Here is a 67,627-nt window from a genome sequence, read left to right as displayed (position 1 = left end):
CTGGAGTCCATTTTATTAACTATTTGTAGTCCTGGAGTCCACTTTACTAACTATTTGTAGTCCTGGAGTCCATTTTATTAACTATTTGTAGTCCTGGAGTCCACTTTACTAACTATTTGTAGTCCTGGAGTCCATTTTATTAACTATTTGTAGTCCTGGAGTCCATTTTATTAACTATTTGTAGTCCTGGAGTCCACTTCAGTCTCCAGCGACTTTGTCTTTGTTAGAAACGACTAGCGTTGTGTAACATTTAACATGGGAGAGGGCGGGACTTCCCCTTCTACTTTGTCCAATCGACGAGCGCCCCTTTCAGCCACATGACGTTGCTCCGAAAGTTCGTTTTGTGAATAAATCACAGTGTGAACGCAGACCTTTCAGCAAATTATAAATGCAGGAGTTTGCTCCCAAAGGAACCGAGTCCTCTTGGTGCAGTGTGAAAGCACCCCTAAAGAGGCTCAGATGCATCCATCCAACAACCATCCTTGGAGACGAGAGGTTCTGGTTGGAACCCAGACCATCAGAAGGTTCTAGCTTAATCTCTAAGAAATAATCCCGGCCCTCCTGAACAAAGACGAGCGGAACCGGACGTGACTCAATAATCCATGTTTTTCAGTTTATAGAGAACATTAAACTTCCAGCATTTTAATTCTTCCATATTTTTTCCCGGTTTTGACACGAAATACATTTTACATATATTTTGATATTTAGTGACTATTAGTTTAGTTAAAATATCAAAATTAAACTCTATCCTAATTAATAATGTCCAACTATGTACATAAATAAACGCATTTGAAAAAAAATATATGGTGTAAGGTTATTTTGTATTTTGTAAGGAAAAAATCAACGGTTTGTAAGGCCATGGAGCCTTGGAGGTTGACAGGTATGAATATGTAAGCTATCTACCACCAGTCTATCTCTTTTTAAGAGAAATGCAGAATTATGGCAAAAGGATTTAAAAACAGTCAAATGCTTCTATTTATTCGAGCATCAGGAGTTGCACATATAATGTTTCGAGCCTATATATCGTGATAATCACAGTGCAGGAAGGCTGCAGGTTACAGTCACATGATTCGTTCCCTGGAGGTTAGCGTGAGAGCTCTGGCGGATCAGGCGTGAGAAGAGAACACAGACGGCAGAATGAGAGTGACCACAGAACAGTGCAGGGACACAAAGCTCGAGCATCAGAGCGCCTGAGCAGCCGCCTGGCCAGTTCCAACCGTCAGGAAAGCAGCAGAGCTCTCTGGAGGATGTGAGGCAGGGGGGGGGGGGGGCTTCTCCCCAGGAGGCTGCGGCTCCCAGATGCCCCTGGCACAGCTCCAGCATCCAGAAGTCAGGTGCATCGCCACATGGAGGCCGTGAGCCGAGGCTTTCACTGCTGTCGAAGGACACAGACTCGCAGTCAGGGAAAGCGGCAACAAAGAGATTTAACATTTGATGATTTGGAGATATCTTTGCACAAATGTTTTCAGAGTTGCAGCGCTCTGTTGTACTCAGACCCCAATTTAGGGTTAGATATGTTTTACAAGTCTTTTATGGAATTGACAGCAGAACAGAACATCAGAGCTTAATTTGCATATTTTGTTTATATTTTCTTCTAAAGACTTTGTTCTATTGTTGTATCAATAAATAAGATATTGTGCCTAGGACAGGAAACTCCAAAAATATCGACATATTTTTTTCCTTTTTCTATCCTTTTTCCATGTTGCACCAAAAATGTTATGTCTAGAAAAGTTAGTTTTAACGAATTTATACTTTTTGAATGTTCCGTCTAGAACAGATAAATAATGAGGGGATGTGTGAGAACTGCCTTTTAATGCGAGGTCTTTTCAAATTAAAAGCCTTTGTTTGAACATGAGCCATTTCAAAACCATGAAAGTACCAAACATGATTGTACGTGAGAGAGAAAAATAGTTACATTTAATTTGATGCAGATGAAGCTACACACGATAAAAACATTTTTTTCTCACTACTCAGAAAGCTGTGGTCAGTCGCATTACCTCATGGCATTGTGTTGCCATGGCAGTGGGTCTTTGGCTTGTGTGGATAAAAGTGTGGGTTGTGTGAAAACCGAAACGTTGCCAGAATCAGTAGAAACAAACACGTGGAGTCGCACAAAATATAATCAAAGATCTTAAAGTGAAATGCGGCCACAGCGAGAGCATCACACGCTGCAGCAAGACGCACCTTCGGCTCAGGGGCGCGAGCCAGCGTCACGACCTCACCAGCCTGGCTGAGAGATGCCACCCGACCCGGCTGGGCTCCTCGAAGGGTCACCGTTATCGAAGTGGGGGCTTTCTGCCCTGATGACACACACAAACACAGCCGCTTGAATCTCACGGCGAGACACACTGCTCCTCAAAAATACCCTGAAAATGGACTTGAGCGTTTGCGAGAAGTCGGCAAACATATTGGGATGGAAGTCGCCGCAATGTCTTTGTGCTTAGCTTAGCATAGTTAAAGCATAGCTGGGTGCTGGGTGATGAAAGTGAGCTTCAGCTCAGTGAGAGCGGTGAGAAGAACAACTGAATCACAGAACAAGAAAGAAAAAGAAAAACAACAGGCGCAATGAAAGCATGAGTTTGATTTGTCTTTATTGTAAGAGCAGGAACAGAACTTGGGAAATGCCATGTGCTACTTTTATTGCTTTTCAACACGTCTGAGCAAAATGTCATCATTCACACACTTATGGATATTAAAAGCAGATGATTTAATGGGTAGGTTTACAAACCGCTGCTACACAAATAGGCAACCAGATTTAACGCGTATGAAATGACTGTAACAAAAAGAGAAAATCTGACACACAAAGACCTGGATTCAATTCTCGGGTATCAATTTGGTACATTTTTTACCAACATTGACTTAAATAGAAATTCAAAATGTCTCTGAAACAAACGGTTTCTTACATTTGTGTCCATTTCTTCATAAACATAACGTGTCAAGCATTGAGTGGGACTCTAACCACACATTTCCCGTGCCGCTCTTTTTCTGAACGTGACAACAACACTGATCTGCCCTCTGATGGTACAACAGGACGCCTCGCTGGGTTCGACCCGGCAAGCTATTTACACCCACGTCCAGAGGGCGGTCCTCGGCAGTCTTCTGCTGCAGCCTGTCCTCCGGGGCCGACGGACATCCTGACCGACCGTTTCTAAAACAAAGGAAGAATCGACCCTGGGCTTTCAACGCGGCCGCCGCGTTTTGGCAGCTCGGGACATACCAGCAGTCTGATTGGTGATGTGAGCCAAGCCGGGCAAGCTGCTGGCCAGTTTGGCCAGCCCGCCGTTGGTCAGCAGTTGGTGGATGGCGGTGGTTTTAGCCACTCCTCCCGTGGTGACTACAGGCACCGCCCGGAGTAGAGTGCTGCCGCTGCAGGTGCCGACGGAGCTCAGGACCTGACCCTGAGCTTTTCCACAAACCACCTGAGGGGGGGGGGGGAGACAAGATAAACAGCATTAGGCTGAGTCAAGAACAAAACACGACAGGCTGCAGGTGGTCGCATTTTAATCCCATCTTTTGTCTGCGTCTTTTATTCAGAACCACGGCGCTCGATTTTTGACCCTATTTGAGGGAACATTTTCAAGTTGGAAGCAAAATCATTCACTTCACATCGGATATTAGTTTTATTAGCAAAATCCACGATTCATCAGGTGTTTGCAATAAAAAAAAAACCCATTTAAACAGTCCAATAAATCATTGATTGCAAGTTTTACTTAAAACCCAAAATTCTACTTTTATTGACTACAGCAATCTATAAATGATTCTGGTTCAATACAGTAAAAATAGTATTTTGTGCTGAATGTGGAAAAAAAAAAAAAAAAAACATTTTTATTGAGCCATTCCAACTGTTGTTTACTGCAAACATCTGGTCAATTACATATTTGGACTATAAAACTAAATAGAAGTTGACTAAGTTGGCTACAAAATGTACGCAAGGCAGATTTAGCGATTATAAACAAGCCCAGCAGAGATGCCTTTAGTGTGGTAAAAAAAAACGACTCCTCCTGCTGCGCCTTAAAAACACGTTCCAACTTACCGCCTGTGCCGCAGCAGAGACCACATGAATGGACGCACACGTGGACAGAGACGTACCTGCGTGCCGCTTGCGTTGGCTGCTGTGGACGGCAAACTAGGAGCTTTGGTGACGATGTCCTGCAGACTGAAACTTAGGCCTTGTAGCAGACTGCTGGCGGAAGATGCTGCACACAAACACAAAAACAACGAGGACTCATTGGGGGGGCAGCTCGGTGAAATCAATCCCAAATTGTGTTAATGCAAAAACTCCGTCCCACAGGCCACAACAAAACAAACACACACTCACACACACAGCACATGAGCGTAATGCCTAAAGGGCGCGGTTTGGGACAGTGACAGACAGCGATGGTGCCACAGGTGATCAATGAGGTTTGGGTAAACATGTCCTTTTACACATGATCTACATCCGGGGCTCAGGACCTGAACCTCACTCGCAAAGCGGTTAGCACTGCTGTGTCTTGAGGCTGCACAGCTTGAGAGCGCAAATCAGCCGTTCAGGACGGGACAAAGATACCTTGGGCAGTAGCCGGAGCTTGCACCTGGACTGGTGTGGTGGACCCTGACACCAGGCAAGGTTGCACGCTGCCGAAAGAGCTGGAGCCTGGGGACAGGGCACCAGACATCTCTGAGAGACTACCAGACCTGCAGTGACACACATAACCACCAGTCTGCTCAGGAGCTAGCCCAGCAAGAGCTGCTTGGCCATCATTCCCAAACTCAAGAGGGCACCTCTCATCAATCCCTCTGCTGCACCAGACACGCTTTTTGTCCGATAGGGTGGGCGCAGGCATGATTCGGGGGGTTTTAGGTAAATGAATGGGCCTGTGTGGAGGGCAGACTAGCTTACCGCTGGCCCGTGAGAAGTCCCGAGAGCTCCTTGGCTCCGGCCACAGTCTGCCCCACTGTCACCGCTAAGGGCTTCGCAGCAGCACCCACTGCATGGAGAAGGATCATAGCATGACAGATGGTTATTTAACTCGAGAAAGAGGTGTTTAAACGAGAGCCATCTGAAGGGGACAAAAAGCGTGCAACAAATGGATCAGCAGCCCTTCATGAAAAAATAAACAAGCAAATAATCGAGCTTCCAAAGTTCTGTTTCTCCAAATTGATTGATTCATGTTCTTTTTTTTGGAGAACAGCCACAACGTCCTGAGCCTGTTTTTTGTACCTTCGTGTGCAGCGGGGCCGATGCTGCCCCCGGCTGACTCGCTTTGAGAAACGATGGTGACCTTGATCTTGGCTCTCTTTGAGGCTTTGCTTGGCGTGGGACTGGGCGCCTGCCTCCTCTTGCCATAGGACCTCAGTTCATCTCTGTCCAGCCCTTCCATCGGATCGCTGGTCACTGGCACTGCATCGCGCAAACACACACGCACATATTAATTGCCTTAGTAATTTATTGTCATTTATTGTCATTCATTGTCATTTTGCATCAGGGGTGTAATTTATTTTAGATTAATTGTTAGTTTGCATCGGCGGTGTGAAATCATTTTATTTTTGTTTTTCTAATGTTACGTTGCATCAATTGAGTTATTGAATATTGGTTTTATTTTTATTTGTATTGTTAAATTTGTATTGTTAAATGTCGATGATTTATGTACGAAGGACTTTCAACGGAAACAAGACCGAAAGGGCTTTTGTGAAATTCTCCTCTTAGACAGGATGTTTGACTGTACTTGTACTGTAATACATGCTACTGTTTGACTGTACTTGTACTCTAACATTCTATCTAATAAATATATTCATTCATATATTCACACACACACACATAAACACAAACTGCTGAGACAGGCTCTTTTAAACATGCTGGTTGGTACTGCTTTGAAATGTGCCAAGCAGTGATTTAGATTAATGTCAGTATTAGTATTTTTAAATACATTAGGGCAATGGGAACAAGGACAGAGGTGAAAGGGCACAGGGGAAAGAAGAGAAAGAAGGAGGGACAGACCACTTACCAAAAATACAAGGAGGGGCTCCAGGAGGAAGATTTTTCCTCACAAGCATGTTTTGTTTCATAAAAGCAGCAAACTGAGCTGGAAAGAATCGAAAAGCCGGGAAGGACAGTTCAAGAAAGAGACAGAGGATGAGAGGAGAGTATTTCAGTCACGCTCTACCGCGCCCCGCTGATGTTAGGACATCCTAATCTCCTAAACATTTGAGTTGCAGTCAGGTTCACATCTAACAAACACGGAACAGCTTTTGGCAAAAAGTCTGCAGAGGCTGACATGAAAGACTCATTTCAACATGTTGACAGAAACAAGCAGGGTCACTGTAAGGCTGTGTACACACACACACACACACACACACACACGCGCGCACTCTCGAGCGGTGGGCAACCCACCTTGAGCCTGTTTGTGTGTGAGTACTGTGCCAGAACACTGCATGTGTGTCTTGAGGAGTTGCGTGGCCGTAATCAGGCTGGACTTCTGTGCTGGAGACAGACCAGACGTCTTGGGCTTAGGACTTGAAGTGGGACTGCTGCAGACACTGGACAGATCCTGGAGACATGGGGGGGGGGAGGGGATTAGAACTAATTTAACATGCAGAGGGTTAGACAATAAAATTCTGAATACAAGACTCGTTTGCATCCGCTGTGGTTAAACCCCCCCCCCCCCCCCCCAAAAACAGCCGAAGTTCCACTTTGAACCTCGTTTTCCAGTGTTAGTGTGAATATCAGTCCTGAACCCGAGAATTCTAGCTGTACTTAATCCTTATTCCATTAAGAAACAGACGTAATTGAAGCTGCTGTTAACTGACCTCTGACCCCGATGGTGAGATGGGAATTCTAATTGCAGGGGAGGAAGGTCGTCCTCTCTCGATGTCGAAGGGAAGCTCCCGTCGAGGCCTCTTCTTCTTCTCCGTGTCGAGGTCCCTCGTCTCCCCCGAGCCGTGGCCGTGGCCCTCGGCTCGCGTGAGGACGCCGGACAAAAAGTCAGCTATTTCATCCTGCAGGGTCGATGAAGACAGAAGAAAAGTACTTTCACATCAGACATGTCTGTGCTCTAAAGCTACACAAGAGGATTGGAAACTTGAAGCATCTAGTTGAAAGCGCCTACCTGAATGCAGCGGTCCACCATCGTCTGCGTCAGCCCCTCAGACTTCATCTTTGCTGAACTGATTCTGTGAAGGGATGGAATGATATTAAAATCAGTAAACCGCTAAAAGAGTCCCATTCAGAGTGTGTGTCTCCTTAAACAGCTGATCCGGTGGTCGAGACAGACCTGAGGTTGTCGTCGGCTCCGCCGACCATCACCATGCTGTTGTCTGCCCTCAGCTTCTCTCTGAACTCCTCCATGCCTTCTATACTACCCTGCAGTGCATTCTGACCAATTACAAACAGCACTGGCGTCTTCATGTCCAGCAGGGCGTCGTCCACATCCTGCAAAACAGCAAGACGTTGCAAATCGCAACTACAGATGACTGGAAACGAAGACCGCAGGAAGGCCAGTCCTTCGTGCTTACCCCTCTCGGCCCGTTAACCGTTAGCAGGGGAAAGCCGAGACACACCACAGCCGTCAGGTACTCCATGAGGGACACCTGCAATTTACCAGCAAGTATATTAGCAAGTAGCCTGGACTTAAAACTCTCTACTATCCGATTAGGTCATCGTGATATAAAAAGTCTTACATGACAAGCAATGAGAGCGCCAGCATTCCAGCCAACCAGAACAATGGGCTTGTGGGGGAAGTGAGTGTGAACCTGGTGGTTACATTTAACGTCACAATCAACACACAGCATCAAACAGAAAACTATTTAGAAGCAACATTTTATAGAGTTAAAACATTGAAACAAAACTTATTTTTGTTACTCATTTTAATAAGATAATATTTGGACATTTTAATTTGGATCCGCTTTATTTGCTCTCCACACCAGTCTTGGCAAAGGCATTGCCACAATGAGGTTTTATTTCTCTGCATCAGTGGGACCGAACATCCTACCTCCATGACCTTTGACCGGACGGTACCCAGCATGTGCTCTAGACACTGTGTGATGCTAACATTTGCGCCGCTGTTCACGTGACTGTGAACTGGGATGACCTGAAAAAGACAAACACCAGTTATAGATGCTTTTCTCAGATGTTTATAACTGATACCGACACGACTGAGTTAGAATCGAGACCTTTCCCAAACAGGAAAGCTGCGACTGCCATAGCCTCATCCGGCGTGACGTAGCGAGAGCGGGGTTCGTCGGGCTCGATGGTGCGATTAGGATAAGAGGGGATCCGGGAAGTCTGCTCTGAAAAAGAAACAGAGAGGGAGCTTATCCCAAAATACTTACTATAAAAAGAGAGTAGCATCTAAAAGGCTTTTTGTTTCAGAGTTACCGGTTTGTTCAGGGACAGGACTCCGACAGCTGGGTCCCAGGGCCTTTTCAGCAGCAGAGACAGAGCCTCTGCGCTCGGAGCGCCGGTCTTTGCTGACGTCAGCAACATTCTGTCAATCAGCAGCGGCAGCTTCGGAAACACAAAAACCAGGAAGAGCAATGATCCGGGGAATCCTTGATGTTCCCGACGCCGACTCCTGATGGGAAATACCCATGTGGCCGTTCCTCTTTACTCAATGGTCATACCTTGCTTTTGAGAGTCTGCAGGACATCCAGGTAAGCAGCAAGCATGGCGAGGTTTAAGGATTCTATCATGGTATTGTGAAGCCATTGTGTCAGTTTGGTGTCCCAGTTCACGAAGGCTAATGCGTGCCGCACCTTCCTGGCACACTTGTCCACAGCGATCCGCCGCAAGATTGGCTCATTTGGTGCCTAATCGAAAGAAGATCACACAAGAGACCTGGTTTTCTCTTGAAAATAATGCAATAAATAAACATTACAAATATATGTAATTATATACATCAAATATTGGGACTATTTCACTCTGGATTTACAATGTCCATGTAATCCAGCAAGGGGGGGAAAGCACGCACCGTTATAACTCTAGACGTTTATGACATCGTAACTGTGCTATAACTGGTTTCGACCCAGCAGTCGTAAATAAATTAGAACTCTGAATCTCTTGAGAACAGAATGAGACAAACTGAGGAACACTTACATTCTCATTGGCCAGGCGAGCCAGCCTTTCAGCCTGTAGAGCTTTAAGGACTTTATTGAAGAGCTTGTTTTGGGCAACTGACCATCCAGTCCTGAAGCACAATAAGGATCATGTTAGAACTTTAACTGAGATCTTTTGGATCATTACGCTCATTGTGGATCAAGACATGGACCAAAAAAACACAGAAGTTAATGGCTGTACAAGAAATCTGCCATTACTTGTTTATATGCTCCTCCCAGTCGTCAGGGGGCGGGGGGTTCTCGGCAACCGTGCGGGCAAAGAGAACGTGCCGCTCGCACTCCTTCATCACATTGAGAGCTTTCTGATTATCGTACAGCGGGACGGGTTTCACCGTGACCGTTTCCACATCTATTGCAGAATCTGCGTCTCTGCAGACAAAAGAAAAGATGAAGTTACTGCGAGAAGGAACGTTGGTTCAGTGATAAATACGAAAGCAAGGACTCACGACAATGCTTCAAGCTGACGGCGAGGGGCAACAAACAGCGTCCTCGTCGGCCGGGCACTGCTGGCATCTGGGTGAGCGTTCCATGGTTTAGCATAGCTGTGGTCCACAATGACCAAATCGAGTTCTCTTTCATGGGCAGACAGCTGGAAAAGCAAAGACGTGCCCATCTTTCTAGCTGATATTTGGAAGTCCTTATCCCCACCACGGTGCATCTTCTTCCTGGGCCCCAAAGAGCCCTATTAGGGACTCGACAACTTTGTCGATTCAAACCGAATCTGCAAAAGAGAATCGAAAACTAATTATTATTACTAACAACAATTTAATAAAGCATCTTTCATACTAGAAATGTAGTTCAACGTGCTTTACAACAAGGATGCACACAATAAGTGCTTCATATTTAAAAAAAAGACTTGGTGAGAACATGAAAACTGGAACAAAATGCATAAAAATGGGGATGGAACAGAAATAAAAGAAAGCTCAAGAAGGGATGGAAACAAAAGCTTCATCAACGATGAGATAATCCACCATATTTGAGCATCAATCAGCTTCAGATATCCCACATTTATTGAGATACCAAGTCATGAGTGGGTTATTCACCTTAAAGGAAATGCAAGAAATAATAAAATTAAATTAAAAATGACTATCTAGTCTCTTAAAATACAAATACGTGAATATGCTGGAAATTATTAACTGTACTAGAGCCAATCTATGGGATTGGTTATTATAAATAAAATAAAATGACCATTTTAAGGTGCTACCTATGACATTTATTATGTCTAATGTTTAGACTAAATGTCCATCAACTAGAGTAAATAATAGTTACAGCCTTCACAAATGTGCAGGGACCGTGCCCACCCCGAGAACCCCCCACGACTGCTCTGTCGTGAATAGCCTTATCTTATTAAAAAATTACATTTGTGTTGGATCTGCGTTAACGAAACAATATCAACGCGTTCACGACTATAACTCATGTCGGTCGTTACCTCAATAGTTAGCATTAATGCTAATCCTGCGTAAAGAGACTACGCTTTTGGGCTGGCCTAGCATGCTAATATTAGCATTGCAATCTAAAACCTAAGCGCAAGACGCCATCGCTGAGCCCCGCTGCTCACCTTTTTGTTCGGTTACTCCATGTTTGTCGTACAACTCTTATTTTGAGACAAAAGAGAAACAATAAGGTGTTTTTTAATGGCAAACATCGACAGGTTAAACGAAAACAAATAGTTGATGCGTAGAAAACACACTTCCTTTTGTTATGTGAATTGTTGCCACGTTAGCTTCTTATCCCTCCTTTTTTGGAAGCTAATAATGACGACAATCGGGGAAACGTCAAAAGCAAACTGGCAACCCGGTTTGTGGCGCGTCAGAGAATGGCGGAAAACCTGGACTGCATCAGCAGCAGAATCTGGATTCTTTATGCCTTTAACAAGTTTTAAAATGAATAATTTATTTTTGATAGAAAACACACTTCTGTCATAATGCAAATGAGTTTCAAAGTGAATAATAAAAAAATACTTAACATCTTTTTATACCCACCAAAAACAACAACAACAACAACAACGGCACCGTGTTTACAAACAAATAATCTAGCCGAAGTCATCATTTGTAGCTACTCTGGTTGGGAACTGCATGAGAATGAGAAATGGAAAAGTAAGAATAAGTAAGAAAAAGAATTAGAATAAGAACAAGAATGAGAGAAAGAACAACATTTAATATGGGACTAAAAGCTATGAAATGTATTCAGGAGTTAGATTCAAGCCTTAAAGCTGATATAAATAGGATCTTAAAAATAACTTTAAAAGACACATGGAGTTAATGTAAAACTAACCAAACAGAAATAACTGAAACAGGTTTAATGATTACGAGTATTGATTCTGGTTAAACGGCTAGCAGCTGAGGTCTGTTCCTTTGATCTCATATGTTCAATAACAATAGCATTGACATGATTTGTTGTAACACCATGAACAATGTTATTGTTTTCAGTAATGTGTTGATAGATTTGCATGTTTGCAGGCACTGAAACTACTTGAATATACGGTTACATGAACCAAACAATGACCTGATTATAAAATGTTTCAGAGAGCTAGAAATGAAAACAGAATAATATGAAATCTCATTTCACATCAATGTTTAGACATTGTTGAATCACAAGTTTGCCTAAAATCTAACAATGCAACTATATCAAAAGTCACTTTGTCTCTTTTAGTAGTTTTTTTCTGAACAAATACACAGCTGACCTATTTTGTTGCCTCCCATTATTTAATTCCAAAGGTCTCTGCGGATAAATATTTAAAAGACGGTTCCCTTCTTACCAAATAGGAAAAACCGGACAAGTCTGACTTCCAAAATGGTGAGTAAATAAAAATTAAGGAGTTATGATCTTAATTGTTTGTGGCTGCTTTTGTGTTTGGACAAATCATTTTAATTTATTTTAATGCACAGCTCTCAAATTTTTACTATCAAAATTTAAGCACTTTAAGAAAATTGTATTTCAGAAATGTGTTTCTGGGATAAATTCCCGGATTCAGTGCTGAGGTCAAATATTAAAACTGCAATGTTTGCTTCTCATTTTCCTTTGAAGAAATATTTGGCCGTGGCTCTGGTGCTGTGCACTCTGCTCTCGCTGTCGAGTGCTCATTGCATGAGGAAGTTCCTGGTACCAGGTAAAAGAGGGGAAAAACACCACTGCATATATATATATATATATATATATATATATGTGGTATAGAGAACATTTGACATTTAACAGTTTAACAGCTATTTCTTGTCAATAGGCAGTTCCCACTGTCAGGATCATGTTGATCACGCTTTTCATCCAGTGGGCTCTACATGGATAAACAGCGATTGCTTGAGGTGTGATTGTTCCGAATGTTGTTCTTCGTGAGTACACAAATAACATTATTTCTTATTTTAAATGGATATCAAGCTTATTTATCTTTGCACGTTTTTACTTTTCCAATGTTAAATATGATAATTACAGGTATTCGACCCCAATACATGTTCCCGATGACTGTGTGTCAGAGCTGGACTATGGGATCTGCAAATACAAAGTCTACAAGAGGGACGACCCGACCGTAGAATGTGAGGTTCACGGAGCAGTTGGAAAGTGATCTGATAGTCTGAAGTATTGTTCTTTTCAAACGGGGACAGAGGAACGATTATGTAGACGTGGCTTTCTGCAAGGAAATACTCTGTTGGGCTGCAGCTGATAGAAAATAAAAAGAAAATGCTGCTCCAGATTCACTTTCAAATGAACAAACAAATCAAAGATTGCTTCTAGATTTCTTGCTTCTTTAACTGCACTGCTACGCAAACAAAAACGTTATTTCTGCCACTGAAATGTACTAACTCGTCCATTCCTAAAGTGTGATTCAGGATGTTTAAACCATTTTTCTTCATTCCGGAGTGCTTCTGCTCTTCTTTTCACCTTTTCAACTCTATGGTTGTCGTTAAACTTTTGCTTTTAAGCTAAATAAAATCCAATAAAGTCATTTATCTGTGAAACGTCAAAGAGTTGTGCAAGCGCGAGTATCTATTTTTTACACACAAGCCACCCACACGACGGTAATACAGTGTTGAGCGTGTGATTTGTTGCCATGTTGGCTCTTTATGCCCTCCTTTCACCACAGCTAAACACAACCACTACAGCGGGGCTACGTCTCAGCAAACATGGCAACCCAGTTTGAGGCGGAGTGACGAGAAATCTGGACTCTGGATCCTTTATAAAAATAAATATTAAAGGCTAAATATATTTTCTTTTTGTGGTCATGTAAGAAAAAACAACAACAACAAAAAACAACAACAACAACAACAAAAGCCAAACAGACAATGTGAAAATGTTATCAAGTTGTGTTATTTCTCCATATCTCCAATATCATGAAATAAAATAAGTAAAAAAAAGAAAGAAAATAAATTAATAGCTAAGTTACATACAAACTACTAAAACAGGCCTTTATTTATTTTTTTTAAGTTTTGATTCCTGGACCATTTATCAGATGGATGGATGTTTGAAAAAAAAACAATAGGCACTCAACACCACCAGGTGGCAGGACAAGCGAGGAGAATCTGGTGTTTCCATGGCACTGGCTTCATCTCTCCTTTGTAGAGAGAGAGAGAGGGCGAGTTTTGCAGAGACGTCCAGGCCCTCAGATTGTCCCTGTGGCGTGGCCCCATCGTTGCTGGACAGCAGAGACGGTGGGAGGTTGTGCAGCTCCTCTCATGTTTGTGTCCGTCCCAGTGATGAGAAGGTCCAACAGCGTGACGCACGGAACACTCGTGCTCTCTCTCTCTCCTCCAACCTGGGAGTTACACTCTCTGCTCTCCCTTGGATTATTGCTTTTCTTTTTTCTTGTTTTTGGTGTTGTTGTTGCAAAACTGAAGATGCCTGTGGAGGATTGAGAGCATAATCTGCAAGTCGGATTAATTTTGTAATTTAACCAACTATTGCTGAACTGAAGTGGAAGCCGGAATAATGTCTCCGTGCTGGAGCAGAAGCGCCTGGTTCCCCGTGGCGTTTGCCTCTGCTCTGGTTGTTCTTGCCGCCGGCATCGCTGGACCGCATCAGGACGGGCAGGACGGGTCGTCCTCGTGCTTCGGAGGCTTTGACCTCTACTTTGTTTTGGACAAGTGAGTTGCCTTACATTCATTTCCTGACAACACTTGATGACCAGGTTGGCTTTGGTTAAAACGTTTGGAGAGTTTATTTTTTGCCTTGCATTTGTTTCCAGATGATCTCAACTAAAATATTTCACCCGTTTCTGATGATGTCATAGTTCTTCTTTGCATTACTATAAAGGCGTATTCATGCACAGAGCAGATTATACAATTTCTGACACTTCTGCTTCTCCCATCGTCCACTGCCAAAACGCTTTCCCCGACATCCTCCCCATGTCTCCGATCATTTGTGATTGGTCGTAACAGGAGAACAATAAGTCACAAAGCGGATCCTTTCATTGTCCATAAGTCGAGTAAATGCACGGTGCGAGAACTTCGATTTGGAGTCATCTCATCAGCAAAGCCAACTGAAACCGGCTCAGTGTCATTCCTGAAGCATGTATTTCTGGGTTTTCCCAGGAATCCCACTTAGAACCAGTCGATGAACATGCACTCAGCTCATCTTACACTGACAGTTAAATTAAACCAAAGCTGCTGTTGCTTTTGGACTATTGTTTCTCCAGCTTGACTCAAAAACGGCATGCTTTTAGTATCATTATTCTTTTTTACCTCGACCCAAGCTGTTTGCCAACTGGGTCAAGAGCACTTGTCCTCCGACTCCTTCGCTTCGTCGGCGAGAGGACTGGAGGGTTGGCTCCGTCCCCTCCAGTCAGGGTAATGGATTTTCCTGCTGGCATTAGGTGTTACTTTCTTTTTTTAAACAAATGTCAGGCCAGTTTTTTTTGGTGTTCTCCACCTGCCTTTCCCATCCTCTCCCAGTATTCTCTCTCTCTCCCTCTATTTGCTCTGCCCTCTCTCCATCACCGTCCAGATGTTCTGGTGTTTCAGCCTGTTGGCTGACACGTTGTGGTAACAATGGAAACGTGTTTTAAGAAATCGTTGGGTCACATAAACTGTTACAATTAAAGAAGTTTTTTTTGTTAAGCATCAACAATGGAACACACACACACACACACACACAAACACTTGCAGATGTCTTTTTATGGTCTTGATAAACTAGATAATTTGAGTCCCTTTTTTCATTCATAAAACTTGTATTTACTGTTTAATAGGAGAGCAGAAAAGAGTTTGCATTCCAAAATGTGAATAAATCTGGTTCACTTCTGAGCTCGTTAGCAGAGAAGTAATAAAGTGTAGCGTCCACACTGACCTGGTTGTGGTCGCCCAGCTGAGCTGGATGAAAGCTAAATGAGGGTTGCTTCATCTGGAGTAATCCAGCTGTGGTGTCCAAAATATTTATTCGTGCAGTTCTTGTCTGCGGGCTCTCCGCGTTTTCCTTTTAGAAGTCTATTTCATGGATGGATTGCCGGCCTCTTTGGCAGAGGTCCAGGACACGAGGGGTCTGGAACGAGACACAAAACCTGAGACACAAATCTACTACAGAGACGGGCTGAACGAGTTCAGAGAGATGATACAAATCACAAGAGAAACCAAATGACTACAGGAAGAAGAAAAACAACTACAAGACATGAAACAATTAAAAACCACAAAAAAAGAAAAGAAACGCTACAAATAGACAAGAAAACAACAACAACAACAACAACAAAGTGACACAAAACAACTACAAGAAGACAAAAAACAAGGACAGCAAACGAAGAACTACGAAGAGGCACAAAACTACTACAAAAAAACCACAAACGTGCAATAATAAATACAAAGAAACACAATAATGAAATATAAACTGACCATAAATGAGTAAAAATGACTGCAGTTACCACCTAAAAAACAAAGGACTATAAAAAGTGATGTTTTTCTTCCTACCCTGAGAAGTTTTATTTCTTTTTTAAATGTCTTAATTTGGCTTTTCTCGCCTCAGATCTGGGAGTGTGCAGAACCACTGGACGGAGATCTACCACTTCGTGGAGCATCTCGCTCATAAATTCATAAGGTGACAATAACTTGGCATCAAGTGTGTGTGTGTGTGTCTGTGTGCGTGATAAACGTATTTAAATGCAATTCCTGCTCTAACGGAGCATTCTTTCCTCCTCTCGCCGCAGCCCACAGTTGCGGATGTCCTTCATTGTGTTTTCCACTGACGGAAGGATCTTAATGAGCCTGACAGAGGACAGGTGGGTGTAGAATAGAGCCTCCACGACTCAATCCCTCACTTTGCTCCCATCCAGTGGAGCGGAACGATCTGAACAGAGATCCCACTCGGTGTGGATCCCGATCTGTGTGGACGAGCGCTTCATCGTTGCACAGTTTGGGTCTCATCTTTCCACAGCATCCCTCATATCTTTATCCTACAAGGGGCTAATTTCCTGTGTTCCCATGTGACGCTTTCTGACACCAACACACACCAATGCAATAATAAAGTGATCATCTGTAAGGCATTGCTAATATATTCTGCAAATTCGGTCCACATGGAAGTTATTATGCTGTTGCTGCTCCTCCCTGCGTCTGCTTACAGTCGAAAGTGCACCGGCAAATGAATCTGACAAGATAAATATTTTCGTTATGAATTGCATTACCTTTTCTTTTTCAGGGAACGTATTCGTAACGGTCTGGAGGAGCTCCAGAGGGTTCTACCAGGAGGCGATACCTTTATGCATGAGGGCATCCTGAGGGTGAGCCCCCCCCCCCCCCCTACCGGTGTCTGCTTCTTCTCTGGGCCCGGAGAATCTAGAATAGTCGATATTCTGATGCTTCAAATGGCTTTTCTCTTCTTTTTTCTCTCCACAGGCCAGTGAGCAGATATATTATGGAAACACTGAAGGTGGGTGTTGCTTTTCTCACGCAGTAAATTGTTTCTACTGCATATGCAAAAGTATTTAAAATATATATCAATCGGAACATATTTAAATGCAAGTATTTTGTGCATCAATCAATCAATCAATTTGACTGTGAGCTAGCTAACTGATACTTAATTTTGTATTGCTACGAAACTGCATGGGGAAAACGGTCAAATTGGATCTTTCCCCACCCAATTAAACAGTAAAAATCATTCGTTTAGCCAATGGAGAAACAGCCTAGAATACACCAGTACTGGCTTCTGATTGGTTGGGCAGCTGACAGCCCGCCTCCGAAATAGCTTGCTTCCTCTTTTTATACTAAAGTTGTTTTTCAGCCATTTTCAGTTTAGATCCAAATAAGCCTCTAGGGTCTAGGCCAGGGGTGTGCAAACTTGTTTTCTCCGAGGGCCACATTAGCATTATGGTTTTTACAAAAACAAACGTCTGCACAAAGCTCTCGCGGGCCACAGGAAATGACGTGGAGGGCCACATGTGGCCCCCCGGGCCTTGAGTTTGACACGTGCCGTAGGCGATCTGTTGTCCAGGCGGCCCACCTTTTATTCCGACCAGCCTGCAGGAATCAGTCCCGGTGTGAAACTACAGCTGGAGTGAACTCTTTCTTGCGTGCAGGTTATCGCTCTGCCAGCGTTATCATAGCTCTGACAGATGGGGAGCTCCATGAGGATCTCTTCTACTATGCTGAGAGAGAGGTGAGAGGCAGAAAATCATAACCAGATGAAATGTGACTGATAGACCAGATCAAAGCCGCCCCCCCCCCCCCCATCCATCCACACTTTGATCCTTTCCCTCAAGCCTGTAAAAATAAAATCTGAGCATTTAAAAAAAAAAAAGAGTTTTAAGTTTAGTGTTCTCCTCACATCTGCACCGGAAAGCGAGGATTTTATTAGCTCCCCGGACCATCCAGGCACAAATGTCAATTAGTGCCAACACACCAGACAATGCTCGCAGGGAGCGAAGTACGCGGTGTCTGCATTCAGGTGTGCATTCAGGTGCTTCCATCTTAGCGTGGGGCTCCTGCTAGCAGCCATTCATTTCTTTTGGACCGTTCTGGACCGTACCGTGAAGTTCAGAGGCGTGACTGAGTCCAGGTGTCGAGCTCCTTCCTGTTTTCACCGTGGATCTCTGCGTTCTTGACACAGGCCAACCGCTCCCGAAGTCTGGGTGCCTCAGTTTACTGCGTGGGGGTGAAGGACTTTGATGAGACACAGGTTTGTGTTTTTGTTTTGATGTAACACACGCACACACACACACACATACACACATACACACACACACACACACACACTGAAATCTGTAGGCAACATTGTGAAATGTCTTGCAGACAAACGAGAAAGCACGATCACCTCATTGGCTGAGATAATTACACAGTGTGGATTAAACATGCCCTTCTTCCTCTTTAGCTGGCAAAGATTGCTGACAGCAAGGACCACGTCTTCCCTGTCAACGACGGATTCGCCGCCTTGCAGGGAGTCATCGACTCGGTAAGCATCTCGCCTTCGCCGAGGACTGAGCTTGTTCCTTGTCTCGGAGTCAGCCCTCCTGTCATCTTGCGTATATCGTGTAGCAACACACAGGAAACAAAGCAAACAGGTTCGAAGCCCGATAAGTTCAGGTGCCCGTACCGCTTTGGAAGCCACCTCGGCGGCGTTTCTGTATTCTCAAGCTAGCAAAGAAGTGAAAAACAATTTGTCGTGACATGTCCGGAGGGGCCGGGATACAAGGGTTAAAGGTCACACAGCTGACTGTCATCTGGAACAGATTAGCATTCAAACTGGGAGCTGCTGCTTCTCATCCCTGTGAGTGGGTCAGTGGGGCGTGAATCCGTCTGTTGGCTCCAGAGACACCGTTGTTAGACTCCCCGGAGAGTTTCATGTTTTTTCTGCTCGACTCCCCAGATCCTGAAGAAGTCCTGCATCGAGATCCTGGCTGCAGAGCCCTCCAGCATCTGTGCAGGAGGTAAGACGAGGAAGACGCACCTGCAGCTCATCCTCAGCGGGGGGGGGGGGCAGCTTGGGTGAAAGCGTCGAGATCGCTGATTCAACCTTTGTTAACAGTGAACTCAAACGGGTGCTGCCGGGTTCAGGAGGCTACGGATGCAAACCTTCAGCAGGAATCAGGAATGTGCAGCAGCAGCAGAAAAATAAGCTGCATTTAAACCATGTTTCCCAGCTGGGCTCTCCCGGACCCGACGGAAGCAATTCCTCATTTCCTCGGCGCATCTTAATAACTTCTGACAACAGAATCCGTTACTGACGGATCCTTGAGGAAATGTTTCGTGTTTCTTCCCTCGTCCTCCTCAGAGTCCTTCCAGGTGGTGGTGAGAGGGAACGGATTCCTCCACGCCCGCAATGTCGATAAAGTCCTGTGCAGCTTCCGCATCAACGACACGCTGACTAAAAGTGAGTGCAGCATCGCCGAACCATCTCAGCTCACGCTATTTAGACCAGGTGGGGGGGGTTCGGTCTTAAACTGGCGGCCCACGGGCCACTTGGGGCCCGTGCAATGATCATTTGTGGCCCGCAGCACGACGTGTAAGTTTAATATCAACGCGGCTCTCGAGTTTTACATGAATTAAAAAAAAATTAAATTCATTGACGCTATCTTAAGAATGTCTTTTGAGTTTTTGATTGTTAAAAATGCTGAAAAGAGGGTAACATTTAAAATGTTTCTAGAACACCCACGTAGCATGCTATGTAGCTACGGAGCATGCTACGCTATCATGGCATTGTTGCTTTTAAGCAACAGAATGACTCAGCCTGGAAATGACCCAGAAAGAAGAGATAAAGGCCATAAAAATACCACGCGGCAGGAAAAAGAGAAGCCCCGGAGGAGGCAGCCGCGTTGCCCACCAGTCTTCACTGCTGCCTTCCTGTAACAGTCGTTAAAACCCCTTCCTGCCAGATGTGCTAATGAGAACGCGAGACACTGACCGGAATGGAGGCGCAGATGAAATGTCTGCTTTACTCTCCGGCCCGTCGGTCGCTCAGATGGATCTCGCCGGTTCCCTTCGAGGTCTCTTCTAGTCAAGCGGTCCGTTTCTGATTTCAGAACCGTTTCGCACAACGGCTCTTTTCTGCTTCTCATGGATATATTCTGTTTACAGCACGCATGGCATCACACACCCAACACACACAATGGCGCTTATTTAGACGCTGCCATCGGCTCCCCGTACGGGCGACCTTGACCTTCCAGTCAAACCGGTGCAGCCGATAATTCCTCCAGGTATTAATCAACCCACTCCTGGTTCTCCGCCGTGAAACCAATTTCCTCAAGTCATGGAAATAATTGGAGTAAAATGATCCTCTCTTCCTCCAGATGCGTTTGCTTCTCCGTTTAGTCACATTTGTCTGGAGCTTGTTTACTTCACAATGGTGGCCAACTTCAAAATGAATGTAATTAGGCGGCGGTCGACTCGCCTGGAGATGTGAGGATCCCTCGCCGTGGATCTCGCCCTGACTTACTGCTCTGCTCCAGACTTTGAAAAATGCATATATATATATATATATATTGGAATGGGGAAAAGAAACGCAGCTGTATGTACGACGTGCAGATGTTGAACAGATGCAGCCATGTCTCCGGGGAAGGAGTAGCAGCCATGAAGGCTGACAAAGTTTTCCATAGTTTCGGCGACTGGGGCTACTGGATGCCGAGCTGCGCTCATCGTGGGAGACATTTGAGAAATATTCACAGTTGCTTTTCTCGCTGAGGAGGGGAAATTTGATACTAGTCTCACATCTCTACGCTAAAAGTGTAGCTGAGGCCATAGCGACTGGGGGGGTGGGCAACATGGCTGAACTCTTTACCCATCAACACCCCGAAATCTCAGTCAATATAAAGACACAAAGCTATTGTAGAATTGCAGGAATTCTGAGCACCAGATTGCCACAGAGCAAGCTGAATGAGAAACACCGGGACACGGACTTGCGGCGTCTTTATCTTTGAGGGATGTCAACAGTGGACTCGGGTCCTCTCGCTTGACTTGCTACAATCTGTTGTTTGTCGAGTCCTTTGCGTCGTGCGGCTGATCGGGTGTAAGGTGAGCGTTGAATTCTGAGCAAGCCCAAATCGAGGGGGGCCCGTTTGTTCTGCGTGGTTGGGTTTGGTTTTGGCAGCCATGCTTCTCCCTCCTCTCTTTGCTTCACGGTGTTTTCGGAGAGGAGTAGCTGCGACCCATGCGGGCCTGTTGGTGTCCTCCGTTCTAGGGTACGCTATCCCCTCGCCAGAAAAAACAGACAGGCTTGAGCAACGCCGCTCCGTTGGAGCCGCTTCCCCCAAAAGCCAGCTGGAGAGGAGGGAGGATGGGAGGATGGGGGGGGGGGGGGGGTGCTTTTACAGGAAAACAAAGGCTGCTGTGAAATAGCTGTTATTGGTGTCTCTGAGCACGACACAGATGTCTTCACACGGAAGACAAAAAAAAAGGAGTTGTTTTGAAGAACCTCTCCTGTGGGACAGCCAATCAGGAAGCAACATGTGCAAAAGGCACCGCCAGACAGGCCGACGTGTTTTTGACCTGGTTGTTTTTCCCATTCCTCAGTGGTGAAGCCTTTGGTTGTGGAAGACACATACCTCCTCTGTCCTGCACCAGTGCTCCAGGAAGAAGGGATGTAAGCGAAGCACCCCAAATGAAGCTCTCCTCCTCTCACTCGTGACAGCTGAGGCATTTCCTTCGGTGTCTTTTCCAGGGCGGCGAATCTTTACGTCAGCATGAACGAAGGCCTCAGCTTCATCTCCAGCTCGGTCACAATAACCACCGTGGGCTGCGTGAGTACAGATTGTAACATCAACTCATTTGATTTCTTCAGGGCCAAACTTATAGTCGTGTCATAATGGCCCTTTAAATGATGGATGAGGGGTAATTAGCATATAGCTGCTTTAGCCTGGATCCAAACAGCCCGGAGACGAGGTTTACAGCGTGTTCTGCCTCCGCCCGCAGTCCGACGGGACCGTCCTGGCCATCGCTCTGCTCATCCTGATGCTGCTCCTGATCTTGGCTCTCCTCTGGTGGTTCTGGCCTCTGTGCTGCACTGTGGTGAGGTTTTCTAAAAGCACTCCTGCATTCACACACGTGAAAAAACATTCTGATTGAGGGAGATTTACGAGCCAACAAGGGCGTGAGAACCTTTTGGATCCTTGCAGCTGATGTCTAGAACCAGAAGAGGTCACGGCCGCCAGGTGGACGTGTGTCGAAGTGATCACGCTGCCGTTGGAATAATATCTTTCCAGAGGTCAAAGTAGGAAACCTCGGAGTCTCACTTCTTGATATCGAGTCTCAGCAAACTCTTCCGCCAGTAATGGGGCGGAATAATTTTCATTTCCAGCCAGCGGTTTGGAAACAAACACTCGATTTGGCTGTTTGGGGTTAAGAGATTTAGAATCAAAATAAGACATTTATTTGCTTTGGATACAGTAAAAAAAAAAAAAAAAGAAATTCTAGAATATGTCATTATTTATGACACTATCAAACTAAACGGCATCACAACAGTTCAACAAACTCCAGAATGAAGCGCTTGGTGTCCTTCAACGTCGGCTCCAACGTTTCCAGCGCTGGAGACGGGAACGTGGGGAAGCTGCCAGAGAGAGAGAGACGTCAGCATTTAGAGCTCGGACGTCCCTCCCCTCGCTTTTAGCTGTTCTCCACCACTCGGCTGCCAATTCGAGTCTGCGTGGCGAGTGTGTTTAGGAAAAGCGATGCGAGGTTACCATAGGGAAGCATTTTGTGTTCCAGGATTTGGAGAAGACGTGGAGATGGAGGAAGATGACAAATAAGAATCAGAATCACTTCCATATGCCAAGTTGTCTTCATTATGTTGGTGAAAAATCGCCGACTGCTGACTGGAAGAGAGGCGCCAGACGTAGACTATGCAATCATGCAGTATGGAAGCGGATTAAAAGTTTCAATTAGGAACAGATCACAAGGGGAACAGGAATAATCGCATGATTGGCTAATTCTGGATGCAGGAGGGGGAACAAATAACCTGGTTACTCTTCCTTTCTTCTAATCAACACGCCAAAAAGACTCTGGATCGCACATTTCTAGGTCAGCGCTTCGGTCCTATTCAGAAACAAAAAGACCTCCATCGGGTGTTTGTGGTTCATCCTCTTGTTGGATGCAGATCGTATGGAAAGCTAGTATTTTGCTCCACATTTGCGGCTCTCCTCATTTCACCTTCTGTTCACCCCAACAGATCATCCACGAACCCCCCCCACCGGCCGACGAGGAGAGTTCGGTAGGAGCCGTGTCACCTTCATCCTCATCTTCATCCAATCTGTTTCTTATGAGTCCAAACAAAGACAAGCAAGCATCCTTATCAGAGAGTTTGTCCTTAGGCTGCGTAATCGTAACGTGCTATCGGACTCACTCCTTGGCGTTGGAACTCGAGTAATTCATCAAATGTGGAGCGTCAACGCCCTCGTGGAATAACAAGGAAGTCCTGACTTACAGTTTTCCCCTCTCCCGCCTTACGGGAGACGCTTTTTGAATCCCTTCCCGTTAATGGAATAGATTTCGAAACCAACTAAAAGCTGAATTTCTTGTGATTTTGATCAATAAAATTAGCTTAAAACTCATTTTGCCTTCCCTACATCTTCATGCAATAGCAATCAGGCTAACATGCAGCTAAATGGTGCATCAGGCCGCATCCCTTTGAACAGATTCAATGACGCCCTTGGCCTCCGAGACGTCTTTCATTCTTCGCTAGGACTTCCTCTGTCTGAGATTTGGAGGCAGGGTGTATTAAAGGGCTAGAACACCACCAGCGTTCACACTGGGTTCTGTAATTTCCTGTGATCTGACAACCAGCGGGAAGAATGTAAGGGCTGGGTTTGGCGTGGAGATGACAGACAGTGGGAGGGAGGGAATATAGACTTTTACATTTGCTTGTTTTTTAGCAGGAATATGCAAAAAGGAATAGACAGATTTCCACTAAACTCGGAGGAAGAGCGGAACGTGGAGACATTAGATTTCGTCGCAGATCCAGATGGAATTTTTTGAGCCAACTTCTCTGGAAATAATCCATAAACTCCACGTCGACTGTGTGTTGTGACGCTGCGCTGCGGATACTTTCATGTAAAGCTTTTAACTGTCAAATCAGCAATAAACCTGCTTCCTGCGACTCCCGCAGGACGACGAAGACTCCGAGGCCCCCAAGAAGAAATGGCCGACTGTGGATGCGTCCTACTATGGAGGAAGAGGAGTTGGGGGAATCAAAAGAATGGAGGTGACATTTAAGTAAATCTCTAAGCTGCCCCTCACAAACCCACAACCCACCGGACGGTTTGCAGATTTCAGACAAGCCTTTGAACGAATCATGCGCTACTGTCCTCCATTAGGTTCGCTGGGGTGAGAAGGGCTCCACGGAAGAAGGGGCGAAGCTGGAAAAGGCCAAAAACGCCAAGGTGAAGATGCCCGAGCAGGAATACGAGCTGCCCCCCACGCGGGTTCTCAACAACGGCATGCACAAACCCCGAGGGCCCCGCAAGTGGTACTCGCCCATTAAGGTACGACGACGGCACGCCTGCAGGAAGTACGAGTTTCTACAGCTAAAGCATTCAAAAATAAAACATCCAAAATGGTGGTGCGTTTGAGAGATGCGTGTTTAACAGATTGAATTCACACACTCATTCATATTTGGTTGGTTTTTTTCTGTTAGCATGTGTTAGCAGGCTAGCACCTGGAGCACAACATCTGCAACAAATGAATGCATGTTAATCTGGCTGAGGGGATGCCGTAGTGGAAACCGCACGAGATGTGTCGAGGTAATGAGGCTTAAGTGACTAGCTGGCACCCCGTCCCTTCCTCCGGGGACATTATGGGGTTAAAGGCGCCATTCCAAAGCCTTCCCGGTCAGCGGGGGACTGTTAATAGAAACCAGACTGCTGTCGGACTGACCTCCGGGGAGCTGCGCAGCTGGCAGTTCTGTGAGGAAAAGCAGCTGCGAATGCTGCCTTTATCTTTTGTTGTTTAGAAACCGTGAAGGGTCAAGTCCACGATGAACTGAAACTGGAATACCGCTCATCGAAATTCGCTCGAGCGGAGCCGCTTTAGAAGGTTTCGTTTGAGTAAAGAGAAAAGCAGTCGCTTCATCCTTTGGAAAAACAAACAAACAAAAAAAATTCTGATCATGATTTAAACTTTTGATTTGATTTCTCTTCCCACAGAGCAAACTGGATGCATTGTGGGTACTTTTAAGAAAAGGGTATGACCGCGTGTCTGTAATGAGACCTCATCCGGGTGACAAGGTAAGAAGGAGGTTGGGATGGATTGTACCGTCTGACATAGAAAGGAATCTTGGCGAGTCGGGCTCTGGCTGCAGCACGTTATGATGTAAAGACGTCTGGGGAAGTCATTATATTAAAAGAATAATAAAAAAAAGCAAATGCTATTCCTTAAAGACCAGCTGTAGGGGGAGGGGAAAACAGCGTGATGACATCGACTGCTGGCAGCTCAGCCGTCGTCTACAAGCCCGAGGGAAGTCTGCACGTAATAATCCCTCGCCCATGCATCGCTTCATTCTTCTCCGAGTAAAGAAATGCTGATCTGAGGGCCAGGAATAAGCAGCGAAAAGATCCAGAACCGTCTGGAGGCATTTCCTTGGTGACGCTTCTTAGTCCACAAAGTGAATCCGAGCGGCTCGGCGTAAAAAGTTCTCAGAGACAATGCCGAGTCGAACTCCAGCTGCAGAAAATGTCAGCGTTCACATCTGGGCCATGCATTAAGACTGCAAACAGACCCGACGGTGATGTCTGCTGTTAAAAGCAGGCCTGGGGAGGGACTGGTCCTGCTGCAGGGGCGCTCGCATCTGTTATTACGCTCTGGATAAAGTACAAGACAGTGACTTAAAGAGAGTAAAACAAGGCTCATGAATTCCATCGTCATCCTCATCACCCAGTGCTGCTGTTTTAGTGCCACCGAAGGATCAGCAGCCCCCCCCCCCCCCCCATCTTCCAGGGACTTTAACTTTAGCTCCAAGTGAAGTGTAATATATTTTATAGCGAATGGCCAGAATCCCTAGCTCCTCCCACAGACATCTATAAATCCAAAGGTAGCAGCAAAAGAGTTTGAAGCAGCCGGAGGAAGAGGAGGAAAAAATGGGCGCCTCAAAGGGCAGAAGCAAGCGAACGACAGACTCGTGAGGAAATAAGAAAGACAAAAGGATCAGGGGCCTCAAACTGACTTATGACCAGAACAGGGAGGCGTGTGTAAAGACTGAAGCCTCAGCTCAACTCGGAAATGAAGTTAAATTCTAGGCTTGACTTAGAAGATTGTCCGTCTGCTTTGTGTTGTAGTTTGGGACACAAATTTATTTTATTTATTTATTTTAATCAGCTAATCAGCGAGGCCCCGGAGCCCTAAAGGTCATTTCTATTAGCAAACAGCATCCCTTGCTTGCACACTGAGCACGGCTAACACACACACACACACACACACACTGCTCTGTAATTAAAAGTGTGTGAGTGAGTCCTCCTCGCCATAAAGCGCCGGGGAACAGCAGAGCTTTTGTAGCCTTCTTGAGTCGCAGTAAACAAGCTTGTTCTGCTTGTAATTAAGGCTCAAGTCAAAGCCTTGAGTTTAGAACTCCCTTTAATGAAAGCGGCGGTGGGAGGAGGCGAGCTGCTGGAAGAGCCAATCAGGTTCCTGCGACGGGTCGAATCTTTCTGCGCCTCTGGCTAATGAGTAAAGAAATCAACCATCAACACTAGACTTTGAGATTTTCAGGGCAGCTTAGCAGGATACAGGTAAAAGCTTTATTTGGAATACCGTATTTTCTCAGTTGCATTAATACTCACCCACAGCTTCAGCTCTGAGACTCTCACATCTGCTGCCGTGACGACGTCATGGGATTTGTTGTTCGGGGTTTGTCTCATTTTTTTTTTTGGAGCAGGCAGAATAAAACATTTTTCATATCTTGCACTAATTCGACTGTCAAAACCGGGACATGGTGTGTTTTGCGCAAGACATTAGGTTTAGAAAAGCAAAGTCTTTAAAGCAAATTAAACCAACATGAGGCGAAGAGGCGTAATGAGAAACAAACATCCGTCAGGAAACATTAAGCTCATCAGAGTAGAAACAATAACGCTTTAGCTTTCGGACAGAATTTAAAACTCAATTCAGTTCACTCATTTTTGCCGTTTTTTTCTTCTATTTTTTGACATCTGGCCTGAATCCTGTTGTTCCTCTAAACTCTGCCGTGCTTTTCAATTTCAGGGCAAATGCATAAACTTCACCCGGATCAAGTCTCCGCCTCAACCCTACCGATGCTACAACCACCACCCATCCCCCATCTACACCCCGCCGCCTCCCCCAAAGGGTACCCTCCCACCGACGCCCGGCAGCCCTCCCTCACCTCCATCGCTCAACCTTCCACTACTGCCGCCAACGCCCCCTCCCACCTCCTCGACGCCTCCCCCCTACACACCCCCTCCAAACCGGGCTCTTCCTCCCACCGCCCTCCACATACCGGCCCCGCCAGTGACCCCACCCACCCCTCCGCCCTCGGCTTCTCCGACATGCCCCCTGCCTCCTCCTCCGCAGGGACCCGCCCCGGGGCGTGCCCCTCCACCTGCTCGCCGGCCGCCACGCCCCGGCCTGTAGCGCCCTGGTGGTCAACCAGCACTTGACCGTATTTGATTGTACGTGCAAACGAGAACATGCCGGTGCCTCGTGCCACGCCCGGCGTGCTGTGGCCTTCACGCCCTGCAGAGTGGAGCCATGAGGCAGTGGATTACCCCGACCAGCCAGGTCACGCAGGGCGGGTCACGACCTCCACGCGCCTCACGGCTGCTCCAGGCCCCGTTGTTCCCTCTGAGCAAACAGGATTTGGATGAATGTTGGCCAAGCAGATGAACTACAGCTAGCAGGAATGCGCGTTCCTATCTTTTCTGATAAAAGACTCTGTTGCAAATATTCCGCGCACACACACACACAACAGATTTTGGGAGACATTCCCTGTTTTTGTACTCGGCTATTGAGTAATCGCATGCACCAAAAATGCTTGAGTCAGCATTTTTGTTCTTCTTATAACACGCCTACCTTGTTTTCCACAAACACACTTTATTAAATCGGTACTTCAATTGCCTAATAGATCGTGTTCGGAAGTTTTGAGGTTTGAAAGCAACAATTGCTGATAAAATAAGTGTATTGAAACAGCTAATTATATGCAACGACTAGTCATGCGTGCTTAAACCGGCCTGTAGTGTCATTTTCTTATGCACACAGGAGTTGCGAAACAATAAACTGGGAGTTAGCCACCAAACTAGCCTTACTACTCTAACTGCCCTGACCAAAGTGACTGCAGTAAAGCTACAGGGTTGCATATGCGCTGGCTATTATGTGGACAAAAGTATGTCAGTCAGGGAAATGCTTTGCACATTGAATTGGTCATCCACCCACAGAACGATGGCAATATGTGTAAATCATTATTTTTGATACAACTGTCTGTGCGTCAGAAAGAAAGTCTGTTTGTGACGGCCCATCCCACAGCTGCATTTATCATCTGTTGTCCGTGCAGAGTAGATAAAGGTTGGACTGAAATCACAGGCCGATCCTGCAGCAATCACGAAGGGTTGGTCCCCTTTAAAATCACGGCATTTCATGCATCGTAAGTAGAGGAAAATTAAACAACCCAAGCGTATCAACCTGGACGCTTTGGCTTTTGCATTTTTTCTTTAAATGCACAGTTCACCTCTAAAGCACTGTGATTTCATTCCTGAGTTAGAAACAGCCGCTGGATTTGAGCCATTCTCTCCAAATCCTTCACCAAAAGCCTCTAAAGAATAAATGCATTGAACCATTGAGTTCCTCCTTTCCATGTTAAGATACAGCAATAAAGAAATCTGCAACACGCCGTGGAGGAACCGCTTTGATTGTCTTTCTATGCATTAGTAAGTTAGAGAACCGACATTTTCCACTGGGACGACTGGGTTCACACAAAAGAAAGAGCACCTCACTTCTTCCCTGTGATGGAAAAATGAAAAGAAATAGCGAGTGTGCAGAGCGGGGCTAACTGATTCCAGATGTTCATATGTTGCATTATGTCGCATGCACAAGCAGAGTTATTGGAAAATATTACACCCCACTTAATCCTCTGGAAATGTGGACAGCCTGCAGGAAAGTTGGGCTGGTGCTAATCGTTCGTGACGTAATTTGGGGACAGCCGACAGAACACAGACTGACGAGCGACACGTTTAAGATTTAAAGTTTTCCCTAATCACCATATGATCATACTTTATGTTGGGCTGTGAACACAATTAAAGATGCCTTGAATCTGGAGTCATTTTTCCCCATTCTGTCTGAACAATCACATAAAAACATTACGACATGCGTCAAATATACGGCCTAGACTCCTCGCATGTGATAAAAATATACGAAGAACAGGCTGCAGTGTTGGTATTTTTATACACTAACCACGCATGAAAAGTAAATGTGTTGATGTGTATTTTTAACTGATTGTGGAAAATTCAATGTGGACCTCATTCTGGATCAGATCCAGAAGACATTTTTCGTGCTAGTGCATATCGGACCCTTTTATGACTGATTTTTAGTAGGTTTATTGAATGCATAGTTTACAAGATTTTTTGAAAAAGCCTCCATTATAAGTAAATAGAAACAAATGAGGATTTCTTTTCTATCCAGATCGCTCTCGAAATTTAATGGGATCCGAGTTAGACTAAGACCATCCAGAAGGACGTTTCCTTTGAGCAGGTAATTGATCTTTCACCTTAATCAGAGACATTTTAATAAGACTTTTCTTCAGATATTTCCACATCTATAAGCGACTATTCACAACGGAAAGAAAAAGGTTTCTGTAGTATATTAGAATAGATTGTTAATTTATTTGTGTGTTGAATCTAACAAACCCTATCCATCAATCAATCAACGATTAGGTGCCATTGCTGCGCAGGCACGGTGGCGTCGCCCTCCAGACTTTTAGAAATATGGCGGTTGACGGTGGCCGACAGAGGAAAACGCGCTTCAAAATACACAACACAACAAATAAAAAAAGACTCGCAGGGAGTTTCAAAGTGATTCCAGACACATGAAAGAACAAGTTTAATTAAATTATGCACCGCAATAAATTATTACACATGTAACCAACAGTATGAAATACTAAAGACTGAGGAATAAAAATGGGATTCCAGAAACACAGAGGACGACAGTGACCTGACCAAGCAGCACACATTCAGAGAGAAATATAGGACTACAATCTCCTGCAAATTCTGACTCCAGCTGTATGAGGAACCATCTCAGCTCTGGCTACTTGTTTTACTCAGCATTTAAAGCTTTCAATAATATTTTTGCATCTTCTTCTCTTAGATCCAAACTTTCTTCTGCAGGAAAGCATTCACGAATTCTTAAATTTAACTGCAGTTTAATTTTTTCAATACATATATGTATATATCTAAATCTGTTTACGTGAAGTACTTTGTTCATTACAAAGCTACATAAATAAAGTTTATTATGGGATTCACTATATATTCCTGTGACTCTCCAGGAAGCAGGACAAGCGTCTCTCCTCCCGTCTCCAGGTGCGGCTCATCACACGAACTACCTTCCATCAGGTGTTTCTCGGCGCTGGATCAATACACACAAGGTTGGTTATTCCTTACGTCTCCTTGCTAGTGTGACAAACCAAGAAAGCTTGTGATTGATATTAATCTATACACAATCAATCACCTCAGTGGCCAGATCGAGGTCCAGGTGGTAGCACCTGCCAAAAATGATCAATCAATCAACCCCACTCAGGCACCAGCTGCTGATCGGCTCACACTGAAAGGCTTGGGCTTCTTGGAACGTTTCAGGCGATGCGCTTCCTAGACGGAGGTCTACCTGCGATGCTTCGCGCCGTCGGACGGTGGAGGTCGTCCGCGTGGCGAGCTGCGATGGCCTTCTGCCGTTACTCCACAGCCACGCTTGAAGCCATCTTCGTGGTCAGTCAGTGCAGCGAGATCCTTCTGGGCTTCGCGCTCATCTTCACCGACATCGTGGCTCTCTACCTGTCAGCCATGCTGAAGCTCAACAGATTCCTCCAAGCCAAGCTGGCAGGTCTGCTGTTCTCACGAGAGGAGCTGGGCCAGCCCTCGGACCGCCGCGCCTCCTGGAGCTCCGGAAGGAGCAGCCGCTCCTCCTGGAGCTCCCTGACCTGCGGGGGAGGGAGGACCGAGAGCAGCCGGAAGCTGATGCTGCACGCCGTGCCTGTGATCTTCCGGGCCTCGCTGTCTGCTTCCAGGACCGTCCTGGCCCTGATCCACACGGCGTCGTGGGCCCTGTGGACTCTGTGCAGAGACTTCAGACCCAGCGTCGACACCTTTTTAACTTTATCTGGATGCGTCAGAACTTTTCTGTCCTTTTTACAGAGTGTGGCTTCTTATTTTATACACTGGATTTACTTAGGCTGCCGGGAACCTTCAGCGGCCTCCATGTCTTGAACTCTGCACATTTTAGAAGCTTAAATCAAAGGCAACTCTTAAACAAGTCTCCGACTACAGTTTTTATTTCAATAAAATCATTTTGAAACATTTACTGACCAGTCAGATCAACTCTATTCGTTACCATGGACTACAAGCGTATACACTGAACGTCTCTGCAATGCGTTAAGTATTGGACACTTTATTGCATCATTCCGCTAAGAGCTCCCACCCCCCTCAGTAATGCTCAGATTCAGCCCCCCCCCCTTTGTGTAAAAGCAGAGAAATCTCAATCTACCATCGTCTTAAAGTAACGATACAGTTCCTGTAACATCTTCCAGTTTTTAGACCCGCTTAGCAGCCCGGGACAAAAGGTTGCCGTCGGTGGAAATAAATGCAAAGTTAAGGCTTGATTGCAAAAGGGAGGGGGGGGGGGTCAATCTGTATCCAGTGAAAAAAGTAAAGAAAAAACACAAGTGTGTGTGTGTGTGTGTGTGTGTGTGTGTGTGTGTGTTTGTGTGCAGCATCTCTCTGCTCACACAATCACACAGGCGGAATCAAACCAACGAACTTCATGGAGCCGTGCGGCGCTTCCGTTCGGCTTTGAAGCATCAGCACGTTTGGCTTCAAACAGACCAACACACACGGTACGTTCTGTGACGGTCGCTGTCGGGACGTCTGCATTTAACGGGGGAAAATTCACATTTCAAATCAAAGACGCGTAAAAATGTCAGATTAAAAAGTAAAGTACGCAAACAACAAAAGAAAGCGCTTTGCTGCGTACGGTCCCGACATAACGGCGATCATCGTGGCAGGGCGTGGTCTGGCAGCTGGGCGCTCCTTCAGGTGCAGCTACCTCCACGTCAGTAATCAGGTAATAGTTTACGTGTGGATTTCAACACGACAACGTCTGGAATTGTAACAGCGGGGAAACGCCCCACTATGGTGAGGGAGGGCTCGCTCAACGAGGAGCAAAGACCAGAGTTTACACACGAGCTTCAGCAGGAGGACTTTACGCTGCAGTGAATTCACAAAGTCCAAGACAAACGGGTGCTGCGGTTGAGAAGCGGCGACCTGCAGCTTGGAATGATTCAAGATGATCTCTTAACTCAACCGGAAAATGAAGACGCCTCCGACGTGTAGCTGCCAAAGAACAAAAACATCCGACCGGGACGACAAATCATTGCACTAAAGACGAAGAGTTAAAAAAAAGGACTAAAATCATAACTTCTGTCAGTTAAAACCTTCAACACCAGCCCGACCGACTCGGGTCAGGTCAGCACAAAGACGCGGGGGGGGGGGGGGGGGGGGGGGAAGCTGCCACCGTGGGCTGAACAGCTTTTCCAACGAGACGGCAAATAAACAAAGTGAAACTTTGAGATAAATGTTGAGCAAACGATTAAAAGCGCAGCGACATGAGATAAAGAGACGCAGATACGGGACATCTTCTTCTGGGTTGCGAGTGCAGACGCTCCCTCGCCGCGAGTTCCAAAGCGTGTCTGCCAGGTGTTCGCTGCCAGGTGATGGATGGTGCGGTTCACTCCACGGTTACGGACTTGGCCAGGTTTCTTGGACAGTCCACCTGTATTCAGAGAGGTAATTTATTATAAGGGTAATAAAAATAAAACATTCTCTGCTTCTCTTTCTCATCTTGGAGTCTCCGGGTCAAAGCGATGCTGAAACGTTTAACGCTGATGTTTCACCGACCATATGGGTCTAAAATTGTCCGCTTACGTCGTAGCCTCGCAGGACGGCCAGGTGGAAGGACAGCAGCTGCAGCGGGACCACGCTCAGGATCCCCTGCAGGCAGTCCACGCAGCGAGGAACCCGGATGTGGCGGCTGGAGTTCTGGATGGTCTCGTAATCGTCTTTGTCGCAAATCACGATGGGGCGTCCCTGCGAGTGGCGCCGAGCAAATCGCACACATCAGCCGTCAAGCTAGTTCCACACGTCTTAAAAAAGCTGCAGCTGCAGCGGGTCTCCGCTAGTACCTGGCGGGCCACGACCTGCTGCAGGGCATTCTGACACTTGGTGTAGGTGTTGTCCCTCATGATGATCATGATGACCGGCATGAGCTTATCCACCAGAGCCAGCGGCCCGTGTTTCAGCTCTCCGGCCAGGATGCCCTCCGAGTGCATGTACGTGATCTCCTTGATTTTCTGCGTGGGGGGTGAAATAAAGGTTTACGATAATCCGAGTGCGCGTTCTTCCGACTCTCCTGGACGGGACTCACCAGCGCCCCCTCCAGGCAGGTAGCGTAATGGTAGCCTCGGCCCATGATCAGCACGCTCTTCTGCTTGTACAGCTCCTCCGCCAGCTTCTGGATCTCATCATCCAAACCGAGGACCTCCTTAATCAGATCTAAACACACACGACGAAGGGGTTCCGAGTAGAACACAGAGCCAACAAGCTGCTGGACTCGTAAGGAAGGAAAGGGCGCAGCCAGAAGCTCCTCGTTTCGATCCGGGTAAGCACGCGAGGGCCTGCAAGCCCTCCTTCCGCCATCGGCACCCAAGAGGTTTGTTTGGATAGCACGAAAGCGGATTTGGAGCCAATGAGAGACGGTTTTCCATCCGTGCATGTTTTAATCTCGGGGGGGGGGGGCTTGATTTACCTGGAAGCACCTTCAGGCCCTGGATGATCTCAAAACGTCTGGCCTGCATGGAAATCCTGTCGGTGCTGATCAGGAGAGCAAACATGACCAGAGCCACGAACTGGCTGGAGTAGGCCTGGGGGGGGGCAGAGAGGTCACAAAGCGCAGCACGTTAGCTTAGCATCGCCTCAACCGCGGGGTTAGCAGCCGGCTCCACGCCAATAATCAACGACAACAGCGTCTCGGTGACGAGTTTCTTCTCGTCAGCTTTGTGGCACTAAAGAGCAGCAACCAGATCCCGAGTCAAAGCCCCCCCCCCCCCCCCATCAGTCCCGAATCTGCGCTTCCGGTCTCCCGGTTTCTTTTACAACGAACGCCAGCCAATAATCTGCACCAGATGAGAAAAGGAAGGAGAGGTGGGATTTATTAGACGCCATTAAAATGCTTGCAAATCTGCTCATCCGACACGCAATGTGAAATCGGAGCGTGCTCTCTGGTCGCTCCCGACAGCAGGACAGCCGAGACGTCGCTGCCCCCCCCCCCCCCTCGCTTGCTTGGCCTTCCATTCCAACGCCAGGGTCTTAATCAGGGCTTGGATGAAGCCAAGTCATTTCATGGGACCCTGCAGACTTAAAAACGGCGGCGCCTGGAGCCGAGAACTAGCTGTAACCCCCCCCCCCCCCCCCCAGCCAGCCCCGGTTTTAATGCACAGTGCACCATTTAACGCTGCCCTTCCCTTCAGCTGAAACATGGAGAGAAAGCTTCAGTGTGGACACTGGGTGACTCATAAAGGACGGGCCTTTTGAACCAGTTCATCCCAAGTCTCAAATTGATTAAATAAATCTCAGATATAAGAGAAATTGGAATTAAGGATCTTTTCCAGTCCAGAAAGTCTCTCACTTAGCATGAAATAGAGGAAATCTAGGTCACTAGATGGCGCTGGATTCCTTTAACACTTGGGTGCCGCACGGAGACTCGATGATCTCGGCCCCGCGGCGTTGTTCCAGCTGGGCGTGGCGTGGGGGGCGTGGCCGTGCCAGCCAGGGCGTAAATGCTGGCGTCGGAGGATCGCTCCGGGGGCTTTGGAGCGACGCAGGAGCGGCAGAGCCAAGCTGCAAAAGCTGGGCCAGGGAGGGACCGGCTCCACTCGCTCCTCTGCCCCGAGCCCAAACAGAGTTTATATAAGGAGGTGGGGCGGGGCGGGGGGGGGCAGAAAAATCAAGGATTCTAGGTTTACATGAGACGAGTATCAGAATCCTTCACGTCCCCGTGGGATGCGAGCGGAGGGAAATCTCAGCTCCCAAGAGGCGGAGCCATCATCTGGGTTTCATTCAGCGGTGGGCGTCGACTTCATTTATGAGACACCGGGACAAATTGCTGCTTTGTTATTTCCGGTCCCAAAATATTCAACGTGTCATTACCGATTTAAAACAATAAATGCACTTTGTATGTTTAAATATAACGAGAGAGGGTGAGCGTGTTTTCTTCTTGCCCCCCCCCCGTTTTAAACGAACAGACTCCACCCGTGTTGGCTGGCCGACATGGAAAGAATTCCTCCTCGCATCTCATTCTTCTAAAAAGCAGTCGGCCGAGTGAAGATATTTATTTTACGAGGCACCAATGTGGGAGATTCTCGATCCAATGGAAAGAAACCTAAATGGCAGAAGCAGCGAGTCGAGACGAGTCGTCCCGAGACGAGACGTGCCTTCCCGGGACAATGGGGAGTGTCTTACTTGGCTGCTTCATGGACACGCGTCAGCGTCCCGTCCCACAGACTCACTTTGGTGCTGGCGACTCCGATCTCGGGCCCGGCGTTGATGTGGACCCCGCAGTCCGTCTCCCTGGAGATGGAGCTGCCCACCGTGTTGGTGATGCCCACCGTCAGAGCTCCTCTCTCCTTGCAGTAACGGAGGGCCATGAGGCTGTCGGCCGTCTCCCCTGCGTCCAATGGGAATGGGGTATTATATTACAGAGGACGGCAGCTCCGAACGGCATCACAGACCATCACGCATCCAGAAGACCGGAGCAGAACCCCCCCCCTCTCCTCACCCTCCTCACCTGACTGGCTGATGAAGAAGCAGACGTCGTCTCTGAAGACGGGGGTGTTCCTGTCCAGGAAGTCGCTGGCCAGCTCGATCATGACGGGCAGCTCGGTCAGCTCCTCCAGAACCTGCCGGGTCTGGGACAGCGACGGAACCGTTCAGCGCGATTCCGTTAAAGCGAGCCGGTCGACGGCCATTTCAGATCCGCGGCGACTCACCGCCATCCCGGCGTGGTAACTGGTGCCGCACGCAATGAGGATGAGCCGGCGACACCGCTGGATCTCTTTGATGTGATCCTTCAGTCCACCCAGGATCACTGAAAAGGCAAACCCAACAGCACCATGCATCAACCTGCACGGCTAGAAAGGACCAATCAGAGCGCAGGACAGAGCGCTCACCCGTGTTGTCGTCGAAGTTGACCCTTCCTCTCATCGTGTTGACCACAGATTCCGGCTGCTCGAAGATCTCTTTCTGCATGAAGGAGCCAAAGTTTCCTGTTGGGGGGGGGGGGGGGGGGTAAGAAATCAGGCCAACGTTTCCAGCACTCGTAACAAACAAGGTGAATACCTCTTAGGAATACAGCGATGGACGTTTTTATAAAGCGTGAGCCCACATGGTGCAACCTGAGCCGGCACGTGCTAAGTACCTGTAAATGCTAACCGCAGACTCCCGACGGAACCGGGAGCATTTTACAACGCGGTGATAATCAGTCAGGATCCGGACGTCGAGGAGGAGGAGCCGCTCCAGCAGTGACGAAAAGCGCAACATTTAAATACGGCAGCATTTCTCAGCGCTTTGGGTCATACGGATTAAATTTAACCCGAAACGGAGGAGAGGCCGAGCAACGACATGGACCACAAAGGAATGTCGGGATCGGCCAACATCAGTTCACCGCTGCCCTCTGCTGGTGAAGCGAGGAAAAGCCGGTGAGGAAGGCGGAATAAAAAGCAGAACATTTGCAGCTTTGGGAAATCCAGCGCACTATTTAGCAACAAGTTCCTTCACCCAAGCGAAGCTGGAGGTTAAAGCTAATTATTTACGCTTTAGCCACTCTGGAGCAGCAGCAGTCTGATTAATTTGACTTGATTCATGTTGATCTAACTATTAAGGTCACCTGAACCAACAACAAAAAGATACCAAAGTATTGTTCCCGTCTGATGAAGCAGGAAGTAAAGTTCGGGAGATAGAAATCTGTCTCTGTCTCTGGCTGTTGTGATTATCCAATCAGATGCGTGTCTGGAGGGCGCGGCTCTGAAAACCATACCGACGCTCCGCTTTGATCATCGTGAACAAAAGGCCTGCAGGCCTAAACCGACATCTGAATAAAAGAGAAACGCCACAGCAGTTCCGTCACAAGACCTGCCGCATGCCATCTTCCTAAGTAAGATTAATTTACTCAACGAGATCACTCGATCATTTAATTCATAACGAGAAAGCAGCCATTATCCCTTTAGAGTAGCCGTTTGACACTGGGATTCATTTTTCTGTTGGTTCGACTGAACTCTCTCTCAGGATTCAAGATTAAAATGAAAACAGAATCATTCCCGTTTAATCCCAGAGGCACAGTCGAGCGTTTCGCAACCCTGTGTGATGCGTCCAGATGAGGTAGGTGATATAATTCACCATTAATGAACAACAGATTAATTCCCGCAGTGGGCTCGTGTCCGACCACTGCTTTTTGTTGGCTGCAGCCTTGGAGCCAATCCCCAGCTGAGTTTGGGCGGGAGGCGGGGCAGCACTCATCCATCCCAGGGTCTACTTTAATGGCTCCGCTCCCTTAATCCTCAGCGGTCTCGTTAGCGTGGCTCTAATTTAAACTCCTGTGCGCTGGAGCACAAACTTAATTACATTAAAACTAAAAGCTTCATTGCCTTCATGATTCAGGCACAAAAAGGAGAAGGTGAAGCTGATTAAATCCTTTATCTTTGGAATGCCGGCGGCGTCTACGCATCCCGCACGGCTGTAATTAGTTTCGTGGCGTGACGGCCTCAGGGCTGTCAGCCTCCCCATCGAGAAGGGTGATTTACCGGCAGCTACGTCCAGGAGAAACTCAAGAGAACAATCCCCCAACCTTTCATTATCTGCTGCAGCTCCATCTGCAGCGTCTGGATGGCGCGGGCCGGAAAGTCTCCGGCCCTGCGCTTGATCCTGTGGATGGACAGCCTGCCCTCGGAGACGGCGGCCACGTCGTCGTCCTCGAGGAAGATCACGCGGTTGGTGTGCTCGATCACCGCGCTGTGGAGCAAACGCGTGATTTACCATCCGTGGAGACGGGAGGCGAACGGAAGCGGGGGCGCGGGGGCGCCCGGTTACCTCGCGTCGGAAGCAAAGTAATACTCCACGGCTTTCTCGTCCACGGGGAACAAGCAGGTGTCCTGGTCGACCCTGGGGAGGGCGCTGCAGCCCTTCTTTTCTTTACAAGCTGAGAATATCAAAGAAGAAAAAAAAACGATGCATGAATTGTAGACAAAGTGGGCTAAAGACAGACATTCGGACTTACTGGAGCGGTAGAGGATGGGAATATGATCCGTGGACAGCTTGTAGTCGCTCCTCACTCCCATCAGCAGAGGACTTCCTCTCCTGCAGACACACGGCGAGTCAGCAGGCTGCACGAATGGACAGACGGCGTGACTGGGAGCGTACCTCGTGCCGACTGCTTCTCCGGGGTAGTGGACGCTCTTGAAGACCAGGGCGAAAGCTCCCTCCTGGCAGGGGGGGGGGGGCATGGAGCGCATCAGACGGGCTCGTCTCACCGCTAGTGACTCGTGAGCGGGGCGAGCGGCTCCTTACCAGCTGCTGGATCACTCGCTCCACCAGCGTGGCGAAGGTGAGGTCGTCGCTCTCCCGGTTGTCGTACATGTACCTCACCAGCTTGGGAATGGTCTCCGTGTCGGTCTCGGACTCAAACTCGTAGCCTTTGCTCTCCTGAGGAGACGGAGAAGGAGTTAACTCGCCTCCTGGCGGACCGAGGAGGAGGACGCAGGGTGAATAAATATTTGCTCACCAAGAATTTCTTCAGGTCCTTGTAGTTGGTGATAATTCCATTGTGAATGACGATGAACTCTGCAGACCGGAGAGGGAATGATAGACGTCAGAATATCATCAGACGCCGTCGACGGAGCGTTAGCGAGGCTAGAAATACAGAACCCGATAACTTTTATTCTATTTTCTACGATTCACATACAATTCAGTTTAAACGCGCCCATTGAGACGCTCCTGTCTGCGTGTTCACATGGAATTCTGGGTAACTAACTTTGCAATTTCAGTACAACATTGGTCTATCTGCACCTTTTATGTTTTAAATCACCCGATATGTACAGGAAACCGATGACTGCTGGACTCATTGTGAATATAATTCTAGGAGGACTCCTAGAAGAGAGACCTTTGTGACGGTGACCTTGGCACTAGATGGGTAAACATAAAAGCAGGATCGAGTGCCGCCGACAGAACGAGCTAATCCTCAGGCGACGCCCTTCCGGCACAAAGGGAACGCGAGCCGAGGTAAAACACTGAACCGCGTCGAGACAAACGGCGTCCGACCGATAAACGACTGACCGTTTGTCTTGTCAGATCTGTGTGGATGGCTGTTAACCGGGCTCGGTTCACCGTGCGTGGCCCAGCGGGTGTGAGCAATACCCAGGTGGACGTCAAACTCCACGTCCAGGTCAAGGTCGTGCTGTTCTAAAAGGCAAAGCAAACACAGGTGAGAAATCGGGGCTCAGTTCGTCAATGATTTATTCCTGCAGTGGAGAACTTCATTTGGGCTCACTGTGGATCTCCTCGTCGAGCGCCTTCACTTTTCCACGCTTCTTGATCAGCTCGATGGACTTGGCGTTCGACTCCCAGTCCTTGGCGTTCCCGCCATCGATTCCCACACCTGAAGAAATCGGAGGAAGAATAGAACTCCAGCAATCACAATGGCTCCTGTTCACAAAGGCCATAGAGCATTACGGCGCTTTTCCTGTTTTACCCGTTCTATGTAGAAAACCGGCGTGGGATAGAAACAGACTTAAAGGAAATCGTCTCCATCAGTGGTCAGGAAGTGTAACAGCAGCTCGATCATGACTGATCAATAACAGAAACCCGGTGATATCATCACAACAACCGTCCATCGAGCGGACGGCGAGGAGACGCTGAAGGAGCGATGTCCGATAAGAAGCGAGCGACACGAGGCCTCGGCGTCCCCCTCACCGGCTGAGTCGTAGCCCCGGTACTCCAGGCGCTGCAGACCTTTGATGAGGATCTCGAGGATCTCACGGCGAGTCCTCGGCACATGGTAGTTGAGATAGGCAAAGATTCCTGGAGTAGGGAGCGGAATGTTAGCATTTAGGGCCACGGTTGCCCGTCCAAGTTAGCCAAGAAGATTCTGTTGGGCTAAACCGGCGCTTCTATTCGACAGCGGTCGCTTTTCAGGGTACAGCACTGATTCGGTGCCGACTCCGATTCGACACTGATTCGGTGCCGACTCCGATTCGACAGCAGAGCAGGCCGTTAACAGAAAGCTTTCAATCTTTCAATCAAGGAAATGGGCATATAACGAATACAGATTTATTTTGTTAAAATTTATATAGGAATTATATATATTTTGTTTATTTTGTATGTTACTATGTAAGTTGGGTGTTTTCATTCAAGATATAATAAGGGTTGGCATAAATAAGTGTTTCACTTCCGCCAATACCTTTTCAGTCATTGTTATGTTGTTGATTTTTTTTAAATTCCTTGTTCTCATTTAAGATACTGACTGAAATAAATTACTACTACTAAAAAAATAAAATAAAAAATAAAAAATCTGGCTTGGTGGCATTTTATTGGTACTCGAATATGACTCAACCCAGAAGAATGCATGTGCTCATCATTTCAAACATTCTTTACATCAATTCATGAGCTCAGCCTCCATTTTCAGAATCAGAATACTTTTTATTGATTCCAGAGGGAAATTCTGCAATTTTGAGAAGGTTTGTAATTCCTTGGTGAAACCGACGGTGGTTAAACTAGTCGAGCAGGACAGGCTGCCGTACCAGACGTTTGTCTAAGCTACACCCCCCCCCCCCCCAAAAGAAGCTAGCGCCTGCCTAAGTAGGAAAGGAAGCAGTGTGAAGACAAGAAACCTCCTTGGTCAAAAACGTTGCACATCAAACCCAAATAGTACTGTTCAGTAACATATATTAGCACATAAACTTTAAATATTTACTCCAAATTATGTTTGCATCAATAAGATGATTCAGCTACAAAAACACTCTGGCCTCAAAAAACAATCCACTTCTTTGTGAATCCACTGAGCATGTGACCCTGGAATGGGCTTCGCTTGGGGGGGGGGTACATGAATGCAGCCCTGTTCCACAAACACGCATCGATACAACACGGAGATGTCGACCTGCAGCGGTGCTCGGCTCAACAGAGCCTTCATTCAGACCGCCTGCAGGTGACACGGAGGGGCGGTGGAAGCAAACTGCAGACCGAAAGAGTCGAGGGAGGCAGGCGAAAAAGAATGTTAAAAATCTCAAGAGTAATAAGAGCTGTCAGGAGATGATGGAAAGGCACTGACCGCTTGCTTATCAATACCTGTCAGTCAAAAGGAAATAGTTATTAAAATTGGGCTAAAAAAAAAAAAGGATTAATTTCAAATCTGCAGTCCTGGACGAAAGAACAAGTACGATCTGCCAAGGACAAGATGTGCTTTAAAGAGGAACTTTATTATTTTCTCAGACGAGGAAAGCCACGTCCGATAATGGGCTTAATGGTACATTGCAGCCTCGGCGGTAGTGTAGGAATACTTGCTCGTGTATCTGCTCTGATTTACACAAACAGTGAGAGGCAGTAATGGAAGCATCTCATCTATAAAACGCTCCTTTACGGTACACAAGAGGCATCGATTCATCCAAAAAACTAAAACACATGCTGTAAAGAACTACACACGCTGTAAAGAACTACACTTTCATCGTCGAGTGAAATATCTAACGTTAGACAATGGGACGGAAACTTCCGACCTGGTGTCTCTGCAAGCCACCTTAGCTGTGCGGCGGCAAACAGCGTTACACACAAATAGTAACACGTCGTTACAAGTTCTCCGCCACCTGCGCCCCCCCAAAAATCACACAAATATAATGCAAAGCCAAACAATGCGCGCTTTATGCCCGCTAGCTAACAGCATCAGTACCGTGGCGCTTTCGCTAGCTAAAGTTAGCCATTGCTAATTTCAGCTGGCTTGTACCTTCCGGGTAAACCGAAGACACGCGCGCTATTTCCGGTTTGTTGTTTTTGCTTTCCTGATAAATGGGGGAATTAAAAAATAAAAACCTGTCACTGAAAAGCAGACAGAATGCATTTAGTACTCACCACACATATCTGACGCTTTAGTTCGGGTGCCAGTGACAGCGACTCCGGGAAAGCGAGGATCGCTCGTCATATAAGCTTCGCCTCTTTTTGATGTTACCAAATCAGAGTCGACACGCGCCCGATCATGACGCCTTTTGATTGGTCCGGCTGCCTGTCTCATCATATGACGTATAACGAGGCTGGACAATTTTGACGTGGCATCAGGATACACATCCGCATCAGGAAAGCTCCACGCTGGCGGTAACCGGCGCACCTTTAAACACGCGACAACGGGCAGCCTGTGCTCCGTGCCCGCTGGAAACGAACACCGGGCCGAAGGCTTTTTAGAATTACCATCTTTTCAGTGAAGAAGAAGTGAAGAGTCTTCACTTTTCATTACAACATTTGCATAAAAGGAACGAAATTAGCACTCTGGTCCCGATTAGGAGGCGTAAGAAAAATAAAAAGACAGAATCACTAAGACAATATAAAAATATATTCATAAATAAAAAATAAGAAATTGTACACATTTAATAGCAGAATTTTTTCGTATGAACTGTCAAGTTTTATTTCATGTCATTTCTTGTTGCAAAAGTATTTTAAAAAACCATGTCTACGCTGCTTGGTATGTGCTGATAGAGAATAACATTTAAAATGTGAAGATTAGCAGTCATAATAAGCCTTGAAAAGAATATGATAGATAAAAAGTTAAATTGCTGGAGTGTGGGGAAAAGTATCACCGTCTGCTTAAGACATGGAACTATTTTATTCAGATTACCGGTACTTATATTTACGATAGTGACACCTCACCCCTACAATCTTGTTTTCAGTACAGATGGCTTGTGTAATGCTACACTTGTCAAATATTCATGCCACACACACAACAAATTGTTACACAAGGCACAATATTCAAATAATATTTATTTATATACATAGAGTTTACATAATTGAGCTCGAGTGACTGATTAAGAAAAGTCACAACATTATGAAATAATACAATTTATTTCCGCAAACACTAGTTTCTATAGTAGCTTATTCCTAAAATACTGCTGTAGTCCAGAAAGTGCTTCTGAAATGCAACATCTGGATAAGCAAGCAATGACGCCGTCTACAGCGGCACTCCAGCTCATTTTATGAGAGGGTGGAATGCGAATAATAAGGATGTGGTTTCAGACTTGAGCAGCCTCCTCTTCCTCCTTCACCTGTGAAGACAAACATTTTCAAATCGCACAGACCTTTAAACATAACAATGGAAACATTACTAATTTTTTTTTTAGCAATTTTACAAAATAGAAAATAAGTTTGATTAACTCTTACCTTAAAAAAATATGTAAACCTATCACTATTATAAGAACTTTTTTTTTTCTTCTTAATCAAGCTACATTCTATCAGAAATCCAGAAATTATTGTTCCAAGTTCATTCTATGGAACAAAATACGACCACGTACAAAAGAAGATGCATGCGTTCCTATACGCAAACTCCTTATTCCATTGCAGGAACAAACCTGCTCGACTGATTCAACTTCAGGAACGTAAAACTGGAGCATATTCTGTATTCCGTTCTTCAAAGTAATAATGGAACTGGGACAGCTGGTGCAGGCACCCTGGAGTTTCAGTTTAACGACTCCGTCTTCAAACCCTCTGTACAGAACGTCACCGCCGTCCTCCTGCACCGTTGGCCTGCAGATGAACATACACGAGTGTAAAACAGGAGGAAGAAGCCGGAGTGTCCATGAACTCCCGCAGACATGATTGTTCTTCTTCTTCACAAGCAGATACCTTATTCTCGTATCCAACAGCTCTTTGATCATAGCAACTACTTCGTCGTCATCTTCAGATGGCGCTGAGAAGGCAAGAGGAGATTCCGCCGCATTCACAAAGAAGTCAACCTACAAGCACTGTTCACCCCCCCCCCCCTACCCCCCCCACACACTCTCAAACTGTACCTGTGTCCGTGTTAGGTTGGCTGTCCTCATTGACAACAGGAAGTCCTGACGAGAAAAAGTCCATAATGGCAGCAAATAAATCAGGTTTGATGACTTTCCATTCAATATTTTCATTGGTCTAAATGAAAAGAGAAATGAAGCAAGTTATTGCAATTAAAAAAAAGACAGCAAACATGCTACGCCACAAATAACGAGGCCCTGGTTTTACCCTTGAGATTGTGATGAAGTCTGGACCCAGGAGAACGCTCTCAACTCCGTCAACCCTGAAAAGCTGCCTGAAGTGAAATCAGAACACAAGAACACAAGTGAGTTCCTAATATGTTTAGGAGAGATTACTAAATTCATTTTTGACTTTTAAAACATTTACAAATAGATATACAAACTAAACCGATAATAGAAAATACTTTTAAAAGCAAATTGCACCTGTAAAACATATGTACACAAATGTGTATCGCATTCAGAAGCATCACATTAGATTAGACAGAGAAACGGCATCCTCAGATTTAAATATATTTAAGGCAATAATGGAAGCATCTCACCCAAGGACAACAGCTCAGAAACTGCCACGTCTTTGTTTAACAAGAAATTAAGCTTGAAATGTTTTAGTTCTCATGTTACCGATAAAGCAAGAGAATAAACATGACTTTAACTCAGACATTTACTGCCAAAATAAAATGTTTCTTCAGAAAGTGATTTATTACTTGCAGTTCAGTTTCAGTAATTAAGAAGTTATATACTTCACTAAGGGTGAGGAGTATGCATCACGGGGGCTGGAGAAATTCATGGTTCCTGATTCAAGAACTATACAACCGGGTAGAAACTTTAGACTGTTTGGATTTGGCGTGTCCTGAGTCTGTACAAACATCGTCCTCTCTGCAAGAGACACAAACAGTCAAGGCAAACCTGTAGCATCGGTAACCTTGGGTAATGCATGAAGACGCTGCAGTCATACGAACCTGCTAGAACAAGGTGTGGGTTTGCTGGACATCTATTCGAGAACAATGTGTTGCGTGAAGGCCAGTGTAATCCAGCCCTCTGGTATCCACAGCAGGCAAGACTGAGAACAACAACGCATCAAGATTCATACGCAGATATTAAATGCAGTAGCTGGTAAAGATGGGGATCATTTTATGTACTTTATACACAGATTGCCTGTGAGTGAGAGTTTCATTTGAACCTATATCACTAAATGATCTTATTTGTAGTCCATGTTACGTTTCGTAATCCTAACCTGCCCAGAAACTACCGACTAAAATTGCCATGTAAATGCGGTGCAGCGAAAGTCCCTTCTTAAGTTGAGTACATTAGCAGGGTAAATTTTCAAAACTATTTTAACATTTCAGTAGCAAGTAAATATATATAATTGGTGCATAGGAGATCTATTACGCCTTTCCACAGCTTGGTAGAGGATAATACTCTCCCGAATACCGGATTCAAGACGAATTGACTGCTGACAAACACAAGTTCTGAACTGAACAATTTATTTGCGTGCTTTGATTGATCCATAATATATATATATATATTATACAACTAAATAGTAATTTATAACTTGAAGGAAAAAAATCCCAATTTTTTACAAGTCGTGAGCCTGCGTCATGCTGCAACTTTAAGCTAACTAGCCGGTAAAAATGTGCCATTCTCTATTTTATTACAGTTCAATACTTTCACAGAATTATTAAAAGAGTAAAATGGAAGACATTAATATGACAGCTGAAAAAGGAAAACTTACGGGCGAGAAATTCTGGCTGCAATACCCAACAACCTACCGACCCGTGTGTAAGTCGCCATGTTTGTTTTGATTATCTAAAAAGACCGGAAGTTGTGATCCTCTTTGCGGAAGTTAAATAACATCGTTGTACGTCTGGTAAAAGCTTCCCCCTTACGCGCTGAGTTTAATCCGCTATCGCTAAACGAAATTTTACGGGTAAAAAGAAAGAAAGAAAGAAACGGTATTGAAAATGCCGAGTGGAAAAAACTTGAGGAAGAGAAGGGAGTCCTCAGACTCAGAGGAAGATGAGACAACTGAAGAACTCAGGTAAGGTCCTTTATTGAAACTCCACGTCGCGCACAAAAAGTTAGCATCATTAGCTAAACTACCTTCGATGTTAAAGCGATAACTACCCATTCGTTAACTGACTTGTGCGTTAATTGTTCTAACTGTTGTGGTTTTGCGTGTTTGTTGATGATTTAGATCAAAAGTTGAAGAAGCTAAAGAGCTTCAGAGTTTACGGAGACGACAGACAGGAGTCAGGTAACACTTCTCGTGTTTCTTCAGCATGTAACGCACATCTTTGGGAAATTAAATTTATGGTGTTAGCTATAAATCAATAGTGTGATTTCCCTTCTGTTTAGTGTGACCGCCTTGTTGGTGGGAGAGAAACTACCGCCAGAAGATGAAATTGATGTAAGTGACATCTAATTCCCCCCCCCATTTCATTTGGATTATTCAGAAAATGCGTTTTAATTTTTTTCCCCTTATTACTTTTGCAGAATGACCCTTTTAAACTGCAGACTGGAGGCGTTGTCGACATGAAGAAAGTCAAAGACAGGAATCGGGACATGTGAGCAATAAATGTATTTGCTCAGTTGTTAACCTGTTTTACATACATGTTATCTGACCCTCCGTTTCATACGCAGGACGGAAGAAGAGACAGACCTCAATCTGGGCACATCCTTTTCTGCTGAAACTAACAGAAGAGATGAAGATGCAGACATGTGCGTACCCATTTCACCTGCGACGTACACACACAGATATACACCCCCATTCTTTGGTATTAAGCACACATTGAACAGGTTGAGTCAGGCGAATGGCTTTATCGCAGCTCTTTGCTTTGATTTTCAGTGAATTTATATTTGCAGGATGAAATATATCGAGACGGAGCTGAAAAAGAAGAAGGGGCTGGTGGAGGCGGTGGAGCAGAAAGTCAAGGTGAAGAACGCGGAGGACCACCTGTATGAGCTGCCTGAAAACATCAGAGTCAATTCTGCCAAGAAGACAGAGGAGATGTTGTCAAATCAGATGCTGAGTGGGATTCCCGAGGTCGACCTCGGCATCGAGTATGCTCGATAGAACGCTCAAAATGTCGGCATCTCGCCAGGATGCAGCTCAGGTGCTGACGTCCTTCTGTCTGATTTCTTTCCCAGCGCAAAGATAAAGAACATCATCTTCACGGAGGACGCTAAAGCGAAGCTCCTGGCAGAACAAAGGAACAAAAAGAAAGACCGCGGCACGTCGTTCGTGCCGACCAACATCGCCGTCAACTACGTGCAACACAACCGCTGTGAGTTCTGTTAAACTAGCACGGACGCATAAAGAGCAGCGAGAGGTTAACTCTTTGTTTCCCTGCTCTAGTCTATCACGAGGATGCGAACGCTCCACAGAGGCACCACAGACACAGAGAGGAGCCCAAAGCGAGACCTCTGCGTGTGGGAGACACCGAGAAACCAGGCCCAGAGGGTGAGACGCCAGCAGAGCAGAATACTGCCCCAATACTGAACCTTCGTTTATGCGCAGTAGTGATCCCGTCTAATTAACGCCTCCTCCCTTCACTCAGTGGTACCGTCCCCGCCCAACTACCGCAAACGGCCAAACAACGAAAAGGCCACCGACGACTACCATTACGAGAAGTTCAAGAAGATGAACAGACGGTTTTGAGAAAGCTGGATTTTTATTTTATGGATGAATCTCCTCACGTCGATGTCCATCTCTATAAAGATTGGACCTTGAACAGCACACAGGTCTTATGAGGGAGTCCTGCTCTGTACAGAATGTAAATATCTGTTTCTGCCTCCGGGACTTTACTTCTTCGCGTGTTGGATGAGAAAGCAACGTCACCGATTTGTCCACGGATATCCGTCAAATATTGAAATGAGTCGAGCCTAATTGTTTTAGGTCAGTTAAAACTTGACTTTCAAAACGTATTAAATCTTTTTTTTTAGACCTCACAAGATTTAAGTTTGTCTTTGAATGCTTTGAAGCGTAATTAAAGAATGCAGCAACAGACACGCAGTGATTTCCTGAGAACGTAGGAACATGAAATCAGAAGCACAGTAAGTATTCAGATTGACATTTTATCTTTCAGTGTTTTATATACAGTAAATCCACGAGTCTGAAGCTTTAGCCCTCGTCACGGCGGCAGACCCGAGCAGGCGTGTCCCAGCCGCCGCCGCGCCTCCTCACGCTTTCTCCATAGACGACGCCCCGTGTCCGTTGAGGCGGTTCGCCTCCTGCGAAGCGGCGCCCTCCTCCTCCCTGTCTCCCTGGGTGGAGCTGCAGCTGCTGCCCGGAGAGGCCCAGCCCTCCCGCTGGTGGAAGGCCTGGCACAGCGGCAGGTCAGTGCCGTCCCACTGACTGTAGCTTCGTAGAGCAGAAACCGGCAGGAGGCAAAGAATCAGCGCAGCACAGAAAGAGAGAAGCAGACGAGAGCGACGGGTCAGAATAAGCACATTCAACCAGAGGAGCCCGTAAAGCGGGACACGGGTGACAGGAAGCGTGGAGGTCGCGCAGAAGCTGCATCGGCAACGGGCAAAATTACGATTTCCAGATTTCAAGTTCGGCAGAAAGATGCAATTAGTTGCCGATGAGGAAAAAGCAAAGCGAGTGCAGCAAGGAGGGGAAGCGTGCTCCAAGCAGGACGGAGAAACACTTTAAAACTGTTCTCACAGGAAAACAAGACAAAGTGCTGCAGGGTTTTGTCTCTATTTTATTTCTGAAACCCCCCGGGAGCGAGTAAACAGCCGTCACAAACCGGTACACGTGTAGAACCGGGCGCTGTGTGCGGTGTCTGGTTACAGCCGAAGGACGGGTCATTTTAAAATGCCAAAGATCTCAGAGAACCGGAAACTCAGCGGCTTCAGGTTTAAGATAAAACACAAAACAATCAATCAGCCGTGACGCGCTATAAATATTAGATTAAGAAATCCAGATTCTCATCTAGTTTTATTTTATTTATTTGTCTCCACAGACTCCAAACTCTGAACACAAGTGCTTAAGACGAGTAGATCAGAACGAACTCTCGTTCATTGTAAACATTTTAGTTGTAAATGAACTTAAAGCAAAGACCTCATTTACGTATAATTCCTCTAAACCACACGTCTCTCCTATAAAAAGGTATTTATTAATACCCCTCTCAACCAAGTGGACACGGCAAACCAGGGGCAAAATCAAAACCCTGCAGAGGATCAGCGCCCGTGTTTTCCCTTCTGGATTATGAAGCGGGGTTCTCGCCTCGCGGCTTCCGTACAGGAGCTGCGTACGTTTACACGACCTGTATCCAGATGTACGCTTAGTGCTCAGGTTGATGACATATGGAGCAAAAGAAAAGCTAAAAGTCAAATTAAAGACACAAACAATGAGATAACCCAACAGGCGTCCCGATCTAAACCCTCTTTGGGTTCCACCTGTGAGGGGTGAAGGCGAGACAGTGCATGGTGGGATGGAGGGATGGAGGGGGGGGGGCAAGTACGAGCCTATTTGTACCTGGAGGAGTAATACTCTTCCTCGAGCTCGTACAGGTCGATGGCGATCTCGTCGCGCAGCGAGGTGAGCTTCTTGTCGCACTCCTCCTGCAGCGAGCGGAGCTGCTGGTTCTGGAGGCTGATGGCGTCGTTGACGGAGGGAAAGTCGTTCAGGATCAGGAACTGCTTCAGATCGGACACCAGCTTCATCAGAGACTCGCCGGCTCGAACCTTATAGGACGAGGAAATTCCCACATCTGGAATGGTTTCTTTTTATGCTACCTATGCTGAAGAAAGCGTAAACACGATCCAGAAACTAAATCCACTTCAGGATGTAATCGTCGCATCCTTGTGGCTCATCATTACATTTGATCCGTTTATAAGTGTTGAACAAATATTACAGGCAAACACGAACGATCATAAATCCGCGTTTGCGGAGTTTGTTGCGTGAACGCTGCACTCACGATGTTGGCTGCTCTGACGTGCATTTCGTAATGGTCCTGCTCTGCTTGGGTCGCTCGAGAAACCTGCGTCTCATCTTCTATCTGGAAAAAAGAAAATAATGTCGGAGTATTAAATGCGCATGACAGAGTCGCCGGACGAAGGGCGTTTATATCTGCGCACCTTCGCCGTCTTGATGATCTCTGTGAAGTTATCCAGGATGGACTTGATGTCGTCTTTCAGCCTCTTGTTGTAGTTCTGGAGCAGCATCTCCTTCCCTTGAGGGAGCGCTCTCTGCGTAGCCATCGGGGAGAGGACGCACAGCTCCGGCTACCTGCTGACGCCGAGTTAAAACGCAGACATTCGTTAAGTTTGGCGAGGTTTACGACTAGAAACAGTGAAAGCAGACATGAAATGTAGCTAGCATCTAGCGAAGGCGCGCGCCTTCACAGCAGAGCTAGCATGAAGCGAAGGCTCGAGCCTTCACAGCAGAGCTAGCATGAAGCGAAGGCTCGAGCCTTCACAGCAGAGCTAGCATCTAGCGAAGGCGCGCGCCTTCACAGCAGAGCTAGCATCTAGCGAAGGCGCGCGCCTTCACAGCAGAGCTAGCATGAAGCGAAGGCTCGAGCCTTCACAGCAGAGCTAGCATGAAGCGAAGGCTCGAGCCTTCACAGCAGAGCTAGCATGAAGCGAAGGCTCGAGCCTTCACAGCAGAGCTAGCATGAAGCGAAGGCTCGAGCCTTCACAGCAGAGCTAGCATGAAGCGAAGGCTCGAGCCTTCACAGCACAGCTAGCATCTAGCGAAGGCTCGAGCCTTCACAGCAGAGCTAGCATGAAGCGAAGGCTCGAGCCTTCACAGCACAGCTAGCATCTAGCGAAGGCTCGAGCCTTCACAGCAGAGCTAGCATCTAGCGAAGGCTCGAGCCTTCACAGCAGAGCTAGCATGAAGCGAAGGCTCGAGCATTCACAGCAGAGCTAGCATGAAGCGAAGGCTCGAGCCTTCACAGCAGAGCTAGCATGAAGCGAAGGCCCGAGCCTTCACAGCAGAGCTAGCATGAAGCGAAGGCTCGAGCCTTCATAGCAGAAACGAGAATCCAAAACGTCGACCAGACGTAGCTTTAATTTGCGTTACATCTGCATTTGTGTAAATGTATATTCTTACCGCGTAATTTGTAAAATAAAAACAATACATGAAGCGAGAACGACTATATTCTTTTTCTTCTGCTGCTGCTGCTCATCATTCTTCTTCAGGAGAATCAGCGGCAAACTTCCGGTCTCTACCGCCCTCTGGCGACGAATGACTGACATTTCATGTTTATGAAAGGCGAAATAGAAACAGTTTTGGGTCGCAGGAGCTCTACTCAAAAATGCAGTTAAAGTAAACCAATGGGATTTTTTCTAAACCCTCTTATTTTTAAGTCCAATTAAATGAATATTATAAACCGCAATCAGGCTGGTGCCAGCTGGAGACACCAATCAACCAGACAAGCTCGTTCCAAAGATGGGCTAACTTTCTATATCTCGTTGTTGACTACGCCTTGTTGGAAGAGATCTTTCTGGGACTCTCCTGGCTAACTTAAAATATAACACTGAATCAGTGACAATTTAACAGAAATTAACCGAAGTATTTAGAGTTATTCTGCAGTGTAATGATCAAAGTAATTCCAATATTGTAATATTACTGTAGCCTTCACGAGGCGGGCAAATTACATCGCCCTGTTGAGTAAATATAGGATTCAAAAACAGACCAATTGTGCCATCAAACTAAAGAAAGGCTTAAATAGAAATCCTTAAGTTCACAATTATGTGTCAATCAATAATGAAGAATGCAACAATTGTTTGAATACATTCATTTAATAGTTCTTTTAAACTCACTTTTCCAAGGCAGGCGGTGCAGCATAACAAGTATTGTGAGTGCTTTTCATCCAACATGTCAAATGCAAAGATTTAACAGTTGACAACTGTGTTACAATCAAACACAGTCTTAAGGAAGCCCGACTGTCGGCGACAATGTGCGACCTTCATGGAAGCAAGGCGGCGGAGAAAGCAAAAGTGAGCATAGCCCGACAACATGGTACACTTCAAAACGAAACAGGGGAATAAACAAATGGGAATACAGTATGTTGGATCTCTGACATGATGGGAACTAAAAAGCATTCTGATTTTAAATGTAAAAAAAAAAAAGTGCAAAGACAAAAATATTCCCAAATGATGGAAATAAATTCAAAATGGAACAGTGTCATTTATCACCAGTCAAGATCTCACAAACATGCCCGCTGGAGCCGCTAAGCATTAAGTGCCGTAGATATTTCTGCAACTGCAGGGAAGCATCGTCTAAGAGTTGCAGTGCAAGAAGATTGTTCCTTAGAGTCACAGTCGAAGAGCTGAATATCTTGGTGTGTTGAAGTACTGCACAAAGTCTCACGATTGTACACAAGTATTTGGTGGCGAATTCAAGTACGAGAAGTAAATGCAAAAAAAAGCTCTTTTTTTAAGAATGGCACAAAAGGCAAGAGTGATGCGTGTTGATCTGATGTGGAAGACAGAAAAATAAATGTCGGAACGAGAAGGGATTTCATCAGGCTAACATTTCCATAGCGTTCGTACAATAACATGGAACAAAAGCTTTTCATACATTCTGGAACAAAAGTTGCATTCAAGGCAATTAACGTTAATAAACGTCCATCATTGTGCAGCATCTGCTGCAACACAGCGAAACATGAAGACCCAAACGCTCCGATCTCACAAAGACCTCCCAGCGGCGCGTTGAGGATGGGACTCGAGCTGAACGCGTCCATTCCGAGCGCCGACCCGATGGAGGAGCGACGAGTAGTAGACGACTTTCACAGAAAAGCTCAGACGTGCAGGAAATCAAACTGATGCTGCAGACGTTCTACCGAAACTCCCTCACTTTGTGGCGTTTCAGTGCCGACGGGGGAAGTTGCTGAGGTAGGAAAAGGAAACGCCCCATCGACACGTTGTTTTTGCGTAGATGTAAACGGCAAAAGGAGTGAGAACTCAAAAGAGTGAAACGCTGCGACTGTGAATCCGAAGCAGATTCCCGTTTCCTCTCGGAGCATTCAAGTATCAAGACGGCGTTGCAGTAATCAAGTGGCGCCCGTTAATGAACCCGCGCATGCGGTCACGCCTTGAACGGTGTGCGCCATTCAGCGGCGCCGCCGCCCGGCCGCCCTGCTCAGGGCTTTTCTTGCGGGGCCTTGAGGTGAAAGGGCGCAGAGACGAAGGGGTCAACGGCGCTCGCTTCCGAGCTCCACGAGTAAAGCGGTCCGATGGGGACGGACGTCACGGCGACGTGCCGGCTCACGCTGGACACGACGCGATGCGCCTCCACCGGCCCCTCGAAGTGTCGGGAGTATTTGGCGAGGGCCTGCGGGCGGAACGGTTGCTGGGCAACCGCTCCCAAAACGACTCCGTCGGGAGTCGCCCCTTGAGCCGCAGCCGCGTGAGGAAACGCAGTCTTGGGCCGAGCTCCCGCCGCGTCCTTCCTCTTTCCGAACGGAGCCTGGGAAAACACGTCGAGCTGCCGCTGAGCCAAAGGCGCGGCGCGGGGAAACGGCGCGTTGGCGAACACGTCGCACGCGTCCTCGTGTCCGAGCCGAAAGGGGGCTTGTGAGAAAACGTCGCCGTCTGCTGGTGCACGCCGAGAGTGACTCTGAGTGGGCGTGCTCAGAGTGGGTTGATGGGCGGTGGCTGGCGGATGCGCCAGCGCCGCACCGGAGAGCGTTGATGAGCAAAGCGCCAGCTGGGGTCCCTCCTCTTCTTCATCATCATCATCATCATCATCCTCAGAATCCATCAGCAGAGGTCTGGAGCCGCTGCAGTCGTGAGCCGCTGTCTGACCCGCCACAGATTCCTCCTGCTGCTGCTCTTCCTCACGGGCCTCCTTCTCCTCTTCCTCATCGCTGGAGTGAACACACTCCTCACGTCTTTGCGTTTCCGCCTCCGGGGGTTCGTTCTCTCGCCCCTCGGCGAGCACGGAGTAGCCGTTATCCTCCCCTCGCATATCTGAATGAGAGGGGAGACGGAGAAAGGCCATCAGAGACGGACAGAGAGGTTCAGACAACGTAAACAGACTCCGCCCCTAATTTATCAGACCTCACGACACACGCTTTATGACCGACGGCTCACGAGAACGACCCAAACCAGCGCGGCTACGACACGTCTACGTAAGACAGACGGGACGAGCCAGCTCTACCAGCACAACATCCAATAACCTTGTTTCCACAAATTGAGGAGGGGGGGGGGGGGGGGGGTTAAGCGCTTTTGCTTCTAGTTAGAATTGATCGTTTGGAGGTAGAGAGTCGGGAAGAAGCCAGCATCTTTGTGGAAACGAGGATGGAGAGCCTTTAAGCAACAGCAGACAGGTTTGCACAGACGGGCAGAGGCCGATCAGTCTTACCTCAGCGGCGGCGGCGCCGGTAAACTGGCAGCTCGGAGGATGAAGTTAAATGCAGAAACTATTAGTTGTGTTGCTTTTTTTCCCCAGCCTGTCTCTACATGATTTCAGCGAAGCACGGTTCGTCTCACCGGCCGGCAGCGAGGCGGCTCCCTAAACACACAACTCAAGACCAGATCTAGACGCACAATTTAAGCCCGTTATTCTGTGCAACTCTTTTCCAACTCCAACAACGGAAAAAAAACGTTTCTGCTCAGAAGTCTGACGCCATATAAGCCCAACCGGCGTGTTTCAGGCAGCGACACACGCCGAGCCGGACGGCCGAGGAGAACACGGGGGCGTGAAGCGTTGGAGGATTGCATCGGTTGGTCCCAAAAAGCAGGAGAGAGTTTGGAAAGAAAGACAAGTAGATTTCTGTTAAGATCAGTGTTTATAAATAAGGCTCCTGGCGGCGGCTCGCATCGTCAGGGTTCACTAATCAATTAAAATCCAAAACGCTTCATTTACCGTCACGAATGTCAAAACACAAAATCATTTCGAATTATCTTAGGAAGTGGAACCAATAAAACATGAAACATTTTAATTGAAAAACCACCGAAGCGGTCCATCCATTTGTTTTATTAAATCACGAGGCCACCACATTTGATCTTGATCGACTGATGGGATGAAGAGGAGGAGGAGGAGAAAGCAAATAATGCAAGGGTGACATTGAAAACAGAAACTAGCCGGAGGCTGGAGATGAAAGGAGAGAAGAGACGTCGTCGACACTTCAGCAGATTCTTACACACATTTATTTGATCTGTAGATTATTAGAAGTTTCATGATGGAACCCAGTTCATACATTCTAGAGCACTATCAGCAAGAGTCACATTTATTCATACCATGCGGATAAAACGCCTTTAAATATCACACACACACACACACACACACACACACACACACACACTTTCACCAGCAAAGATGAGGAAAATAAGGGATGCTATGTACCGGTACACGTAAAGGTTTTCTACGAGCGTCTCCTTCCGTTAAAGCCACGTTAGCGATGTGACAGATCAACGCTCTCGGAGGGGAGATGGATTTAGACCGAGCGGAGGAAGAATCTATCGACGGGACCGTATCTACGCTCGACTCTAAAACTAAAACCCTGCTCGCCTTCGCCGTCCTGAGGGATGCACCGATACCCACATGATAAAATCACTTCACTGTAACCAATCCCACCTCGAGACGCACCTCAACCGTCAGCCGAGACAGGAAGAGGAGGAACGGCAGCCGGGAGGAAACATTTAGCAGCTCCTTTGATAAAAGCGATTTGATCAAAGGCTTGATGAGTCAGCCGTTTCTAACGCTAGCTGCATGCTAACAGCTTTTACCAACTTCGCACTGGACGTCCAGGAGCAGTTTGATGCTCTTTGAATATAAATTCCAAAATGGCCAACATTACCGACAGAACTAGCAAAGCTGCCCGACTCCAGGAAGAAGCACATCAGCCGCCTCCTCTTGGAGCAGCCTGATCCGCTGATATCTGGAGTCGGCTCGGCGTCTCAGCAGACGGGACACGAACCCAGCCAGTCAGAGCGCAGCATCGGTGCATCCCCAGGCCGTGGAACGTTTCAAATTAAAAACATTTCAATGCAGACACACAGGTCCTTTGCAGCGGGGCCGCCATTCGACCAGCCTCTCTTTAGTCACACAAACCAGCCCGCCTGAAATAAAGCTCCAACCCTGATTGATGCAGGCGTGAGGAAGACCATGATGCGGTTGGGACAGAAGCAGATGATATGCGCAGGCGGTCATGAGGAGGTTGTCGTTTTTAAACCAGCGGGCGATATGAATTATGAAAGCAGCTCATCAGGCAGCTACGGATGGAGCTCAGGCCCAAGAGGCACAATGACAGAAGGGTTCCACTGACCCGGGGTCCTTTGTTTCACTTCATAAGGTGCTACATTTACTGCCCCCCCCCCCCCTCGACCTCTCCAAACCCCTCTAGAGGTCGATGAGCTGATCCACCAGCAGAAGGGAACGGGCCAAGTTGGGGATGCCGGACTCTGAACTGCCACTGTTGCTGCGCGAGTGACCACCTGAAACATGCCAGAAAGAGAGAGAGAGAGAGAGAGAGATGGACATGGAAGGACAGAAGGGGAAGCAAAGGAATAAGTCGTATTAACAGAGGTGGAGTGGAGAAATGAAGAGTGAAGACGTTCATGAGGATGAAGAGAAGACGATGGCAGAGCAGAGCGATGTGTGAACAGGGGCAGAAAGAGACAAGCAGAGAGTGAGCCGCGGTCATTTCTATATAGCTGCATCATTACGGGGTGGGGGGGCATGATGGGAAGCCATTCTCACACAGGAAGACTTCAGGTAAACTACAAAGAGCCCGCGTGGAGGAGGATGGATGGCAGACAAAGAGATGAGCATGATGAGCGCTTGATGCACCAACGTGTCAAACACACCCAGACAAGCCTTCTCACGCCAGCGGGCACAGGATGCAGCTACGGTGCGTGTCGGGGGCAATAGCCGGGGCTTCAGCAGGTGTCAGCGCTCACCTCTGGATTCTAGCCTTACCTTGATTAGAGTTTTTGGAGACGAGCACAGGAATAGGGTCAAACTCGTCGCCATTGGCTCTCTCCCCACACGACAGGAGCAAAGCAGAGTCTGCGGTGAAGGAAGAGGGAGCGTTTACAGCGATCACAAGCCACGCATTTCAGCTCGCTTCTGCAAACGAGGGGGGGGCCGAAGACGCCGTCAGCGAGTATTACTGTTTCCCCGCGTGAGTGAGCCCTCCTGTTTTAGGAAGGATCTGCAGTCAGGGATGCTTTCCCTGGCCAAAACACCCGGAAGATGCTAGCTAGGCTAACTGGGGGGGGGGGTCTTACCAGGAGCTGTCTGACCAGATGGAAGTTCCTCCAGACAGGACACAGAGCTGGAGCCCGGGGGAGCAGAGGAGGAGCAGAAAGGGAGAGCAGAACCAGACTGCTTTCCACAAGGAGGGTGAGATAAAAGATCGCAATCCAGCAGAGAGTCCTCAGCAGAGAGAGCGTCTAAAAAAAACGGAGGCAGCAAAGCCAGAAGGACAAGACGTCACAGGAGGAAGTAACCGCTTGCAAAGAGAGCTGCTTGTTTGACCCAAAAAGGGAGGCACGCCATGAAACCGCAGCAACATCGATGATCATCTGATGCGTTCCGTAGTCAATATCGATCATTAGAAAGAAGCTTCCACTCGTTAGCGCTCGTCTCCAGCAGCAACAAACACGACCGGCAGACCGTCACGAGCTGCAGCGTTAAACGTCAACCAGCAGCTCACAAACCCGGCGGCCACCGTAAAGAGTGGAGTCAGGTCAACGTTTCCTGCACTCCGGTCCGGGACGCTAACCTGGCAAGCCGACGGGGATGAGCTCTGGTGGGCCTGAATGTCTCTGGGCCTGGGGGGCTTCCAAACCAGGAATTAGGGAATCCACACACATCTCCGCCTTCACTACAAGGAGACAGCAAGGGGGGAAAAAAAAACTTAGATTCAAAAGGCATCATTAGTACGTTTAAAAGAAAACAGATTTAGTAGGGACAAAAGGTTCCCCCCGTCTTTAGTCAGTCCCCCACGGCGTCTCGTTCTGACCGTATGAGTGAAAGAGAAGGAGGGAGGCGCGGCAGAGACATGCAGAGCTGATGGAGAGGAGGAGGAGGAGGAGGAGGAAGAATGGGACAAACGTTGTTTGTTAGTTTATTGTTTTCCGTCCGCCACAGACGGACAAGTCCAAGACCAATAAGTCGAGAGACATCTCATGCAATCAGACAAACCTCGACCGGTAGAAAACATGGCCGCCCTGCTCCCACTTCCAGTCAACTTTTCCTTATACAACAGAAGCCACAGCACTCGGGATGCCACGACTCGCTGGCACATGCCAAACCACTCCGCTTCCCGCTGCACCAGGAGACTCAATTTTACATTGTCCTTAAACTCATGCACCTCTTTTATTGCAAATAATTAGAGCTCTGGTTAAGGTGTAATACAGCCCATGCATGAAAACAACACACGACTTTGTTTACTTCCGTTTATACTTACAGCAAACTGCTATGGGGCAAAATGGGGGGGGGGGCTTAGGCAAGGAATGTGTTGGCTCAGAAAATGGCACAGCAGATGTGACCTTTTGCCCCCTTCACTACAGGAAAGAGGTCGACACTGATTAAATGCTTTTTAGAAACCCTAAATGTCAAAAAGGTAATTCTTCTAGCGATCCATCCTGAATGCTCTGCAGTTTTTTTAAAACTTTATTCCAACATTGATTTGGTGGGATGTTTGTTTGTGTGCATCAACTCGGGCGATCGGTAGAGTGCCAAAGAGACAACTTAAGCTGGGTGGAGGAGATTAACTACATCCTGATTGTGTAATAGCCTAAACGTCTCCATCCTCTCGGCGCAGGCCTTAAACAGAAACTACGCGACGGACGCAACTCCGTTAACGAACACGCATGAAGGCGGAACGCAAGCGGCGACGACGCAGAAGGGCGGCTCGCTCGACTTTCGCTTGTTCTTAGCGCTGTGGCCAAGAAGGTTCCCGCAATCCAATTAAAGAAGAATTTATTCTTAAGGTTGCCAGGCAACGGGCACAGATCTGCAAATGAGATGTGACGTAGCTATTCATCGAAGCCGACAAGGAGCCACTGTGAGGCTGCTCGCTATGGCAACAAGATAAGACCACGTACGAATCCGAACGACGCAGCGAGCACTCATTAACCGACCTCTGGGGAGCGCGATAACCGGGAAACGTCTACGGCAAATAAAAACATGACTCACGAGCCCCGAGAAGATATTTACTCAGGCGCCTAAGCCCCGAGAGGATCACAGCGACGCGGGTCGTTCCGGGTTTAATTACCTGTGGTGTCAGAGAGGGCGTTAAAAGGGTCCGGGACGGTCGGCGCCGCTGAACCCGAACTCACGACTGCAGATCTTTCAGCTTAATATTTCACAGCAAATGAAGACGGAACAGAACAAAAGAGGGAAAAATGAGAGGATGCCAACAGAAGAAGGGAAAGGGCGGGGCCATAAACGCACTTTAATCGACACAGTCGTGCAAAAATCAAACGCTTCCATGTTGATACGGAGATAAATGCCCTCTTAATAACTGAGGTATCCCTTAAGGAGAGGTACTCGGCACCGTCTCACCTGGAAAAGCACCGAGTCCCGCGAGGAGACCCTCACCGGCGCCTGCGCTCGTCTCTCCGGGTGCAGCAGCTTTACACAGAGAGAAACAGTCGATTCGTTTCATACGACAGATGCGTTTGTGAAACACGCCGCGAGCACAAGCAGAGCTTACTCTCGGCTAGCTTCGCAAAGTCTTTATTGAGCAGCTCCTCTGCCGTCAGCTTAGAGAAGTTATCGTCACCGAAGGGGTTCCAGCTGGGCTGAGCGCCGGGCGCAGTCAGAGCGACTTGGGCGTCGCCGTCGCCGTCGCCGTCGGCTGGACGATACACGCTTTGCTGGGATGAATAGGGCGACCCGGAAGGCGTGGCGCTGGCTGATCTGCAGGAGGCAGGAGTGAAAATAAAAACCAGGATGAGAGTTAAGAGTACGGACACTGGCCCCACGGATGTATGCAAATACGGGCGAGAGAACAGGGCTGCTCAGAGACTGAAGGGAGTGATTATTCTGGGATGTTAAAGGCTTGTTTATCCTCCTTTGGGGGGGGGGTTCTGTCGTATGAATGGACAGGAGCTCCTCTCAGCTCGCTGACGGCCATGAAAGAACAAGTTCATCCCGCTCACTTGGACTTGTTGAGGCCGGCCTCGGCTGCGGCCGCCTGGAGCAGCAGGGTGGACCTGCTGGCCGGGACCCCGAACACGGCGCTGGGAGTGACATCGCTCAGGATGCGCCGGTGGCCGCTTTTAGGGGCCGTCTTTGGCGACGAGGGGGGCGTCAATAAGCCGACTTTATGTATCCTTTGACCCGCTGCCTGTGAGGAGAATTTTAAAGGAAGATAGAGAGGAAGACATGAGGGGAAAGATCATCAAATCAGACTCCAGCAGCAAACTTCACTGCAGAGAACCTCGGAAAGAGACGATTTAAAAAATAATAAATCTGAAAAGGGAAGAAAGCATCAGTATCAGAATTAGACACAGCTCAGGAATGTAGAGAATGGTAATTCAAAGCTTGAAAAGGTCAAATAAAAAGAATAAACTTGAGCATGACGATAAAAAAAAGACTTGATAATTGAAAGAAGCAGCTGAGCAAGCAACACGAAATGACGTTAATCATGTAAAACAGTATTTGAAGCTACTCCAAGATTCACACGGTGTGATTTAACACGTTCCATCGGCGCATCCCTGCCTCCTCTGTGCCCAGGAAAAGAAACAGCAGGAATTCTGACGTGATCGGTTAGAAACAAGCTGGCAATCAACCCTTAAAGTCTTAAAGAGCAGCAGGAGGACTGGAGGAGGACATTACCGCGACCTCTGGGTCAAATGCTGGACCGACAACGGCAGACTCAAGGATGGGGGTCAGATGAGAGGCTGTGGTTTCATGAACGGGGGCTACATGCTGCTGCTGCTGCAGGGTAACGACGGGAGCAACAGGCTTGGCTTCGGTCTGCAGCCGGGTCGATGCCTGAGATGCTGTTTGCTGCTGCTGTGGGTGGAGGAGGAGACGCTGTACCGGCCGACGTCACACAGGAAACCAGAGGAGCGTGAGGAAGGCCGAGGACACCGCGCTTTATAAAGGCACTCCTATTATCGTTTACTCAGCGCCATGAATGGAAAGTGTGAAAGCCTCTGGTGAGTGAAGGTGAGGACCGAAGGTGGCTCCTCCTCCCTACCTGCTGCAGGCTCAGGAACGGCGAGGCCTGCTGCCGTTTCATGAGGAGCTGCTGATGCTGGGGCGTAGCCTGTGGCTGCACGTTGGTGCTCGGAGCTGGCTGGGGGGCATTCTGCGCAGCCGGAGCCTGCTGAGCCGATTGGACGGCTGCTGCAGCTGGAGGCGGGACGTTGATGCCGACGCCTGGAAAAGAGGAGAAATAGCAGGATGTGAAACGGATGGAGCCATCGTTTATCTCGGCATCGTCATCTTTTGGGAAGCAGTTATAATCAAAGGCTATTCATTTGTGCATTCATTTATTATTTTTAGCAACAAATGAGTATTTTAGAATTTCATAAAACACACGAGCTGCTAACCCCAACGCTAACCCAGAAACATGTCAGAGACTTGAATCACATTCGGTGTGACCACAGAGAGGCGTTTATACCAATGCCCTGCGGCGCTCCAGCAGCCACAGTGGGTCTCTTCCGTGGGGTAAGAGCTGGCTGGATGGGCAGAATGCCGGATATCGGTTGGGGCTGAGCTTGGCCAGCCTTTGGTCTTTGCCGAGGAGCAATTGAGGTTTCTGTGGTGGGAATGGGGTTCGTAAGCCTGCAGGAGGAAACAAGACGAGACTTTGAATGGAGACGCTTCTTACAGGAACGCTCAAACGCTTTGCTTTTTACTCACCGGGCTTTGGTTTGACTTTTTTTGGCGACAGCCTCACTAGTTCTGACAGGCTCGGGAAGTTTTGCAGGAATAGATGAATTCTAATAAAATAGATCAAAATAAGGGTCATTGGGGAATTAAAAAAAAACATTTTCAGCATCACAACATGCAACTGGTTTTTAGCTTCCATCTATAAATCACTGGTCGTCACATTAATACTTTGAAGAGGTTAGAATATCCTCTCCAGTATCAGTGTGTGCGACATCATTTCATTTAAAAAGGCAACAAGACACCTGAAACCGGTGAACAAGAGGAGCACGAATAGGCCTAAAAAAAGGAGGCGATCCTGCAGCCCATTCCCTCCTCCATTTCCATTTTGACTTACGTGTACATTTGGGACTGGACACTCTCGCCGAGACAGTTTAAAGGCCAAATAGGATATTTGGTAGATGTCTGGTCGCATATCTGGGTCAGGTTCCAACATGTATCCTGAGTAATCAATGAGAAAAAACACGTTTAACAGGTGGACGTGTGAAAAATGACATTCAAACTCACAGCGAATGCTCAAACAGGGTCCAACATGTGCGTGGGGCAGACGGTGACTCACTAATGAGACAGTGCATGTCCTGGGAATAACGGGAATTGTCTGGGATGGTGAAACTTCCATCGCAGATAGCAACTTGGCTCTCCCCGAAAGGAAGCGTGAAGTAGCACAACTTGTAGAGCAGACAGCCCAAGGCCTGTGCGGGAAAGAGTATCAATACACTTATTGGAAGCGTGTCGACACGACTGAAATCATGATACCGCCCTGTGGCGTCCGACACGGTCCTCCCCACCCAAATGTCCGCCTTCGTTGTGATGATCGTTCCACCGTAGAGGTTGACCATCTCTGGAGCGCGATATGACAGAGTGGTGTACCTGTTTGTAGAGCAAGCCAATCAGCTTCTGCCCTTCATCAAGCGAACGACGAGGCAGCCAAACGCTCAGGAACTCACTTCTTAATTTCCTCCTCCACGACTTGCACCCCTTCTGTCTGAGGGTTTTGGAAGCGGTTAGTGGCACTTCCAAAATCGCAGAGCACGTAGTGTCCCCGGTCGTGCAGGAGAATATTTTCCACCTGCGGAAGGAGGACAAGGTCAGACCCGTCAACGCTGCCGGGTGAACGGCACGACGCCGGCGAGCGCCTACGCTGGCGATCGGACTCGCCTTGAGATCTCGGTGGACGATTGGACTCTTGCACTGGTGGAGACGAGCGACCGCCTCGCATGTGTCGCAAAATATCTGCAACACCTCGGCTTCGCTGAAGCCCGTCTGTAATCGCTGGTTCATTAGGTTAACCACCTGTCCACCTGCATGCGACAGACACGCCCACAAAGCAGCCGCAATTCAGAACAATCATTCTATAAATAGGGCCACTCAGTTAAGCACCAGCTGGGATAAAGGTTCTATCGACCACGACAGCCATCCATCCATCCATCGATCATTTGCCTTTGAACAGAGCAGGACGCGGCGAGGAGCCGAGGGCAATGGAGCTTTGAGTTCAACAGGGGGTGGGGGCGGGGGCGGGGCGAGCAAATTCACCTCTACAGAAGTCCATTAAGATTAGAACTTCCCACACGTCGCCAGCTCCGACTGCAGCAACGCTGGAGTCCAGGAAGCCGACGATGTTTTTGCTGCCCACGAGGTCCCTCTGTGTGAACAAACACAAAGAAAACAACAATCAGAAAACATCGAAATACAGAGATCATAGATTTTACAAACTCAAGCTTCATAAACTACAAAATACACCCATGTGTGGAACAGCCGAGTATTATTATTATTTTATCTCTAGATGCAGATTCTCCACCAAAAACCTGGAAGTAATGAAGATAAGCATCAGGCTTCGGTAACGTCACCCAGGATGTGACTCGTTACTCACAGTAAGGGCCTGGAAGGGGGGTGGGGGGGCGGGTGGGGGCTTAATTACCATTCACTCTGTATTGTCCAACTCACCATAATCTGTATCTCAAGTTTGCAGACTTGCAGGTCATGTTCATCGTTGACATACATCCTTTTTAGCGCACAACGAACGCCCTGATGAGTCCGCACCAGAAACACGATGGCAAAGCCTCCTGCGAGGGTGACGAGACGCAGAAACGGAGAGACAGAAGACAACAAGACAGAAGACAGCGATACAGGATAGAGGAAGCGAGACGATTCGTCACATCACCTTCAGTCAGAGATGCTGACAAGCAGAAACCCGAGACGGCTGTATCCATCCAAAGGGACTCATTTCTGATATGAATAGATGTACCCAAGGCAACAGACTGTGACGAAGCATTTTTCACCTATGACATCACACATGACTCATTGCTCCCATGACTTAGCGGCAGGGTTGGGTCGCCACAATATCACGGATGGCATCGACTGTAAACTCAAGCCTGGAAATTTCACAACGAAGCGCAACTATCCGGACTGTCGTCTGCAATCAGAGTCGACGGCGTGAACAAATCCCTCCAATAGCCACTGCCTCACGACGCGACCGGCGACTGGGATACTCCACTGCAGCCACAAACACAAAAATACACCTTCGGCACTACTATGAAAAGGGGATTGCCTAATCTGCCTGAACTAAACACAGTGATGATTAGCGCATCGTTACTAGCATGTACTTTTAGACTTGAAGCTACTTAAGTGTTTGTGACCGATTGCTTTGTCTGTGTAGTGGGACGAGTATTTATTTCAGCTTGAGGCAAGGATGACGACAAATAAAGTAAACAGGAGAATAAAGCACCATTTTAAATAGGAGCCACCAGGTAAGAACGAAAGTGAGAGTCCAGAATAAATCCAAACGCATCTGAATAAACAGTCCCGGCGATGCTGATGTGGAGTCGCTCCCCAAGAACTAATGTTTTACTATAAAATGATAAAAAACAAACAACCTACTGTACAGCATATTATTACTAACAGAACAAATTCCATGGACCGTGCACTGTAGGACTTAAGTTTGATGTCCAACTAGCTTTTCATGCAGCCATGATGGGCCCGTCTATATACCACTGATGAATTAATCAGCCTTCTTCCATTTATTATTCACAAGCAGGCACTCTTCGCTAACAGAGCACGGCACTCATTGCCGACTGCCTTGAAATTACCACCGTAAACCTCTATTGTTTAACTGTGACTAACTGAAGATGGTCTCCCTGAAAAGTTACAATCAGTTTCCAAAGAAATGTTTACCATCTTTAAATTCAATGACTTTGATTCACTTAGAACAAGCCGTTCAAAGTCGTTTTAATTTTGACAAGTGCAGGATCTTCATTATGCATTTGGATAAACATCAAAATACTTTTAAAACAACAACACTTCATAAATCTACACTTGTGATGTTGTCACTCCCTCTGTAAAGAAAGACAGATGACTCAGCACGCCATTGATCTCTCACAACACAAGAGAAAATCCAGTTACACAATGTTCCTTCAAAGAGCGCAGACGATTGCATGATGCATGTCCAGCATAGATCGGTTATGGGTTACTAGCATTGATCAGCCCACAGATACATACACACTAGAGGTGGGTCATGCACCCCCCCACCCCCCCACCGTCACCCCTCAAACAGGCTCGGGTTCTGTTCATCCCCCCAGTAATGGAACAGTAACGGGCTTGTGGATCTACTTATTTGCATTTTAATTCACACAACAGTTTAAGACACAGAACTCACCTTCTGCAACTATTTCGTCGACGGTCACTTGATACCGTCCGACGGCGAAAACCCTCCCGATGAAGCCGTCAAGGCTGCCGGAACCAGAGCCCCCTCCACCGACTCCGGAGGAGCCAGGCCCGGCGCTCACCAACTCCCGACGAGAATCAAAAAATTTCTTCATTTCCCAAGTTCATGAAAACAATAAAGTCCAAAATGTATCAGTGTCGTAACACCAGTTACGGCGGAGTGCTGTCGGTTCACTGTTGTCCGAGGCGCTGGTGCTGACCCTTTAGCAGCTTCCCAATAGTCGCAATTGAATGAAATCAGCCTGCTAGCTTAGATGCTAGCTACCTGAAAATACTCCAATGGGGGTTCCACGGTCTTCGGTCAACACACATTCCGAGCAGCAAGCGGAGTGAAATGTTGTTGATAAAATAATAGCACAGAGTATAAGGTTCCGGGGGGGGTAGAAGCCACTTTCCGCTCCGAACCGAGAGTCGCACCGGCTAAACTAGCCAGTCCATAAACTAGTTAGCCGTTAGCCCACCTAGCTTAACACGGCGCTAGGTGCGGCGGTGACAGCTGTCAGTCGAACGGCAGGCAACCAGGGACGCCCTTAGTGTCCAGTGCAGCTTGTTACACCTCTCCGCCGGCTTTACTCACCCGGAATGCCGCTTAGTCAACCGGCAACTCTACTCGTCTCTTCTAAAGCTAACGCGAAAGACCTCCCCTGCATCTCGGCGTCCAGCCGGCCGAACGAAAGCAGGTCATCTAACTCGGTGACAGGGCGAACCTAGCTAAAAATATTAGAAGACGTAGCTCAGGTAAGGCTATCACTGAACACAAGTGTCATAGAATAACTATAAATATTGACAACCGTCAAAGCTAATGGATCCTCAAATATTTGCCACGATCTCCAGTTTTGATACTGCGCTTGTTCACATTTTGACGATTTGCTTTTCTTTATCTTTATTTGTTGTTGTTTTTTCTTAATGTTAAAAGGTGGTAGAAAACAGAAAATTCTAGAAATACCACAGTTCAGGATTGTTTAATTAAAATAAGTCCGTTAAAATTATGATAATTAATTAATATGTTTAAAGAAATAATAGATTTCACTTCAGGATACTTTTTGAAATCGACGAGACGCTTGGCCGCCTCTGTGTGACATGTAAGTATTTCCCCTACAGGGGTCGCTGTTGCACCACTAAATAAATGTGGCGACCCTTCCTTCACCGTTCATTCGCTTAAAAAAGAAAAGAAAACTTTGCTCGGGGATAATAAATTGGTTGGATTTATTTGTGAGTGAGTCTTAGGGGAGCCATATTTGGTCATGGACAAAAATCTGACGTTGACAAGTTTCTCCTCTTTATTTTATGGATCCCTTTATTAATTGGTGGACGAGTTAAATTCCACTTTCCTTATTCATTCCTGACTACCAGTGTCGCCTTTAGTGTTCTCAGCTCAGATCGTCCATCAAGCACAGAAAAGTAGTGTTTGACATTTCACCAGTAAGAGCTTTACATACTTAACACATAATGGAACTGTTAAAGTAACACGGATATTGATTTATTGCATTCTCTTTGACAATGCATGATCATCTGTTTCCAGAGTACAGGACATTTATTCTAGTACTATAGCTAATCCACTGGAATCACTGTAGTCATACGAAACATGTGGGGACTATTTTGCTAAAATAACTGAGCATTAAACTATTTAAGCTGTGAAGTTGTTAGTTGTTAGACTTTACGCCATATCTCTGCAGACCCCCTAAAGTAATGGTAAACATGCTTTGGTCTCATTTTGAGTGGTCCCCTGAGAACCAAAACATACATCCAATTTGATGTGTGAATTAAGATAATGCTAAAGGTTTGGGTCCAATAGCCAACAAGTACATGCAGGCGAGTGTTAGTCCATTGGCG

At 47.1% G+C, this 67,627-nt stretch overlaps 7 protein-coding genes across 10 annotated transcripts; 2 read left to right on the top strand and 5 right to left on the bottom strand.

The window, feature by feature from the left end:
- Window positions 1-2,583: 2,583 nt before the first annotated feature.
- On the bottom strand, window positions 2,584-9,748 carry kansl3 (KAT8 regulatory NSL complex subunit 3). Its single transcript, XM_068738333.1, has 20 exons — window positions 9,537-9,748; window positions 9,289-9,459; window positions 9,071-9,161; window positions 8,599-8,784; window positions 8,354-8,482; window positions 8,149-8,265; window positions 7,968-8,066; window positions 7,657-7,728; window positions 7,492-7,566; window positions 7,251-7,408; window positions 7,086-7,149; window positions 6,787-6,975; window positions 6,371-6,527; window positions 5,985-6,062; window positions 5,201-5,380; window positions 4,880-4,967; window positions 4,547-4,674; window positions 4,086-4,196; window positions 3,218-3,403; window positions 2,584-3,148 (listed from the first exon to the last, which is right to left on the bottom strand). Exons 1-20 carry the CDS (start codon window positions 9,746-9,748, stop codon window positions 3,063-3,065), a joined length of 2,577 nt encoding a protein of 858 aa, XP_068594434.1. The 3' UTR covers window positions 2,584-3,062.
- A 4,259-nt stretch (window positions 9,749-14,007) lies between these two features.
- antxr1a (ANTXR cell adhesion molecule 1a) lies at window positions 14,008-27,554 on the top strand. The gene is made up of 18 exons (XM_068760762.1): window positions 14,008-14,162; window positions 16,027-16,098; window positions 16,208-16,279; window positions 16,696-16,777; window positions 16,893-16,926; window positions 17,573-17,652; window positions 18,103-18,171; window positions 18,364-18,444; window positions 18,859-18,919; window positions 19,264-19,362; window positions 21,498-21,567; window positions 21,646-21,724; window positions 21,897-21,992; window positions 23,149-23,190; window positions 24,085-24,180; window positions 24,293-24,460; window positions 25,121-25,201; window positions 27,168-27,554. The coding sequence occupies exons 1-18, from the start codon at window positions 14,008-14,010 to the stop codon at window positions 27,552-27,554; spliced, it is 1,824 nt and encodes a 607-aa protein (XP_068616863.1).
- Window positions 27,555-32,724: 5,170 nt separating this feature from the next.
- Window positions 32,725-42,344, bottom strand: LOC137918061 (glutamine--fructose-6-phosphate aminotransferase [isomerizing] 1). The gene is made up of 19 exons (XM_068760804.1): window positions 42,338-42,344; window positions 40,193-40,300; window positions 39,771-39,878; window positions 39,557-39,682; window positions 39,006-39,064; window positions 38,792-38,926; window positions 38,645-38,706; window positions 38,502-38,581; window positions 38,315-38,423; window positions 38,073-38,236; window positions 36,400-36,495; window positions 36,220-36,317; window positions 36,018-36,138; window positions 35,740-35,897; window positions 33,981-34,095; window positions 33,600-33,727; window positions 33,358-33,525; window positions 33,101-33,262; window positions 32,725-32,948 (listed from the first exon to the last, which is right to left on the bottom strand). Exons 1-19 carry the CDS (start codon window positions 42,342-42,344, stop codon window positions 32,904-32,906), a joined length of 2,049 nt encoding a protein of 682 aa, XP_068616905.1. The 3' UTR covers window positions 32,725-32,903.
- An 885-nt stretch (window positions 42,345-43,229) lies between these two features.
- Window positions 43,230-46,061, bottom strand: nfu1 (NFU1 iron-sulfur cluster scaffold homolog (S. cerevisiae)). Its single transcript, XM_068738403.1, has 8 exons — window positions 45,992-46,061; window positions 45,219-45,319; window positions 45,000-45,135; window positions 44,471-44,537; window positions 44,263-44,380; window positions 44,096-44,159; window positions 43,822-43,996; window positions 43,230-43,518 (listed from the first exon to the last, which is right to left on the bottom strand). The coding sequence occupies exons 1-8, from the start codon at window positions 46,048-46,050 to the stop codon at window positions 43,486-43,488; spliced, it is 753 nt and encodes a 250-aa protein (XP_068594504.1). The 5' UTR covers window positions 46,051-46,061; the 3' UTR covers window positions 43,230-43,485.
- A 73-nt stretch (window positions 46,062-46,134) lies between these two features.
- c4h9orf78 (chromosome 4 C9orf78 homolog) lies at window positions 46,135-48,329 on the top strand. The gene is made up of 9 exons (XM_068760957.1): window positions 46,135-46,297; window positions 46,454-46,513; window positions 46,615-46,666; window positions 46,753-46,823; window positions 46,900-46,977; window positions 47,122-47,319; window positions 47,407-47,543; window positions 47,615-47,719; window positions 47,817-48,329. The coding sequence occupies exons 1-9, from the start codon at window positions 46,221-46,223 to the stop codon at window positions 47,915-47,917; spliced, it is 879 nt and encodes a 292-aa protein (XP_068617058.1). The 5' UTR covers window positions 46,135-46,220; the 3' UTR covers window positions 47,918-48,329.
- A 54-nt stretch (window positions 48,330-48,383) lies between these two features.
- On the bottom strand, window positions 48,384-51,433 carry med22 (mediator complex subunit 22). Of its 4 annotated transcripts, none has more exons than XM_068760961.1 (5): window positions 51,323-51,421; window positions 50,344-50,494; window positions 50,184-50,264; window positions 49,742-49,950; window positions 48,384-48,619 (listed from the first exon to the last, which is right to left on the bottom strand). In XM_068760961.1, exons 2-5 carry the CDS (start codon window positions 50,464-50,466, stop codon window positions 48,439-48,441), a joined length of 594 nt encoding a protein of 197 aa, XP_068617062.1. In that variant the 5' UTR covers window positions 50,467-50,494; window positions 51,323-51,421; the 3' UTR covers window positions 48,384-48,438. The 4 variants fall into 4 exon arrangements, with proteins under 4 accessions (XP_068617062.1, XP_068617063.1, XP_068617061.1 ...); XM_068760962.1 differs by having other exon boundaries at window positions 48,384-48,613; XM_068760960.1 differs by lacking the exon at window positions 48,384-48,619 and adding an exon at window positions 48,772-49,529 and having other exon boundaries at window positions 50,344-50,497; window positions 51,323-51,433.
- A 571-nt stretch (window positions 51,434-52,004) lies between these two features.
- On the bottom strand, window positions 52,005-65,889 carry aak1a (AP2 associated kinase 1a). The gene is made up of 19 exons (XM_068760971.1): window positions 65,727-65,889; window positions 64,019-64,137; window positions 63,608-63,716; window positions 63,233-63,375; window positions 63,022-63,143; window positions 62,863-62,944; window positions 62,634-62,766; window positions 62,412-62,515; window positions 62,048-62,127; window positions 61,806-61,969; window positions 61,380-61,561; window positions 61,019-61,192; window positions 60,334-60,521; window positions 59,886-60,091; window positions 59,735-59,803; window positions 57,948-58,049; window positions 57,451-57,615; window positions 57,140-57,229; window positions 52,005-54,186 (listed from the first exon to the last, which is right to left on the bottom strand). Exons 1-19 carry the CDS (start codon window positions 65,887-65,889, stop codon window positions 53,357-53,359), a joined length of 3,225 nt encoding a protein of 1,074 aa, XP_068617072.1. The 3' UTR covers window positions 52,005-53,356.
- Window positions 65,890-67,627: the final 1,738 nt, after the last annotated feature.

The sequence above is a fragment of the Brachionichthys hirsutus genome, chromosome 4 (genome assembly GCF_040956055.1).
Source record: "Brachionichthys hirsutus isolate HB-005 chromosome 4, CSIRO-AGI_Bhir_v1, whole genome shotgun sequence".
Taxonomy (NCBI): Eukaryota; Metazoa; Chordata; class Actinopteri; order Lophiiformes; family Brachionichthyidae; genus Brachionichthys; species Brachionichthys hirsutus.
The sequence above is the reverse complement of the archived record's forward strand: the minus strand, read 5'-3'. Positions and strand labels throughout refer to the sequence as shown.

Bases quoted from the DNA above. Each gene is read 5' to 3' on its own strand.
- antxr1a (XM_068760762.1), top strand. From the start codon at position 14,008: ATGTCTCCGTGCTGGAGCAGAAGCGCCTGGTTCCCCGTGGCGTTTGCC. The intron at 16,099-16,207 runs GTGACAATAACT...CTCTCGCCGCAG, and splicing joins CTCGCTCATAAATTCATAAG to CCCACAGTTGCGGATGTCCT. The intron at 19,363-21,497 runs GTGAGTGCAGCA...CCCATTCCTCAG, and splicing joins CAACGACACGCTGACTAAAA to TGGTGAAGCCTTTGGTTGTG.
- nfu1 (XM_068738403.1), bottom strand. From the start codon at position 46,050: ATGGCGACTTACACACGGGTCGGTAGGTTGTTGGGTATTGCAGCCAGA. The intron at 44,538-44,999 runs GTATATAACTTC...ATTTCACTTCAG, and splicing joins TACTCCTCACCCTTAGTGAA to GCAGCTTTTCAGGGTTGACG. The intron at 43,519-43,821 runs GTTTGTTCCTGC...TTGTCTTCACAG, and splicing joins AAGTTGAATCAGTCGAGCAG to GTGAAGGAGGAAGAGGAGGC.
- med22 (XM_068760960.1), bottom strand. From the start codon at position 50,466: ATGGCTACGCAGAGAGCGCTCCCTCAAGGGAAGGAGATGCTGCTCCAG. The intron at 50,265-50,343 runs GTGCGCAGATAT...TCTTTTTTCCAG, and splicing joins AGATCATCAAGACGGCGAAG to ATAGAAGATGAGACGCAGGT. The intron at 49,530-49,741 runs GTACAAATAGGC...ATCTGGATACAG, and splicing joins GAAGAGTATTACTCCTCCAG to GTCGTGTAAACGTACGCAGC.
- c4h9orf78 (XM_068760957.1), top strand. From the start codon at position 46,221: ATGCCGAGTGGAAAAAACTTGAGGAAGAGAAGGGAGTCCTCAGACTCA. The intron at 46,978-47,121 runs GTGCGTACCCAT...TTATATTTGCAG, and splicing joins AGAGATGAAGATGCAGACAT to GATGAAATATATCGAGACGG. The intron at 47,544-47,614 runs GTGAGTTCTGTT...TCCCTGCTCTAG, and splicing joins CTACGTGCAACACAACCGCT to TCTATCACGAGGATGCGAAC.
- kansl3 (XM_068738333.1), bottom strand. From the start codon at position 9,748: ATGCACCGTGGTGGGGATAAGGACTTCCAAATATCAGCTAGAAAGATG. The intron at 9,162-9,288 runs GTAATGGCAGAT...ATTGTGCTTCAG, and splicing joins TGGGAGGAGCATATAAACAA to GACTGGATGGTCAGTTGCCC. The intron at 6,976-7,085 runs GTAGGCGCTTTC...TCGACCCTGCAG, and splicing joins TGGTGGACCGCTGCATTCAG to GATGAAATAGCTGACTTTTT.
- LOC137918061 (XM_068760804.1), bottom strand. The intron at 38,707-38,791 runs GTAAGGAGCCGC...CCCCCCTGCCAG, and splicing joins AGCGAGTGATCCAGCAGCTG to GAGGGAGCTTTCGCCCTGGT. The intron at 36,318-36,399 runs GTGAGCGCTCTG...TTGCCTTTTCAG, and splicing joins CAACTTCGACGACAACACGG to TGATCCTGGGTGGACTGAAG.
- aak1a (XM_068760971.1), bottom strand. From the start codon at position 65,889: ATGAAGAAATTTTTTGATTCTCGTCGGGAGTTGGTGAGCGCCGGGCCT. The intron at 63,376-63,607 runs GTGAATTTGCTC...TGTCGCATGCAG, and splicing joins CTTAATGGACTTCTGTAGAG to GTGGACAGGTGGTTAACCTA. The intron at 57,616-57,947 runs GTTAGCGTCCCG...CGTTTTTTTTAG, and splicing joins CATCCCCGTCGGCTTGCCAG to ACGCTCTCTCTGCTGAGGAC.